Genomic DNA, 71,615 nt, shown 5'->3' on the forward strand with positions numbered 1-71,615 from the left:
AGCTAGAAAAAAAATCGTCCTGAAAGTGATTCCAACTATATAATTTCTCTGTGACATTACGTTATAGTTGCGGCGTACACTTAGAACATATTTTCATTATAGTTATCATCCTTAGTGTGAACACACTTAATGCACAGATCAATGCAAGCACACAGGACCTGACTTCAGTCTCCCACACACATATTAACATGCTAATACAGGCATATTCTTTTAAAGGTCATGAAAAGGTCATTAGGAAGTCAGAATACATTTTTTTTCTCTCTCTCTCTAATTACTTTTCTCCTTCTTTAGATAAAAGGAAATGTGTTAGAGGTTGGGTCCTGCTGGCATTGCCTGTGTTATTGCCGCAAGTTATTATGAACCTCAGAGACACACACTCACACACGCGTATTATCAACAGCTCAGCAGGAGCAAGAGGCCGAGGTGGAGGAGGACGTGAACAGGCCAGAATAAATTTGAGATGTGAATGTTTCACATCTAATGTTACATTTACATAAGATGATGCTGAGGAACATTTGGCACCTCCACAGCTGCTTGAGCCAAAACGAAACAGAACAGTGCATGGAGAAAATGCCGGGGTTTGAAAAGAGATTGAAATTCAGCGAGTGACAGAGAAGGAGATAGCATAGAAGAGAAGGAGAAAATGTGCGAAGGAGGGAAAGAGTGTGGGGGAGAGTTAAATTGCATTGGCATTGTAGCTGTCAGACAGATGGTAACAAACTAGTGTCAACTAAAGAGTTTAAAACCAGATGGAGAACGGAAAAAAAGTACATATATCGTATTACTTCAATGGATAAAAAGCACCCATATACATCCTCATTGCAATTTATTTATCCAATTTCAAAGACATTTCAGTATGCGCTCATTAAAAACCTCGCAAATTTTGTTTTGTTTTACAATTGTAAATCAGAAACGCCTGTCATGTAGACTACCCTTATTTATTGTATTTTAAAGAGGTCATCTCTTTTGGGGTTGTATATTGAGAACATTTGAATGATCTTTTCAAATAATAGTTCAATGTTTTTAAGTCAAGTCAAGTCAAGAATATTTGTATAGCGCTTTTCACAATACAGATTGTATCAAAGCAGCTTCACAGTATTAAAATAAAATAATTATAAAACGTCCATGTTTGGTAATGCTAATCAATAGTAATATTGATTGATTCATGTTAATGGAATTAACATTCTCCATTTTAATGGAAACTAAGTTGCAAATACGTTTCATGTTGTAAGTGTAAGTTCTAGATGTGTGTAGCACCTTCTACTCAGCATATCAGAGGGGATGATAATCAATAATTGGTATTTTGGTCAGTTTCTCACCCAAGCTACTATATGGTTTTGAAAATTTGAGTCATATTATGATACTTTTGATATCATAGCCTACTTTTATGGGGATTTTTTTCATTTTGGAGCTTCACTTTCATTATAATGAAAAGGGGTGTGCAGGATATCTTTAAAAAATTCACCTTTTGTGTTTTACTGAAGAAAAAAAGTTATATAGGTTTAGAACTAGAGTTGTCACAGTACCAAAATTTAGTCTGTACCAATATACCAGTTTCAATACCAGTTCTCAGTACCAGTTTTGGTACCATAGCAAAAACTATTTTAACTATTTGTTTTTTACATTAAATGCCAGAGAGAATAAATAGTTTTTTTAACAAAGACTTAAAAAGTGGAAGGGATGGTGCGGATCTAATCTGGAAAGACAAGCTGTTCCAAAGTTTAGGGTCCACAACAGAAACAGCACAATGTCCACTTTGCTGTAATTGAATCTAGGGACAACTAAAAGTTTTTTTTGTCCCAGATCTGAAAGAGATGTAGGAAGATGCCGGATTATTCAAACATTTACAAACAAATAAAAGGATTCTAAAATCAACTCTAAAACGAACCAGCAACTAATGAAGCGTTGCTAAAATTGCTGTGATCGTCATGTTTTTGCATAGACATGTATACATAAAGAGGATAAGCAAAGAGAATGATCTCGATTTAAAAAAAACAAAAAAAAGATTTTCTTGTTTTTTTCTTTCATTTAGCTTTAAAAAGTTAGCAGACATCCACATTTGAATATCGTTTAAGCAAGCCAGCAAAATCTCAAGTTAATTATTTTCAGAGTGTTTGAGTGGGACATAAATCTAGGTGTCGTCTGCGTTACAATGGAATAATACATCATGTTTCCTAAAAATGGAGCCCAAAGGGAGCATATATAAAGAAAAAAGGGGAAGGGTGGAGCCCTGAGGGACCCAGAGGACTCAGATGAGCCAAAACTGACAGTGAATTTACAATATTTCAAAAAGGAGCTGAACCAGTTTAATACAGTTCCTTTCAACCCAGGTTCAATTTGAGAAGTAAGGATATCATGGTCCATCACGTCAAATGCAGAGCTGAGGTCACCAGCAAATGAGATTCGGTACTGGAGTGCTCTGAAGCCAGACTGAAACCTCGCATAGATAGAATTTAGGTTAAGATAAGAATGAAGTTGACAACACAAGTGTTTCGAGAACTTTGGAGAAATGGGCCTATAGTTTTGAAGTATAGCAGAATCAATATTTGGTTTCATAAGAGATGAAACTACCAGAGCATGTTTAAGGTCACTTGGAAAAGTCCCCAGACTGAGTGATTTATTGACAATAGAGAGGCCAATCAAAACTAGCCCAAAAATATCAAAACTAGCCCAAAAATAGCGCTGAAATTTGTACTTGAAAAATCAACCCGCGGCAACAATTTAAGTAGCGCAATTCTTGCGGAAAAAAAGAGAATTTGGCAACACTGATGTGAGCGTTTCAAAGCAGCGCCTATAAGCGGGGACCAGTTTGACTCAATACTCTACCGGTAATGCAGAAAGACTGTTTTTTTTATTTAAGTATCGACTTGGTAGCAAAGTACCAGTCTTTTCACAACTCTATTTGGAGGGAGTAAATAATGAGAGAATTTTTTTTTTTTGTGTGAAATATCCCTTTATTGTTTAGACACTAAATCACAGAGTCACTCTCCATCTCTTTCTCTGTTTCTCTCTTTGTCACTGTGGTACATCTTGCTCTGCACTATTCTAAAATGTTCTAGTTTAGAGTCCTCAGGCAATTGGACTGTGAACATTGCATCAGCACTTCAGACGTGATAGCCTATAATTCATAAAAAAATCTATTAAAGGCACACGAAATGGGAGAGGTTGGGCTTCAGATGCAGAGGAATTTTGTAATCAGAACCCCAAAGGTTCAACCAAAGTAATTTATTCACCCTCATCCAAACCGGTATGACTTTATGTGGAACAAAAACAAGCTGAGTTATGTTATATATTTAGAAACAAGCTGGTGCAAAACTCTAAGTGAGTCTGCATCAGTATTGATTCCGCCAATCAGAAGGGTTCACGTGAACTGTTGTATGGATGTACCGTACACTCTCACTCTGCGCTACAGTTCCTATATACAGAACAGGGAAGATTTGCAGCATGTCAAGGGAAGTAGGCAGGATTGATCGACCCTGTACTCTTTTAAAATGTCAAATGCTCTTTCTCTTTCCCCCAGAGGCTTATTCTGTTGGAGCTGTAAAACTGCAGTAACACTAACAAAGTCATTTTGTCACCCCTAACAAAAATGTTTTCAATGTCAAAAAACATTGTTTCCACAGACCGTACAAACTGTATTCTATCCCTTTATTCACTAACCCTACCCCTTAACATGCCCATCACAGAAAACTTTCTGCATTTTTACATTTAACAAAATGTCCCCACAACAACAAGGATTTTGGATACTGCCATCTTTGTGGTGACATTTTGTCCCCCCCCCCTCACACCTTGCACTTAAACACAACACTTACACCTTGCCATGTGATTGACTGACCTTGTCACTCGTACTCAAGGTTGCTACTGTAACAACGAAACCGCTTCTGACAATATTTTTTCCTACAGTGTTCTCTATTTTTTTTCTGGCCATAGGTTTAAAAAAATAGGTTATATGAGTTTTTTTTTTTTTTATGATGGAAGATCTGGATACGGAACGTGCCATACAGCTTGCATAGACAATTTTGCAACATGAATTAATGAGTGTGTAAAATATTAGTGTGTAGAAATAGTGCATATTTAGGGCAGAGCCGTAGGAAAGGCTCAGAAATTCACCATTAACGCTCACCATTAACCCATTAATAGGTTGACTGACGTAAAGAGCAGTGAAATAGAATAACCATGATGGACGTATACAGACTCTCTCTCTCTCTCTCTCTCTCTCTCTCTCTCTCTCTCTCTCTCTCTCTCTCTCTCTCTCTCTCTCTCTCTCTCTCTCTCTCTCTCTCTCTCTCAAACTCTATTCTCTGAGCTTTCATTACAAATTCCATACTATTCAGTTTATGTTTTGTTCTGTCTATTGAGTAAACAGAATATTCAGAATATCAATAGAATATTACTTCAGAATAGTATAGGTTCTATAAATATTATTTCGTACTCTTCTCTGATAAGATTCGATTAAAGATTCTATACTTTTGTTAAGTTGCCATGTTTTCTCGTATGTTCTGCTAAAGATTCTATTCCATATTCTATTATTTTTTTTGTTACGTTTTCATTTTTCTAACCTGTTCTGGTGCTAAAGATTTTATTCTATTCAAGATTTCATTTATTTTTTCTCTTTAGAGAAGAACAGAAGTGTATCTATGCAAACTATTCTATTCTGTTCGATAGAAATGCCATTCTGCTCTATTGAGCTAAAAATTCTATTATATTTCGTTCTAGTTTCCATTTGATTCTATCATATTCTGCTAAACATTTTTTTTTCTAATTAAAATTATATATATTCTATTAAAAATTATATTCTACATTGATGTATCCTAATAAATATTCTATCCGCTCTATTAAACATTCTTTTTATTGGGTTTAAACTACTCTTCTCTACAGATAATTTTGCTATAGATTCTAGTTTATTAAAGATTTTATTCAACTCTATTCTATTCTTGTCCTAATTTGTTAAATATTCTATTGTATTCTGCTAAAGCATAAGTATATTGTGATCTATTGTATTGCATTGTCTCTAACTAAACTTTTAGCAATTCTTTTCAGTTTTTTTTGGGGGGGGGGGGGGGGGGGCGACTATCTTGTTGTCTGCTACTATATTTTAGCCTAAGTTAACACTAAGATAATAAAGTCAGTGCACACAAGTACAAAGTGTTTGAGTCACAGCTTCCTTTCACAGCTTTAGCGCTCTCTGGGTTTATTTCCATACTGTGTTGCTATAGTGGTCTAGAGAGAGTGTTTTAGATTCTATACGGTCTCTCCAAATCCTCAATATCCTCTTTAAATTAACTCCCTACTCCCCTGTGTATAGGGAGAGTATCTATCAGTGAGGAAGATCTAATGAAGGAGTGGAGAGATAGCGGGGTCCCAGGTTCAGTGACAGCAGATAAACAGCCTCTGCTTGGTTACAGCATCTCCACGGGCACCGTCGGCATAGAGATCAACCATGCAGTGCTTTTTCTGCTGACACTGTGCTATATACTCGAAAATAAAAAGAGATAAGAGAGATGAAAGTGAGAAAATAGCACTGCCAAACAAAGCGCCCAGACTCTTCTTTAAAGGAAAAAGACCTGACGGAGGTGGAAATGTGTGCTGATGAAAGAAACCAGGTGAAGCATAAAAGAGTGAGGCATTGGAACTCCATCCTAACATTGCCGTATTTTTCTATTTTGCGCTATTATACAAGCTTAAAAAATAAATAAAAATACAACAACATTATAAATGAATACAGGTAAATTGGGACACTTAACACAATTCTGTGGCTGGTGTTGTTTTAAAATATGATTATAAATTGCTCGTATACCATAAATAATACCATTTTCAATAGCAAAATTACTCTCTACACAGAGGGAAAAGGAAGAAATCTAAAAAAAAAAAAAAAGTATTTTAAACAAATATTTAAAATATTAAAACCGTTATATTGAAAATAATATTAACATAAAATCTTAAATATACTAAAAACAAAAACTATGAATATAATATTAAAATATTTTTTTATAATATAAAATATGTAATATAATATAAAAAACTATAAATATAATATTACAATTACAATATATAATTTTTTTTAGTAAATATAATAGCAAAATTAATTACAAATTCTTACTAATACAACATTAAAAAAGTGTATACTGAATATAATGATTAATATTACAAATAAAATATTGAATATACCATAAAAATAAATACTTAAAAATCATATAGAATCTAATATTACAGTAAAGTCTTTATTTTAAATATAATATAAAAGCCCAAAATTTAATTTGCCCCAACTAACCTCTACTCGACCTTTCAAACAAGCTTGTTTCCCTTTTTCTTTTAGCTTCATGTTAATGAAGGTGTCTTACCTTTACTGAGGGTTCCTGAGACAAGCCTCTGAAGGGACTGAATGAGCTTTAGCACCCCCTGTCTGCAGCGGCTGGTACAGCCAGCCATGATGAGAGAGAATCCGAGGGTGCACAGAAAGCCCCTGAAAAACAGCCCAAACACAGCACAGAGCTGCTTTCACCAGCGGTGCTCACAGACGTCCCATACGAGCCTCTCTGTGCACTCCAGAGTGCTTCTCACGTCACAGTCTCCCGCGTTTAGTCCCACAAGAGCTGCTCTTTAACCAGTGGGTACCAAGTCCAAGAATGAGATGACCAGGATGCCCTCTGTCCAGACAACACACACACCTTTCGCCCACTCTCCCCGCACACTCTCACACACAAACACACACAAGACGCTCACAAAGTGCCTGAACCTGTTTTTCCTCTGCCTCCGTGCCAACTGTTTAAAATATAAAAGGAGAGTTGCTGAAACAGCCGACTGCTGATGTGCAAAAGTTCGAGAAGGAAAAGTTGGTGAGCGCTGCAGGCTCAAAGCTCAGAGACCGACCTGATGAATTATTAAGCGGATGGCAAGAGCCCGCTGCTGTGCTACACGAACTAAGAAGTGCTCGAAGGAAGTGGAGTGTCCATGGAGACAAAAGAGTGGCTTTCCTCTTCTTTCACGATGCTTCTGGTTACGCGCCTCTGTCTCTCTCTTGGTTGTATGTGTGTGTGAGAGTGTGGTGTGTGTTGTGGCGAGAAATCTGTGGTCTGCTGCGGTGTTTCCGACTGCTCTGTGCTGCTGGACAGATCCCTGCAGCATAAAATAAGAGACAACTGCTCTCTCTCTCTCTCTCTCTCTCTCTCTCTCTCTCTCTCTCTCTCTCTCTCTCTCTCTCTCTCTCTCTCTCTCTCTCTCTGAAAGCATTTCTTGCACACCTCCCTCACTCTCGCTTTGTCATAGCTTTGTTAAAATATAGTAGAATAGATGGAATATATTATTAAAGATAATATTCTATTAAAAACTATTTATCTTTTGCTGTATTTAACATATTCTATTAGTTTCTGTTCCATTCTATTCTATAATTTTCAATTATATTCTACTCTATTCTGTTAAAGATTATATTTCATTAAAAACTATTTTTCCATTCTATTCTTCTAGTCTCTAATATATTAAAGGGGATATTATGCAAAATTCACTTTTACATGGTTTTTGACACGTGTCAGCAGTGTTTGTACACAACCTTAATGATAAAAATCCACCCTCTCGTCTTTGTCTAATCCCCATAAATCATGTCTCAGAACAAGCCGTTTGCAGATTGTAGCTTTTGTGATGTCACAAATGCTTAGGCCCCGCCCACGACTGCTGACAAACTCCGCCCTATTAGCATAGACCCCGCCCCGAGTGATCTGTACACAGTCCCACATGTTTATCTTCTCGCCAGAGCATTTAACAGCAGCATTCAAGAAATGTATTCTTATTAAAGCTATACTAAATTTATTAAATCAAGACCAGTGAGTGATTTTCTGTTTTTCTTTTGTTGTTTGATTCATATTATCAGCATATATAGCAGGTACTGTATATTACGCTGCTTTCACCTTAATACACAAATCTAATATACACATGCAATTTCTTTACTTGCTGTTTACGTTCATAGACATAATCGACTGTATGTGAACTTTTGTTTTTGACATAACCTTGTGTGTATTTGACAGTTTAAGCGCAATTAGACCTCTTCTGGAAAGCGGGGTGGGGAGCAGCAGCTCATTTGCATTTAAAGATACATGCATGGAAACAGCATGTTTTCCCTTCTGCTCAAAAATGGGAATTTACAACATGGTATAATACATTATTTGTGGGGTATTTTGAGCTGAGATTTCACAGATACATTCTGGGGACAACAGAGACTTATATTACATCTTGTAAGTTGGGGCATAATAGGTCCCCTTTAAAGTTTCTGTTCTGTTCTATTTTCTATTCTATTCTGTTCTATTTTACTCATTTGTTTGAGTCTATTTATTAAATATTTTATTCTGCTTCATTTTCCTAGATTCCATTAAAGTTTCTACTATATTCAATTTAATTATACTTTATAATTTTCCATTATATAAAGATTATATTCAGAATATCAATACCGAATATCAATATCATTGTTTCCAACCCCAAAATTCCCACGCACAACCCACTCCAACCTCTTACCCTCATTTGTCATCCTTGCCCTAACTGAGGAGAACCCAAAATAGTCAGACAGAATATGACGAAAGTGAGAGAGAAAGAGGGAAGAGGTAATGAGAAGTGACAGCTCTGATAGATGGCAGGATGATGCCGGAGGAATGAGACAGATAAAGTTAAGAGGAAATATGAAAGAAAGATGCAATGCAATGAGATATGGGAAGAGATGGATGATCTGTCTCTGTATTCTCCAGAGAAAAAGACCCTGGAAATATCACATGTGTCTCCATAAGGGTTTCAGAAGAGATTTCAACAATGTCTCAAACTGTGCTCAGATGTGCCAAAATACTAAAGTCTGCAAAGTAAGAAATCTGAAATATGAACTTTTCTCATGTCCAAACTATGTGCAATGAAATCCAAATTATTTGTATAACAACTGTTTTTTTTTATTTTTTATTCCTTCTAAGGACACATCTGAAACAAAGCTGAGACCTTAGAGCTCAGTGGAAACAATAATCTTTATACGGTGAAATTTACCTTTAGGCATAAAGCGACATTTTTTTAATGTCACTCTAAATATAACAGTAACGTGATAATTGACTATTTGTTTCTTAGTTTGAAACCTTTTTATTCAGTGGGAGGTTTGTAAAGGTTAGGTTTAGCATGTCCCCAGAGCAGATGCTTCTTATTCTATTAGACATGCTCAGAAAAGCCCTTTTATGTCCCGTGTGGCATATTGAAATATTTTTGGACTATGTGGGTGGAAGTGCAAAGTGGATCGAGAGCAAGCAAGACAGAGTGAGAGTTTTGTATTTATTGATTAGGAGATTTACATTAGAATTTAGACTTCATTCTCCAGTTTTCCTTTTATATTTCAGTTCTGCTTCGGCAAGATCCTGAATCTTTTATGTGCACAGATAAAAAAAAAAAGTTATATTCCTACCTAAAACAATAAAGAAAAATATGTTATCACGTAATTATTAAGTAACGTGCAGTAAAACTGTGCAGTAAAATTCAGTGGTCACAATATGCAATAGTCATCTGTAAAGCATTTCAGAATGCTTGTGTTTGTGTGTTTTATGTTGTAAGAGAGCAGCAGGATTCATTCAAAGCAGGAGTATCAGCTCACAAGAGCTGCAGTGAGGTTCAGTCCTACAGAGATGTGCTTCAACTCTGCAGGTTTAACACCCCTATTTCTGCAAGCTGCTGTATGCATTTGATGCAGTCAAATGGCATTTGAAGAGGAAAACTGATATATTCAGAAAAAAGCACGTTACACATACATGTGTTCTTGGATAAGTGCTTCATAATGCATTCTTATGTTATGAGTATTGTGTTCTTAAAGGGATAGTTCGCCCAAAAATGAAAATTAATGTAATCACCCCGGCCCCAGGCCATCCAAGATGATTATATATGATTATGTAAATTTTCATTTTTGGGCAAACTATCCCTTTTAACTGTTTATATGAATACATCTTGAATTATGAGACCAATATCTAGAACAGGGCAATTCATTATAACATAATTTAATATAATAATGTAAAAATCTGAAGACTATTCAATATTGCTGTTTAATAAAAAGTGTAAATTATATAATAATTTAAACTAAAACATACAAAACAAAGCGGAATCTAAATATAGACCCAATAGGCACAATATACCCTTTGGCGCAAAAAAAAATGTACAAGAAAAAATAATTTAAATCTGGATCAAAGTATTTTTAACATCTTAAAGCTGAAAAATATTTGTTGTACCTGTCTGGTTGTCTGAGAATTAAACGATTTAACACTTATTCCTGAGGTCCTCTTTCCTCCGCCATTTTGAATGTATGATGCAATATCTCAAACCAACAAAGAGATACAAAGAAGGGGATTCCCACTGAGGTTGAGCTAGAGTGACCGAGGGCGGAGGTGGAGCCCGAGGGAGAGCCAGTCCGCAGCGAAGGCGTGGCAATGTCCGACCCTGGTGGAGCAGGCAGTCCGAGGGAGCCCGACGAGGCCGAATGGCCAATGGTCCACACTGGGGTCGAGGGCGGAAGGAGCGCAGGCGTAGGAGTTAGGACGACAGGTCAAGGAGGGACAGAGCACTCTGAAGGTGATGATACACAGGGCAACTTTTTGAGCAATGTTGCTGGGCAATCTTGACGAGCGATTGTTGCTTGTGCACTTTTGACGGCAACATTTGAGGCAGAGCCACAGGCTCATCACGCCCATGAGGAACTGGCTCCCAGCAGGTCCGCGGTGTAACCACCCAGTTAGAGGTGACACCGAAGGTACACTGGGCAACTTTTTGAGCAATGTTGCCGTCAACGGACAACCAGGTGAGACACAGTGCCTATGACGGATAAGTGCCCACGCTACATCGCTCGGCAACATTGCCCAGCAACATTGCTCAAAAAGTTGCCCTGTGTATCATCACCTTGAGGGACTGATGAGGGACGATGACGACTGGGTGGCAGGAATGGCTGAGGACTGAGTAGGGAGAACAGCACAAAAAACAACAAAAAACAGAACATTCCTGATAGCAGTCTGAAGAGGTGGTGGGAGAGGGAGGCTGGACGGGGTTAGCAGGACAGAAGAAGACAAAACACATTCTGGCGAGATCAAGGGACACAAGGAATTCATATCTTCACACTTACATAACTGTCTATTAGGTCCAGCCTGCAGCTTAGTCTCAGTGGCTGGAGGTTTGGGCGAGGCTCACTTCCATACCCTCCAACCCCACAAGGACTCCCACAGCGATGGACAGTGACACCAACATACACCCCTGGTCAGACTCACTGAGGTGCTTCGACTCCGGGGCGAAGGTGGGTGCTGTCCTCCCTTCCTTGGGAGTAGGCTCACACGCCGCGGCAGGTGGAAGCTTCCAGTCTGCGGGGAACTCTGGTGCAGTATCAGTCGATTGGGGGTGCTTATGGGCTGGGCTGTAGCTGAGGTGTGGATTAGGAGTAGACACTCTCCAGACACCTGATGATGGCCTCCCTTCACATAAGTCCTTTGGTGTCTTGGAGGTCTACTGGCTGGTAGTAGTTTGCCCTGATCCAATATAGTGATTTGAGGGTTTCAGATGATAGATAGATAGATAGATAGATAGATAGATAGATAGATAGATAGATAGATAGATAGATAGATAGATAGATAGATAGATAGATAGATGGATGGATAGATAGATAGATAGATAGATAGATAGATAGATAGATAGATAGATAGATAGATAGATAGATAGACTCATTGGTTGACCTCCAATTTTTATATACTTTAGAAAGTGGCTCCTAAAATATCAAGCAGCAAAACATCTTCCATATTTTCTGATCTGTTAAACGATCCTCCAGCTTATGATCCTCCAGTGTGCCCAGTAAAAATGCCATCCCTTCCCAATCTATCCCTCAAAGTCTGTGCACCTCAAAAATGTCTAAATGGTACTTGAGACACACAGACTCACACCAGACACTCAGTTGCCATTGCATCACACTGTCTGAGAGCACCCATCTCAGGCCATTTTTTTTACTGCTAACCATTTAATGAAGCTGCCACGGCTCACATTTACACACAAACACACAGTGATAAACGCACACACGGTTAGGGAAACTGCACTCAGCACTGTTGAATTAACCTTCAGACTTCTCTTTAGCTCCCTTGCATCTGTTCTATCCCACTGCACTGAACAACACAGTATTCTAGACTGCTAAGAGCACACTTTAGTGTGAAATTATAATTGAAGAACTGAATCTATTATAACATAACTTTTTAACCCTTGTGCATTGTTCAAATTTCCATCCTTTCGTTATGTTCGTGGCTGAAAACAGCCACTACTTTAAACTGCTGTAAAAATTGATCAGATAAATATTTTTTTGCCATTTTTTTTGCATAAATCTATTAATCAACCTCAGTCCTGTTCAAAACTACTAAATGTTTTTAAAAAAATCAAGATTTTAACTCTTTAATTGCCAAATTCATAAATTATGTCACTGATTTGGGAGGGAAAAAAAACACAAAATTACTTATTTTCAATATAAAATGTGATTGTGGACTGGATTTTTTTTTACCTTTTATCACAGTCTTGGACATGTCAAAGATTAGAAACAAAATTGGTTTTGATGCATTGATAGTTTTTGTGCAGCATCAGATTTTAACTTTTTCTCCCTCATTTACTGTTCGTGGCTGTTTTTGCCCCATTGACTTCCATTATAACCACATTTTTTGATTGCAAAGCCATGACACCATAAAATCATGTATTTTTGATTGTTGGTGGTTTTCCCTGTTGGGAAGAGGTAAAATTTGTAATTTTTACTGTTGATAACCAGGTGGCACCATTAACCCTTTATATAGGCCTGTGCAAAAAAAAGCTTAGTTTCTGGCTTTTACATGGAGTTATATGGAGTATAATAGCATAATAAAGTGTGTGTGTGTGTGTGTGTGTGTGTGTGTGTGTGTGTGTGTGTGTGTGTGTGTGTGTGTGTGTGTGTGTGTGTGTGTGTGTGTGTGTGTGAGAGAACTTGATGCGTCTGAGAAAATCTAAATATGCACCTCAGCTCTCAGAACTACATGGAGTAAACAAAAACAAAGTACGTGTATTTATGCATCTGCTGCCTTTTGATAATGAGAAATGCAGACTAAACAAAAACTAAGCAAGTGGATTTGAACAATTGCATGCAAGCCTGCTGGTCATTTGATGGTGAGAAGAGCAGCAAGCAACATGAGAAAGGGCTTGACTTGTAGTGAAGTTTTAGAGATGATCATGCAGCCCGACCCCTCCAGCGAGCTGCAGGATGTATTGTCTTCTCCCTCTGACACCACAGACTCAGGAGAGTCAGACCATTATTTGGATGTGGCACCCTCATCATCCTCTCTAGCTTCCACTGAAGGCGAGGAGGATTCGGAAGATCCTGGGTCTGGGTGGATTGTGAGAAACGATGAAGTTTGGTTTTCCACCAACGCGGAGACAACTCCCTTTCTTCAGCCTGCCAGAGGCGTGACTTCATGGCCGACGCGCTATGCCATCGCAAGGGTCCAGAACATTGATTCTGTGTTCAATCTGTTTTTTACGGGCGCCGCACAATGAGAAACTGGACCGGGGTGGACTCCACAGATCTCCGTGCCTACATGGGGCTACTGATTTTGGCCGGCGTCTACAGGTCCAGAGGGGAGTCCACACGTTGCCTGTGGGATGATCACAGTGGTCGTGCGATTTTTAGAGCCACCATGTCCCTCTCAAGATTCAAGAAATCACCAGAGCTCTGCGTTTTGGAGGTTGGTCATGCTGACAATGAGGTCAATCATCTCGTCGGCCATAAAGTCACGCCTCTGGCAGGCTGAAGAAAGGGAGTTGTCTCCGCGTTGGTGGAAAACCACACTTCGCCGTTTCTCCCAATCCACCCAGACCCAGGATCTTCCGAATCCCCCTCGCCTTCAGTGGAAGCTAGAGAGGATGATGAGGGTGCCACATCCAAATCAGGATCTGCCTCTCCTGAGTCTGTGGTGAGAGAGGGAGAAGACAATGCATCCTGCCGCTCGCTGGAGGGGTCAGGCTGCATGATCATCTCTAGAACTTCACTGCAAGTCAAGCCCTTTCTCATGTTGCTTGCTGCTCTTCTCACCATCAAATGACCAGCAGGCTTGCATGCAAGTGTTCAAATCCACTTGCTTAGTTTTTGTTTAGTCTGCATTTCTCACCATCAAAAGGTAGATGCATAAATACACTTACTTGGTTTTTGTTTACTCCATGTAGTTCTGAGAGCTGAGGTGCATATTTTGATTTTCTCAGACGCATCAAGGTGAGTTCTCTCTCACTCACACACACACACACACACACACACACTTTATTATGCTATTATACTCCATATAACTCCATGTAAAAGCCAGAAACTAAGCTTTTTTTTGAACACGCCTATATAAAGGGTTAATGGTGCCACCTGGTTATCAACAGTAAAAATTTAAATTTTTACCTCTTCCCAACAGGGAAAACCACCAACAATCAAAAATGCATGATTTTATGGTGTCATGGCTTTGCAATCAAAAAATTTGGTTATAATGGAAGTCAATGGGGCAAAAACAGCCACGAACAGTAAATGAGGGAGAAAAAGTTAAAATCTGATGCTGCACAAAAACTAACAATGCATCAAAACCAATGTTGTTTCTAATCTTTGACATGTCCAAGACTGTGATAAAAGGTAAAAAAAAATCCAGTCCACAATCACATTTTATATTGAAAATAAGTAATTTTGTGTTTTTTCCCCTCCCAAATCAGTTACATAATTTATGAATTTGGCAATTAAAGAGTTAAAATCTTGATTTTTTTAAAAACATTTAGTAGTTTTGAACAGGCCTGAGGTTGATTAATAGATTTATGCAAAAAAAATGGCAAAAAAATATTTATCTGATCAATTTTTACAGCAGTTTAAAGTAGTGGCTGTTTTCAGCCACGAACATAACGAAAGGGTAGTGAATTTGCCCAGAGTGTACTGTTGAGTTTTTGAAAATTTTCAAAGCATTTTCCTAAAATATGTGTAAAAATAAGCTTTGTCACCAAAAATCATTCCATTTGCTGAAACACGGAAAAAGTTATGGCCAAAATAAGACTCAAAAATACCCCATAGTGGCTGAAAACAGCCCCAACAGCACATAAGGGTTAAAATACTAGATTAAAAATCTAGGGATGATTATGAGTTTTTAAGTGTATATTTGATAGACACAGACTAACAAATAATCATAGATCTTGTATGAGTGCAGTATTTTTGCTGTTCCATTTCAGACATTAGCAGTAGGTATACAACAAAACACATAAGACCAGATAAAAACATTTTTGAGTAAAAAAAATTAAAGAAGAAAACAATATCATTATTTATCCAATAAAAAATAATAAATCCTTGCCCAACTACCTTAACTGCCCACCTGAAGAGTGTGCTTGTTTGCCCTCAATGGACAGACTTTCAGTTTCAGACAGACTGTCTTACTGACTCATTCACATTCAGTTGCAGCTTGAACACACACCTCTTCAAATTCTCTTGCCCTTTGCCAGCACTCTTCTTACTCACCTGTAATATTTGAGCTGTACTTATCTTCAAAACTTCTTAGTTTTATTTATAATCCAAAGCCTATTTAAAGTACTTGACACTCCTGCAATAGTATCTGGTATTTGTATTTTTAGTTTAGTACTTTTCACAGTGTGATCTTTCTGCCTTCCGAAGTATCCTTCCGAATACCTTCAATGGAATATGGCAAAGGATAAGGAATATCCTTTTAAGGGGGTGGATTTTGGAATCCAATGCTGCTTCAATGTATATTTAATGAGTGATTATAATCAAGGTATTAATCAAAATGGTTCCTTCTAAATATAGCATGAGTTGAATGACTTCTATAGGCTTATGAGATTTTACTTTGTTATAGAAGTTACCAGTGTGATTACTAAAATGCTCTTTTCATGTGTTCTCTAATGTCTGTATTTGATGTCAGGAATGCAGTACCAGTGCTTGCTCATTTAGCCCGGCTTTAAGAAATGAAATATGGAAAGATGTTTTGTTTGAGAAAAGTCTTCAACATGTGTTAAAACATACAGGGGTCATTGAAGTCTATAGTACACTACACTACACTACACAACACTTTCCATTTAGTCTAAAGTGTCCTCTACTTGAGAGAAAGAACGAACAATCTTGAAAATATCTCCTGTTTATAGTTAGAGCCTGGCCAAATTCAACCTGGGAAAAGCTGTGTGTCGGTGTGTGTGTGTTCGTCTATTTGGTTACAGGTTAAGGAACCACTGGCATTATTGGAGATTGACTGAGTTGTTGTTTTGGACAGGCTGGCGCCCAGCAACCCAAATCTGCGATCTGAAAGGTCACGATGTGCCTAACTTCAGGGTCAGAGTGTCAGCTGCCTAATTGATGGAGATATTCATCAGTCTGTCTGTATATGTGTGGAAAATTACTATATTTATCTATTTCTTAGCCAATCAGAAGCATTCAAACTGAAGCAAGGACGTTGCTTAGACCTTGGTGAAGGGTGATCTTTGTAACTGTAAGCGGGACGGCCTACGAACTCCATGTGAGTCTTGAAGCTGACTTTTGCTGATGAAACTGCAAACTACCTTCAGTAAAAAAAAATTTAAATGTATAATTCTGACTCCGGGTCTTCATTCATCATATCTGGGTCTTTGACTGTAAATCCTGTTACACCTTCCTGTCAGCTCAAGGGACACTATACCCCTAACGAGTGGAGTTCTCAGGAAAACCACTCTCAAACGAGAGGAGATCTAGCAACACTCTAAAAAATATTATCAAGGAGGCTCACAGCGAGTCAACAACCTGATAGTATCTGAGGGGAGCTCTACGAACAGAGGCCTCAGCAAGACGAATCTCTAAAATGAGAGGAGGCCTAACTACATTCTACGCTAAGGACTGCTTATAAGGAGGCTCACAAAAGAGTCTGACAACTCGATACTGCTATCCCAAGCGGAGCTCTGGGGAGCGGAGGTCTCAGCATGACAACTCTCTAAATCAAGAGGAAACCTAACAACGCTTCCCTAAGGGCGGTTCCACCAAGGAGGCTCACAGAAAGCAAGACCTGCCGTAGCCACCGTGACCGAGCTCTAAGAACGGAAGCCTCAGCAAGACAACTTTTGAAAGCGAGAAGAGGCCTAACTACATAAGGACTGCTTACCAAGGAGGCTAAAAAAAAGAGTACATGTCAACTACTTGTAATTGGAGTATAAATAAACTGCTTAATTTCTGATAACAATTTATTTTGATTGTCTGCCAATAGACATTCTGTAGACTATAAGCAACTTTGCAAGTAGGCCTACATGTCATATTCTAGTAACTCTAACCCTCACCTAACAGTCTACTACAATCTACTAATACTGAGTTAGTTGACATGTAGTAGCAAAGTTACTTACACTTAAAAAGTTACCTACAGAAGAATGTCTAGTGGAGTATATGTAACCAAAAATATTTTCTGAAATATTTTCAAAAAAGTTTATTTTATTTTCAAGAAAATATATCTTGTTTTAAAAATGTTTAGATATTGTAGTCTACTGAAAAACAAGAAAAGTATTAAAAACAAGTGTTTTTTTTTTGCAGCATTGACATCTTCGGAATACCAATGGCTTCTATCTTCGGTTAGTTAATGGGGGAGAGAACGAGAGAGAATGTTAATGATCTAGATTGAGTTAATATGATAAAATAAGGTGGTGGTATGACATAAATGTAGAGTAATTCATGAAGAGATATAATAATACATTGGAATATAATAAGATAAAGCAAGACTAATTTGCACTCACAAGTCAAATTTCTAAAGCTATATGACACCTAATGGATAACACCACACCACCCCTATGCTATCCTGCTGCAACTGAAAATGCAGTCACTGTAAAGTAAGATACCACAGCCTCTATTTAGCACAGCGTTATATGTGAGAATGGACAGAGTATGTGTGATTTAAGTGCGTTTGATAGGTGACAGATAGCAGGTGTCAGCCAGTTGTGGCAGCACATCTCAAAAGTGAATTTGAGGTAGCTTTTAAACTGACAAAGGTACACACCTGCGAAAGCTTACAGAGCTTTCGGTCACAGCTGAGAACACTATAGAAATGGTTCAAATGGGTTAATTTATAGAACCACTTCTATGAATATACTTCTTTTTACTCGTTTACATCTGGTATTAGCAGGCTTTTCAAATGATCTCACTGCTGTTTTTCAGATTTCGTTGAGACAACTCCCCACCCTCCTCCTATTTCGACACTTTCCTTGAAGCGCCAATGAGTGAGTGAATACTTTAAATTAACAGACTCATGTTTATGTGACTTTTTTAAATTAACAGATTGTTTATGTGACTTACCAGTGAGTGGGAAAGAAAGGAAGCAAATAAAAAGGATAAGGAAAGCAGCTGCAATTTCCACCGTAATCAATGTATGTGGTACAATGCAGCAAAGAGAAAATTGCTTGTTTTGGTGTTCTTAAAGAATGTTTGTTGTGTTGAGAAGCATACAATACTTGATGTTAAATTCATAGTAATTGCTAACTATAGCACATTCATGTGGAACTGCACCACTAGGGGTTCTAGTGAGGAATTGTGTTGAGTAATGTGATGAAGAAGAATAAAGTTGGATTTGAGAGTTGTACACCGCATGGAGTGTGTTCTGTTAAAGGGGGGAAATACCACGACGTTCACATGTTAGTGACTGGTCGGCGAGTAGGTGTATTTCTGAGCGTTTACACTACAACTGTGATGTGGTTACCTTCATGCATGGTTTCAATGAATAGATGAAGTCTGAAGTAGCATGCACGCTGCAGCACCAAATGAGCCAATAAGCATGTCCCAACGGGTTATTGAACCAAAGAACGGGTTAGAAATGAACTAATACAAAATAACAAAATGAGCTGGTTCTAAGTGTTGAATTTTTCAGAGCGTAACCTCAACATGACCAAAAAGCTGACTTTCAACTCTGCCTGAAGGTTTGATTTGTTAATTTCTAAAAGATTCTTTGGTAAACAGGGTTGTGTCCATGATGGCCTAGGCATGTTCAGAAACCTGTTTTAATCTCTTTATTTTAACCATCAAACATCTTTAGGGTATAGTTAATTTGAGCTATATGGTTACCCAAAACAGTGTGGGATTGTGATTCATGATGCATATACGTGAAGAAGACAAACAATAGGCCTACGTGAACTTCCAGCTTCTCGTGGACTCAATTGCTTGCAAAATACCAGGATTTGGGAGGGTAATAGCAATGCAGCATGTATCCACTTTCTCCTTGTGTGCTGGAAGGAAACAGAGTTAAACCTAATATCACCTGAAGTAAAAATAGACACTGTCTTCTAGTTCCTGACTCGCATGTATGCCCCTGAATGAAACCATGTGATGCGGCTCTTCCCCCAACCCCCCCCCCCCCCCACTCCCTTTATTCCTCTCTCTCTCTCCCCTCCCTTTTATTTTCTCTCTACACAATATAAACAATTCTAAGAAACGTACAATCCACTGTGCAGGCTTTTTCTAACACCTAGCTCAGAAATATCCCAGGCTCATTTTACATTAAGAGCGAGAGACATAACGTTGTGCTCGTTTCACTCCTATTCACTCGTTTAGGTAATTGTTTTCTTCATGTTCCCCTGGGGAAAGAATGTGTGCTTTAATCATGCTGCTTCTCTTCAGCGCTCTGACCATCCATGTCCAAGAGAAATCCCTCCAGGCTCTTTCTGTCATCATAATCTTGCTTAACGTGAATGTTTTTTCCTGGTTGCTGGTCTCATGCGATTGGCCATGGTCTGTCGTTTTACACTTTTGGGGTTCTTTGGAGACAAGGTCTGTATTGCATAACAATTTAAATAAAGGTTCCAAAAAAGAGGTTTCTGCAATGCCAGAGAATATGCATTTTGGGTTCCCCAAAGAATATTTCAATGAATAATTGTTTAAAAAAAATTCCTTTGTGTAAAGAACATTTTAATAATCTGAAGAACCTTTTTCCCACTATAAAGAACCTTTTGTGTTGTGGAAAATTTCCATGGATGTTAAAGGATCTTTGTGGAACCATTGATGCCCAAAAATTACCTTTATTTTTAAGATTGTGTTGGATAAGTCTTCAGTCTTGCTTCCTTCACCATTTGCAATGAAATCAGGCTGTGCTTCATTTTAATCTATGGTCATTCTTGTCAAATGTATTGAGAGCATTTGTGGAACCAACGGTTTGTGTTACTTGAATATTGCAGTAGGAGTGCTCCCTGATGATTGGACCATAGTGTCATGTGACCCCTTACATCAGCACATTTCAGCTGCCCTGAACAGAAACGGTGAACTAATCAAAGTTTCGCCCTTGTGGGTAAAATAGAGCACATGTTTTATGATCATTAATTATGAAAGACTAAGAGTAAGCAATGGAGATGCTGGCATAATGACATTTACATGGAAATCAATGCTGTGAGGTTTAAGGGCAGGGAGATCCAAGAGAGTGTTTGGGCTGAAGTTCCGTAGTGCACAAACACTAACACTCAAACGCACATTTAGTTATGTAACCAAAGGAGATAGACCGCTTTTAGGAAACAGTGTTTCATACCTCACTGGGCCGAAGACATTTTCAGTGACTCGCTCTCTTTTTCCCTGAGTCACATAGTGGTTCTTGTTGTAATATTTGGTTATGACTGTCATAACTCATCTTCTGAAAGAGAAAAAAGTGCACATGAACAACGCACTCACATACACTCACACCAACAAATCCATGTCCAAAGCTCTCCAGGGGGTAAAAACAGCCACAGGTATATTATTTGTGCATTTATATATTTTGTATCCTGGCTGCTCTTTTCAGTGTAATAAAAGTTAATAAGGATCTTATTTTTTAATGTTCTGCAGAATAGTGAAAGTCATACAGTTTTGGCATGAAATGAGTGCGTATATTGGTAGATTTTTCCTTTTCGGGTGAACTATGCCTTTAAGTTGTGAACAAAATCATTATTTTGTACCAACACTGTTCAATAAATTGGTTGATCCAGTTCACAAAATCAATCTGTATGATTTGTGTAAACTGAATCTTGAGTTCAGCTCACTGCCTCAATAGTCATATGGACAACATTTATGACACTTATACTTTTGAGTATTTTTTTAAGCTTAAAAGCTCCAGTCCACATTAATTGCAACTGCATTAAAAAGAGCAACCAGTATAACCATCTTTTGTGTTCTACAGATGATATAAACTCATACAGAGTTTGGAATAACATTAGGGTGAGTTAATGTCTTTTAATATGTTGAATTCATCCTTGCAGAGGTCATCTTTGATAATGCGCATGTTACCAGAGCTCTATCTTTATTGATCTTAAAATGCTCACAGTCCTACTAACTTCATTACTTCCTAAAACCATAAGCAGAAATAATGTACTGTCCTCAACAAAACTTCACGCTGACTTCTCCTTCGATCTCTGTAACAACACTGCATACAAAATCAATGAAGCGTAGTCGATCTTCTCTCTCTCTTTCTCTGTTTCTGCTTCAATTTTCAGGGATGAGCTGCGTTGTATACAGATGGAAATATTGTAGAGGGGGAGCTTAATTCAATATTTCATGAAGGATGGTTGAAGGGGGACATGGGTTGCATGTGTTGTGGCATACCACTAATTTGTGCATATCTTGTGCATATGTGGTTTATATTTCACTAGTCAGACGTGTGATCTATAATGAGGCTTTGCCAATATTAATTCTATTATATTGTCTTATATATTAGGTACACAACTGCATGTTTTAGTCGCACCTGCAATGTTTGTGAATTCCACGCTCCATGCTTCTTTCTCTGTGAAGAGAAGTAATTGCTGAAGCTTTGTGTTGGGCCAGGACTCAGTGCTGTCAGTAATAATCTTTTATTTAGGGCCCTGCTTGCAAATGAAGATGTGCTATTCCACCCCTCACACAGACGCTGCCCTCCTTCCCTGTCTCTCATATCTATACAGGTAGGTGAATAAAGGCTAATAACATTAAAGAGCTGTTTCTGAACTTAAGCTGAAAAGGTGACAGGAGATCAAACAACTAATAACAGCCCAAACCTCAGGAGGTACACCTTTTAATAAAAGTTTGCATGTACTTTAATGTGATTGGATGAATGGTAATTACAAGATTTATGCATTCAGGTCTAATTACAGAAGAGAGAGAAGAGGCTTAAACTTTTAAACCTGCTCCATTTGACCATGAGAGGAAAGCCCTGAGGTACGAATGAGAGGCCAGCAAGTGTATCTTAAAAGCTTTCTTATACATATACATTTAAATAAAAAAGACTGAAGATAATGTCATAAGTAAATAAATAATGTTTAACCAAATTTAGTGTTAAATCATTCTATTGGTCATTGCGATGGAAATACTTTTTTACAAAATAATTTGGTTGCCTTGTGACTAATGTCTCAGTTTTAACATTGATATCCATGAACAGTTATCAGACAGTCAGGATAAGGCTTTACTGCCATCTATTGGTTGTAGAGTGCTGTTAAAGGGATTAAAGGGATAGTTCACCCAAAAATGAAAATTAGCCCATGATTTACTCACCCTCAAGTAATGTGTATATGAGTCGACATTCTTCTTTCAGATGAATACAATCGGAGTCATATTAAAAAATATCCTGGCTCTTAAGCTTTAAAATGGCAGTGAATGGCAGTTTCTGTTTTGAAGTCCATAGTGCATCTAGCCATCATAAAAGTGCTCCACGCGGCTCCGGGGGGTTAATAAAGGCCTTCTGAAGCGATGAGTTTGTGTAAGAAAAATATTCATATTTAACACATTACAAAGTAAAATTCTAGCTTCCGGCCAAACGCAGTCTATTTGCGCCTAAAGCGCAACTTGTGACGTCGGAAGTAGCGTAGTACGTCATGGTGTAGCGTAACTATCAGTAGTACGTTGCATTACTTGCATACAGTAAGTTGCGCTTTACATTTAAGTGGAATCCGTATGTTCGTTTGGCCGGAAGCTATTTTTATTGCTTCATAAAGTTTTAAATATGGATATTTTTCTCAAACAAACGCATCGCTTCGCTTAGTTTCAGAAGACTTAACCCCCTGGAGCCGCGTGGAGCGCTTTTATGGACTTCAAAACAGCAATTCACTGCCATTATAATAGCTTGGAAGAGCCAGGACATTTTTCAATACAACTCCGATTGTATTCGTCTGAAAAAAGAATGTCATAACTATGACTTTAGGGTGAGTAAATCATGGGCTAATTTTCATTTTTGGGTGAACTATCCCTTTAAGCCTAGTCCCATGACCCTTTCAACCAGATTTACAGAAATCAGCTTTCTCTGTCATGGGTTTAAATAGTTCTAGACTTAGTCTAGTCCAGAGTTTAACAAGCTGATTTCCTGGAGAAAGACTAGAGCTACTCAAGGACTAAATTGAGGCTTAAAGGGTTAGTTCACCCAAAAATGAAATTCAGTAATTCACCTAAAAATTCTGTCAGTAATTACTCACCCTCACGTTGTTCCAACCCCGTAAGACTTTCATTCATCTTCGGAACACAAATTAAGATATTTTTGATGAAATCGGCGAGCTTGTTCACTCCTTCATAGGCTGCAAGGTTCATCTGCCGGCCCAGAAAAGTTAGAACACTAATCTGTAAAAATTATCTCCATCTGTCCAGATCCTTCAACTTTCCCAAGTCCATTGTTGATATGCTTTCCTCTAAAGTTTTCAATATGGTTCAGGTCAGCTGACTTGGATGGGCATGCAGAAAAGTGGTGGTTGTTGATTGATTTTTGACATATGAATCACTGACTTCAGGAAAAGGTTATACTGCCATCTGTTGGTTGTATGGTATTCTTTTTGCCCAAAGGCCTCATGCCACTAAATTAACCAATTAAGGTATTCTGATTCAAATTCACTGCTGGAAACTCATTTGTACCGAACTTTGTGTGACCTCGCAGGGAAAAAATAAATAAAATAACCACGTGCAGTTCATTTACATAGTTTAACACAAACTTATAAATAAGCATTATTTTGAGTCATTGCACAAACACACAAATGCACAGTAGGCTAGATTTAGCTGCCGTAGGCATTGCTACTACTGGGCAGTTAAATGCTTGATTTTGATTGGTTAATGAACATTATGAGGTGTGCAATTACATTTTCCAGTAAATGCACAGAAGTACTATAGTTCCAGGCAGGTCTGACCGCATTAGTTCCACATCACTTCTCCAAGTTATTTCAGTCATTTCAAATGTCCTTACAACAGCAAAATAATAAAAACCCACAAAGACCGTAGCTATAGCCTATGATTTAAAAAAATCACTTTCCCCTCAAGAAATTACGTTTTATTATGGAAAGCATGCCTTTCTCCCGCTCCCTCTCCCAAACGCACACACCTATACCCAGTCAACACGTGAGATCATGCGATGATCACAGTGACATCACACAATCCTCATACTGTGATCCTCACCATGGGTCTCATTCATGAAACACGAGCAGAACGAATTCTTGTGTAAATCGTGTGTAAAGTGGTTCTGGCGTAAATTTTCGGATTCATTAAAATGTTCGTATTTTCCAAATGTTAGTTGGTACGAAAGAAATCTACACCTGCTCCCAACCACGTGTAAATAGTGCGTTTAACTTCCGAACGTTTTGCTCATTAATAAGGCTGCATTTTAATTCACCTTAATCGGGGACATATTTACACAGCATTTAGAAAAAATAGCTATTATATTAATTACATAAGTTTTTTCTTTTTACTTTTATTATAAGAGCCAGTAATAGCATCCGCAAACGGAACACTTTAATCACATAATTAATTGCTCAATACGGCTCGGCTATATTTTTTCGAAGTGAACTCGTTTTTTGCAGTCGAGCTTCATGTCGAACCATTTTCTCTTCACTTCTGGGACTGTTCGATTAACAGATGAAACTCCAGTAACTGCATCTGTAATATCTGCCAAGCTTGCTTTTTTTAGGACCTGATACGCCACTATGTAGGCTACGCTTGAAATAACAGGCGCTGTAGGCTTTTAGTGCATGTGCGCGTCGGCGGGTGTAACGTTATTGCGCTCAGAAAAGCGCCCGTTAGAACAGCGCATCAGCAGCGAATGACATGTTTAACCGGCAAGGCTTTAAAGCACATGCAAATAATTCATTTTTATAAACTACAGTGTCCCGTTCCTCTGCATTTCATGTGAATATACGTCGCGCTGTACAGTAGGCTATGTTGAGACGGAGGCGCCAGAACTGCAAACTGATAGAATGCACGATCCTACGATATTTATTCAAAAGCAGATCGTGGAGACATTTTAATCATAATATTTGACATAATATTTGACGGTGCCCAGGGCCCCTTAGATGTCCTGGGCCCCTGGGCAATTGCCCAATGGTTAATCCGGCCCTGTTATGTGGCGTTTTGAATGAACTTCTGATAATAAAATATTATCTGATAATGAGAATTTTTTATTTTTCATTCGCTTTTAAGAAGACATGTTGAAATCCTTCGTTTGGTGTCATAGTATGATGCCCATATATAGTTGTCAGTCGGATTTAATGGGCGGGATTTATGGTAATTGAGAATGAGCGTGAACGCGCGTCCCATTTACGACAGATTGGAATTCATAACACACACACACGTTTCACTATCACATCTGACCATAGGCGTCGATTTCGGGGGGGACGGTGGGGACGCGTACCCACCAGATTTCGTCATGAGTAATTTTGTACCTACCACTTTTGGGTTGCTAGTAGGGCTGTAACGATACACCAAACCCACGATTCGGTTCGTATCACAATGTTTGACCCACGATTCAGTTCGTATCACGATTTTTTGGGGGATAAAAAAAAAAAAATGCTGATGCAGTGGTGACCCGTTCATGTAACATGTAGGCTAGGCCTAATGGTGGCGCTGCCAATAAAGCACCTAAAAGCTGCCACAAAGAACTGGCAAAAGTAATCTGAATATGTCAAATATAGCAAGGAGACATTTTTATTAATAAACAAGTGTTTTCTGTGTCGCTGCAAAGATGAAGTTGACGATGAACGCGGCAGAGAGAAATGCACATTTCATTCGGATTACATGGTTTTCTTTCGTTTTGAATTGTTCTGTTTAAAAAGTATGATTTAAAGCGTTCTGTAGATAATAGATGTATTTCTCAGGTCTATGAGGCAAGTAGGCTGTGCTGAGTTTCGGTTCATTTATGAGACGAGCTCCAGTTCATGCGCAGGCGCCTCCGTGTCGTCGTGATATCTAGCCTATTATCTGCTTTACTAATTATTTATTAAATCCAGGCAATTGGTTGATGAAACATTGATTAAAATTAAGATACAATTAATACAAAACGAAATTCACTTTAAAGAAAGGCTTTGTGCTTTCTGATTGATGTCTGTGAAAGTTTTAAAGCATGTTTTAGTGCCGATTTCAGAGCGGTCACGTCCGTAACGTTGTTTTTTCCTCATAAATGCGAACTAAATATAATTATTAATAAAATTAATATTTTATGTTCTGTGGAGCTATATTATAGCTTATTCCGCGCTCAAGCGCATGCATAAATCTTGCCGCAAAGCACCGGCAAAAGCAGGCTATATGATATATGTCTGAAAAATAATGAGGCATTTTTATTGTTTATTAATAAAATATATATTTCTAAATCAGTGTCGTCTCCAAACATATCTATATACATCTCCGCTGTAAAGTGGATGCGCCTTTAGAGAGAAATGCACCTTTCATATGGATTACAGCCTAATCAGCCGGTATTTGCTTTCGATTCTAATTTTTTCGTTTAAAAGTGGATATTTCGAGCTTTATATAGAAATATTCATCACGTTTTTGAGGCTTACACTGCATTTCAGTTCATTATTGAGATGCGTTCCAGTTCACGCCATGGAGATCTATAGCGCGCCCTGTTTGTTTTATTTTATTTTACAAAAGCACAACGTTTTCTTGAAATTGTGAGTTTACCCAAATAAAAGTAGGCTACTTGCGACTGATGCGTTATTCCTTTTGGACCTAAAAAAAAGATTGAGTATTTAAAGTTGTTTCCTCTGTTGATAGGAAAAACCAAGTGTTCGCGCCGACGCCTGCCATGAAGTGCGCGCTCTACACTCCGCACACACACTTTGGATATGCACCTAATATCCATAGGCTAATAGCGAACATTTATCTAGGTTAAAGTTAGAGCGAGCTGCCATGCCAAATGGATAAGTCCTTTTCATGTTTAGTTTAACAAATCAAATCATGCATTTTCTACCTACCGCGAGTAAGCGCGGCACCAGTTTGAAAAAGGTAAAAGCATAACGCGTAGCGAGGGGCCCCACTAATGTTGCTGCGTCTTTAATATTTCTGATTGTTTAAATGATCAGCCCTCGGGGGCCCCCTTAAGATGCGGGACCCCAGGCAATTGCCGCCTCTGCCAGACGGAATGCCATAGGTACTAGGTTTTTGTGAAACGCCGCCACTGCTTGCAGAGCTTAGTGAGCTTCAGGACATCGTCTTTCAAAACATGACCTAAGCGAAAGAGAAAAAAAATGAATACGTCATTGTACCCAGCACTTCTGAAAATGCACTTCCGAATGCGTCTCTGTCCCCAGCACATTTCAAACCAAACTGACGCCCATGCATCTGACGTTTACGAAGTATTTGTGAATCAGGAGAAGAATTTTCGGGAAGGTCTCTTTACGCGCAGATCACTCACATATTTACTCGTATATTTACGAATGTTTCATGAATGAGGCCCCATGTGTGTAAAGCGTGAGCTCAAGGTGAGTTCATCTGATCCTCATACTGTGATCCTCACCATGTGTGTTAAGCGTGAGCTCAAGGTAAATGCTTCACACTCCGGTCCAGTTGGTGGTGGTAAATGCACCATCTAAGCTGGTCTTCCAACCACCATAAAACGTAAAGAAGAAGAAAAAGTTGTGCATGGTATTGTTACACCGCAGAAATGGTGAGTGGCCTATTTACATACTTTTAGATGTGCAATGTGGTCTGGTCTTTTTTTTTTGCAGCAGCAGCAGATACCATGTAAAAGAAATGTTGAAGCCTGGTATATTTTAATCATGACAATATTATGTATGTTTTTGTCAGGTACACTATCTCATCCATACGGCAGCTCCAATATAGGTGAGATGGTGAGACAGGCTATAAAAAGCATAGCGTCAGACAATGTTCTCTGTCTGTATAACAGAACGGGGAAAGATGGGAATTAGGTGTTGCCACCTGTGCTCCTGACATGTTTGAAAAGTAAGTGTTTAAGTTATGGTTTGTGCATCTGGATGCTGCTATAGAAATTGTAATGTTAACAGAGGTGGACAGTAACAAAGCCCAGTCAACAATTTGATCTCACAATGATGTGACTATGAGCTCACAATATTCTCATGGTGCGGTCATAATGTGAGTGTCACAGTGAACTAAAAGTGTAACCACACAGAGCTCTCACTGTGTGCTCATTCTTTGTTCACAACATGAGGTCACTGCACAATCACAGTGCACTCATACTGTGGTCGAAATATGAGGTCACATCACACTCACTGTGTGCTCATACTGTGATCATTGTGTACTACTCATACTGTGGTCACTGTGTGTACTCATACTGTGGTCACTGTGTACTCATACTGTGGTCACTGTGTGCTCATACTGTGGTCACTGTGTGCTCATACTGTGGTCACTGTGTGCTCATACTGTGGTCACTGTGTACTCATACTGTGATCACTGTGTGCTCATACTGTGGTCACTGTGTACTCGTACTGTGGTCACTGTGTACTCATACTGTGATCACTGTGTGCTCATACTGTGATCACTGTGTGCTCATACTGTGATCACTGTGTGCTCATACTGTGATCACTGTGTGCTCATACTGTGGTCACTGTGTGCTCATACTGTGGTCACTGTGTGCTCATACTGTGGTCACTGTGTGCTCATACTGTGGTCACTGTGTGCTCATACTGTGGTCACTGTGTGCTCATACTTTGATCACTGTGTGCTCATACTTTGGTCACTGTGTGCTCATACTTTGGTCACTGTGTGCTCATACTTTGGTCACTGTGTGCTCATACTTTGGTCACTGTGTGCTCATACTTTGGTCACTGTGTGCTCATACTTTGGTCACTGTGTGCTCATACTTTGGTCACTGTGTGCTCATACTTTGGTCACTGTGTGCTCATACTTTATTTCCATCAATAAAAACAATCAAACAAAAAGTCAGCTTTTTCCTTTATTTGGCTTTCTTTTCAGCCTGGTGTTGGCGTTGGACAAAAAAAAAATCTACTTGGCGAATACATTCTGCGTCTGGTGTTGTTCTGGTGGTTACTTTTAGCTTCTTCACCTCTATTTCACTTTGTTTGTGAAAATACCTGATACTTTCTAAAAACACAAAGAGCAAGGTGTTAACATTACAATTTCTATAGCAGCATCCAGATGCACAAACCAAAACTTAAACACTTACTTTTCAAACATGTCAGGAGTACAGGTGGCAACACCTTCTTCCCATCTTTCCCCGTTCTGTTATACAGACAGAGAACATTGTCTGACGCTATGCTTTTTATAGCCTGTCTCACCATCTCACCTATATTGGAGCTGCCATGAGTATGGATGAGATAGTGTACCTGACAAAAACATACATAATATTGTCATGATTAAAATATACCAGGCTTCAACATTTCTTTTACATGGTATCTGCTGCAAAAAAAAAAAAGACCAGACCACATTGCACATCTAAAAGTATGTAAATAGGCCACTCACCATTTCTGCGGTGTAACAATACCATGCACAACTTTTTCTTCTTCTTTACATATTTTATGGTGGTTGGAAGACCAGCTTAGATGGTGCATTTACCACCGCCAACTGGACCGGAGTGTGAAGCATTCACCTTGAGCTCATGCTTAACACACATGGTGAGGATCACAGTATGAGGATCAGATGAACTCACGTTGAGCTCACGCTTTACACACATGGTGAGGATCACAGTATGAGGATCAGATGATCTCACGTTGAGCTCACGCTTTACACACATGGTGAGGATCACAGTATGAGGATCAGATGAACTCACGTTGAGCTCACGCTTAACACACATGGTGAGGATCATAGTGTGAGGATCAGATGAACTCACGTTGAGCTAACGCTTTACACACATGGTGAGGATCACAGTATGAGGATTGTGTGATGTCACTGTGATCATCGCATGATCTCACGTGTTGTCTGGGAGTACATTTACTTACTGTACTTAAGTACACTTTTTGAGTATCTGTACTTTACTTGAGTATTATTTTTTCTGGAAACTTTTACTTTAACTTCACTACATTTGAAAGACAAATATCGTACTTTTTACTCCACTACATTTCTGTCAAGATCCTTGAGTAGAAAGTAGTAGCGTCAGGGATGATTTGGTTGCATTTTGGTTGTAAATGAAAGTTGGTTGACGTCAGAACTCGACTGATGTTGGTTTCTGACGTCAACCGATTTTCAACCACAATACAACGTCTGTCCAACGTTGGAGATTAATGTCAATCTGACATTGGATTCTGACATCAACATGATTTTAATTTTCAACGTTGGGTTTGGTCTTCTAAATGCGAATTTTGTCATTGTTTTGGAGCACAGCTTATAGATAACACGGCTAACATATTCATACTAAAAGCCAAAAAACTGGGAACAGCCATTTGGGCGTCCAAAACCATTGTGGACGTTATTGAGTACACTAGTTCAATCCCACGACTGGAACTGTGAAATAAATGTAATATTGATATGAATAGGTTGGCAGAGATTCAGAGGCATAAGGTACTGTAAATTGGCTATTACATGCAACAATAATAAAACAATGCATTGACATTTACTTTTATACTTAAGTACTTTTAAAAATGAGTACTTCTGTACTTTTACTTAAGTAAAAATCGGTCTTTACAACTTTTACTTGTAACGGAGTAATATTTGACCAGTAGTATCTGTGCTTTTACTCAAATAAGGGAGTGTACTTTGTCCACCTCTGAATGTTAACACCTTGCTCTTTGTGTTTTTAGAATGTGTCAGGTATTTTCACAAACAAAGTGAAATAGAGGTGAAGAAGCTAAAAGTAACCACCAGAACAACATCAGACGCGGAATGTATTCGCGAAAGTAGAATTTTTTTTGTCCAACGCCAACACCAGGCTGAAAAGGAAGCCAAATAAAGGAAAAAGCTGACTTTTTGTTTGATTGTTTTTATTGATGGAAATAAAGTATGAGCACACAGTGATCACACAGTGACCACAGTATGAGCACACAGTGATCAAAGTATGAGCACACAGTGACCACAGTATGAACACACAGTGACCACAGTATGAGCACACAGTGATCAAAGTATGAGCACACAGTGATCAAAGTATGAGCACACAGTGACCACAGTATGAGCACACAGTGATCAAAGTATGAGCACACAGTGACCACAGTATGAACACACAGTGACCACAGTATGAGCACACAGTGACCACAGTATGAGCACACAGTGATCAAAGTATGAGCACACAGTGATCACAGTATGAGCACACAGTGATGACAGTATGAGCACACAGTGACCACAGTATGAGCACACAGTGATCAAAGTATGAGCACACAGTGATCAAAGTATGAGCACACAGTGACCACAGTATGAACACACAGTGACCACAGGATGAGCACACAGTGAGTGCGCAGTGACCTCACAGTGATAAAAGTATGACCACACAGTGACCACAGTATGAGCACACAGTGACCACAGGATGAGCACAGTGAGTGCGCAGTGACCTCACAGTGATCAAAGTATGAGCACACAGTGACCACAGTATGAACACACAGTGACCACAGTATGAGTACACAGAGACCACAGGATGAGCACACAATGAGTGCGCAGTGACCTCACAGTGATCAAAGTATGAGCACACAGTGATCAAAGTATGAGCACACAGTGATCAAAGTATGAGCACACAGTGACCACAGTATGAACACACAGTGACCACAGTATGAGTACACAGAGACCACAGGATGAGCACACAATGAGTGCGCAGTGACCTCACAGTGATCAAAGTATGAGCACACAGTGACCACAGTATGAACACACAGTGACCACAGTATGAACACACAGAGACCACAGGATGAGCACACAATGAGTGCGCAGTGATCAAAGTATGAGCACACAGTGACCACATTATGAACACACAGTGACCACAGGATGAGCACACAGTGAGTGCGCAGTGACCTCACAGTGATCAAAGTATGAGCACACAGTGACCACAGTATGAACACACAGTGACCACAGGATGAGCACACAATGAGTGCGCAGTGACCTCACAGTGATCAAAGTATGAGCACACAGTGACCACAGTATGAGTACACAGTGACCACAGTATGAGTACACAGTGACCACAGTAGGAGTACACAGTGATCACAGTATGAGCACACAGTGAGTGTGATGTGACCTCATATTTCGACCACAGTATGAGTGCACTGTGATTGTGCAGTGACCTCACAGTGATCAAAGTATGAGCACACAGTGACCACAGTATGAACACACAGTGACCACAGGATGAGCACACAGTAAGTGCGCAGTGACCTCACAGTGATCAAAGTATGAGCACACAGTGACCACAGTATGAGTACAAAGTGAGTGTGATGTGGCCTCATATTTCGACCACAGTATGAGTGCACTGTGATTGTGCAGTGACCTCACAGTGATCAAAGTATGAGCACACAGTGACCACAGTATGAGTACACAGTGATCACAGTATGAGCACACAGTGAGTGTGATGTGGCCTCATATTTCGACCACAGTATGAGTGCACTGTGATTGTGCAGTGACCTCATGTTGTGAACAAAGAATGAGCACACAGTGAGAGCTCTGTGTGGTTACACTTTTAGTTCACTGTGACACTCACATTATGACCGCACCATGAGAATATTGTGAGCTCATAGTCACATCATTGTGAAATCAAATTGTTGACTGGGTAGCCTCCTCCAGTAGCCTATAGAAAACAGCTGTTTTTTGTTATGCAAAATTAAAGATAAATTATATCAGAACTTCTGTTTAATGTAAATTCACATTTAATGTAAAAATTCCAACCTATGCAATGCCACTGAAAACTAAAGTGACACATTTGAGAAAAGAAATAGACTGGATCAATATCCCATAGGCTAATAGGCCTCCGGAACGACATTTGTGTGCAGTGCACTCCCTCTTGTGGTAATGCATATGTGGCTCTGTTAAACTTCAGAATGAACTAATCATCGATCTCATGTATCTTAAGTGATTGATCCACAACTTGCTTAGCATAAATAGCCTAGTTGCCTCAGGGTAGGCTACGTTTACACGTCAACGATGTAGGCTGCTAAAAACAGATTTTTTTTTCCTTTGCGTTTTTCACTGCGTAGCCTATACGACAACGTTGTCAAAACGATCCACTTTCACACGAATCCACACGGTGTAGTATAAACGCCCCCTCAGTTTCACGATATCTCAGAAACAAAAGTGAAAATAAGCAGGAGGGCGTGAGTCTATTAACATTGACTCTCGAGTCATTTCCTCATAAACCAGAAGGATCACGATGCCGATGGACGAATATCCCCTCACTGTCGAGGGAGACTGGGGAACTGAACACGATAAAAGTGTGAAAAATAAACTTCATATTCACTTTCAGAGTAAGAAGAAATCCCAGGGAGGAGACTGCTTCGTGCAATATAATGGCGAGAGCAAATCTGCTACGATTCTGTTCAAATCATCTGACAGTAAGTGCTACACAAAACATGCGTAGGCCTAATTAAGATGTTAACAAAATAATACGTTTTTACATATATTTATAATAAATAAATGTAATCAAACTGTTATGATCATGATATTCAATATAATAAAACTACTCTGATTAACCGTCAATTAAAAAGAAGGAAATATGAGAACCATTAGGCACAACAACAACAAAAATAGCTTCCATTTGTGAGAGAAAAATGTTGTATTGTGATGCATTTGACTAAGTCTGATTGTTTGTGTTTAAGTCCGAGATGCCGTACTCCTTCAGGAAGAACACATTATTATTATTGGCAGTCAGAAAATCAAGTTGAAAGTGTACAAACCCAGTGATGCAGAGAAACAAGCAGACAGCACCGGACAAAAGGTGAGTGTGATTGGACGTTACAAAATTACCAGTTATAGTTCTACAAATCCCTTAGACTGCAGCAAGTAAACTGTTTATGAACAATATAGTCTATTATACAATTCTGAAACTTATTTTATGGTACAGCTGTTTTACAGTTTCTTAAGGAAGATGGTTGTCATTTCTCTATATTGTTGAAAGAGGGCGGAGAGAACAAAAAATAACATACAACTTATTTTGTAGTGTTCTCCATTTATGTAGTCATAAATGCTTTATATGTTTACAGACGGAGCAGGCATGTGGAAATCAGAAACCAATTAAGTCAATCATCTGAACTTTGTCTCCAGCTGCTTGCATGCAATCTTTTATTGGTTTAGGTTATCTTACTGTTATTGCCCATGTATATACATCTTTTCAGTTGTAAATACATCAGTCATGTAGTTACCTAATTTGTACAAAATCTAATTTTGCTGTATAATTGCTTATATAGGGAGCCTTAAACTCCTTCCATTTACAAGAGGAAAATGTGTTGTGGTGTATCTGACTAAGCATGATTGTTTGCGTTTAAGGCCAAGGTGACGTGTTCTCCCAGGCAAAACACATTGATACAACTGACAGTCATCAAATCAAGTTGAAAAAGTTCAAATCCAGTGAAGCAGAGAAACAGGCAGACAGCAATGGACAAAGAGTGAGTAGACATATTTTAAAATGCTAAATTAGGAACAACAGTTCTTTTCCAAACAAATCATGGACAAGTGGCAAGTACAAACCAAACCCTTTAGATTGTATCAAGTCACTGCTATGGCCTATTAGAATATTAGTCATTAAAATATTACTGTTTTATGGTTGAGATGTAGACACATTTGAGAGTTTCTCTATAAGAACATGGTTGTCATTTTTCTGTAATGTCTCAAAAGGGCGGAGATGAAAAAAGAACAAATAACTTGCCCTACTTGTTTAGTATGTTCTCTATTCTAAATGTTTTACATGTGTGTGGTTTCAGATGGGGCAGGCAAGTGGATATCAGGAACCAAGTAAGTAATCATCTGGAAATATGTAAATGTGATGTTTTTTTATTGGTTAGGTTATCTTATTGTTTTAGTTAATGTACATAAAACATGTTCATATTCAATTGTAAAGACATGAATCCGGTAGTTACCTAATTGGTATAAAATGATCTAGGTTAGGTTAATTGTAGTGGGACCTAAACAAGTCACTTTTAATTTTCCTGAAGATCAAAGTGTCCTGCAATCCAAGTTGGATGTGAAGAAGCCTCAAGAGTCCAGTGCTGTGGTCCTGGAGGACCTTCCAGATGAGTTTAAACAAGATGTTTTGACTCTTTTGGTGGAGAACATTACAAGTCTTTCTGAAAATGACTTTGGCCTGGAATTAATACCGGAATTAGGAAAAGCAGTTGTGACCTTTAAAAATCCCGGTGGTAAGTTGTTCTACTCATAAAAATATATTTACATTTATTATTTATATAATAACATTTACATTTTCAGATAATAATAATAATTTTGTTGTTATTATTACCTTTTTTTTAATGTATGTACACTACATGCATAAATTATGTAAATACATAAATGTATATACATGCATAAATACAGTACAAAAAAATTTACTAACAAAATACTTGGTCGTTAAAAACTCTATACATATATACATCAGACTATTTTTGGACTACTAGGGAACGAGTTCTTAGATCAACAAATCATTCTTTTGAACTGGTTCTTTTTAGTGCACACAATGGACCAGTTCACAAAATCAGACTGAATCATTTGAAACAGTTGCGGCCGTTTGTCAACATTGATTTACTGAGTTACTTGATCAAAACTCACTTTCTTATGTGCCTGACAGTCACGGCAAATTTAAATGAGCAAATACATCCTATGATGCCTAATAATGTAGATTTTTGCCAACCTTTCTTAAAGGTAGGGTTGGTAATCCTGTTCAGAAACATTTTTTTTTATACTGGGTGAAATGGTCCTTCCATTCTGATAGTAGTCAATACATTATGTGTTCAGAAAAAGGAATGAAAAATATCTGACCTCTGTAGCAGCTGTAGGACATTAAAAACTCTGACCAATCACTGCCATTCGGTGCGAATGTAAAGAACCAATCAGATGCCTTCATGTCTCGTGCCCGAGCACCACTGCGTGCACAGCAGTGATGCGCGGGTCAATGTATAAACAACCCGCACCCGACCGACGTTTTGTTTTCAACTAACCGCCCGCTTAGACGGAGGAACTAGGGGTGCGCATTTTTCAGAATGCTGTATGATATAGCCTAGTGTTTTGTAATAAAGGCTTGATTTATTCATTTATTTCGTTTCATTTTCTTAACAGTTAAGATGCTGCATGTTTATCCAGTCTAATCGACTTGTGCGTCTCTCCCCGGACTTTCCCAACAAAAATCCCGCCCCCTCTCAGCAAATAGGCTACATAAAACTGACATTACTGAGCTATATGCGTTTAAAAGTAGCCTATTAAAATGGCACAATGGCATTGCTCAGTTCAACGCGTTGGGAAATCGGGCATTTTGTCCCGCGTCAGCTTTTATTCAAAAGTTAATAACGCGCTCAACATTCAAAAGGTAAATAAGGATTTCCCACTTTCATCTGCAGACTGAGCTCGTGCGTCATCCTCGCGCATTCAGCCAATAAAGTGTAGACCTATGTATTTCATAGAACATTGTGTCTAGTACTATATCAATTACAAAGGTAAACGACCCGACCGACCGCGACCCGAATATCATTAAAAATATTTTTGGATGACTCGTAACCGCGGGCGCAGGCATCCGCTCATTTTGGATCAACCCGCGCATCACTGGTAGGTACATACAGCTGACTCCAAATGTGGATGCGCGTTCATGTTTGTGGGGGGGCGTAGCTTTGGACGGAGCACTGACAGGAGGGGGCGGAGCTTAGAAGAGGTGCCACTTTCAAATCTGGCTAGCTCTCCAACATTACCTACTCTAGCTTTAAGGGCAATTCACACTGCACTAACAGATGCTGACAAACATGGATAATCACCAGATTACAGTATGTCACTTCTCAGACATTCCATGACCCGACAAACAGTGATATAACATGTTTAATTCTTTATTTATTTAGTTTATTGATCTAGCAAATGCTAAATACAACCGAGGTTGCCCAAAGTGCTTTACAAAAAAGATATAATATAGAACATACATATTAACAAATCTCACACCACATATACCTCATTGAGATTACCTGTTATAAGCGGTCAATGATAAATGTGCCTTGAGCAAGTTCCTGAATACTGATATAGATTTAGCAGATCTATTAGATAGAGGCAGCTCATTCCATAATCTTGGTCCCATAATAGCGAAAGCGTAATCACCTTTATGAAGGCGTTTAGTCCTTGGTACGACAAGACGTTTTAGATTTTCTGAACACAATGCTCTAGGGGGATTATAACGAATCAAAAGATTTGCAAGGTACAGGTGGGCCTGATTAATTAGATTTGTATACAAACATTCAAATCTTGTATTTGACTCTAAGATGAACGGGGAGCCAGCGCAAATTAGCTAAAATCGGAGTAATGGATTCATATTTAATGATCCTCTTTAAGAGCATCGCCGCAGCATTTTGCACTGATTCTAAACCGGCCAGGGATGCCACAATAGAGGGAGTTACAAAAACGAGTCGCGATAGAACGAAAGTATGAATAACTCTTTCGAAATCTTCATTTGAATAAAGCTTTAGTTCCCTTTCGTCCTGGGAACTCCGATGTGTCGTCGGGGAGTTCCCTGACGAATTGGGATCACGCTAGGGAGACCAAATGCCTACGAGAGAATTAAAACGAGCCAATGAAAATTGGCATGCAGGAATGCATTCCGCAGCCCGCCTACCAGCGCGGGTATAAAAGGCTGAAGCAACGCATGCATAGTGCTTTTAGCTTCGGAGCCGACCGGTTGTGTCCTCTCTGAGTGAATGAGCTTTAAGATTGTATCTTACGCTAAACGAGTCTGCTGTTTGCCTAATCAGTGTGTTGACACTGCGTTCGTGGGTGGTTCATGTTCTCTCATGAGTGCATGACCACGTCGGCACGTTGTTCATCTCCCCTTTCACGTAAAGGCTTGAGCCGCTCAGCGTGCCGTGTGCCGTCGAGGCTTTCGGATGGGATTCTGGTCCTTCTCATGGGGGACCAAGCATTTCATTCGGGGCTCCAGGGGAGGACAGATGTCGATCGCTACATCGGAGAGAGGGCTGTTATACTCTGAAAATGATGCTGTGTTCCTACTATAATAGTATGTTCTCATGCTGAAGATTCAGACTTGACAGCTACACTTTGCTGGGCTATTCTAAAGTGTCTGGGTGAGTGTGAAAAATTTTGGCAGTATGAAAGCATTTTGGCAAGCCAAACATGCCTAAATCTGCAGAAGTTTTTCCTCTCTCACTACCCCTGCACATTCAGTGCACGTGGGTAGTTCTGACTCGGGGTGGAGCTGCGCTTGTGACTGACCGTGATTAGTCACAGTGCTGGCCCTCGGGCAGACGATGTCCACACTGGTGGTCCAGAAGCGCCTTAAAACCAGCCCGCTCAGGGTTTGTTTCCCCTCAGCAAGAGGATGGGAAACGACCCTGAGAGGAGCGACCCAGAGTATGTGATATCTGCTCTTCGGGAGTGTGTGTATCACCACTCCTTCCCCCGGGGGAGGGCCGGGTGGAGAATTTCGTTTCTGTTCCGCCGCTGGTCATCCAGTCAGCGGTACCCAAATTTTGAGCAGTTCACTTCCTCTGAGTCACTCACGGGCCCCAGCGCTTAGATGACAGTGAGGGCTACGGCCTTGTCACTCTCGTCTCTCGCTGGGCGACGAGGCGGAAACCAGGACTCGAGGGCCCCGGGCCTCGCTCCTCGTTTCCCCTCACGGTCGGGACTGGCAGTAAAATAAGACCTGTCTCCTCCGTCCGAGAGGGTCAGAATGGCAGTGTGCGCCCGCTCCCCTCTCCCCAGCTCGCGGATAGCAGTGACGCAGCCTCGGCTGAGTCGATCCGGTCTGCAGCTGGGCCCGGAGGCGCAAAGACCAGGACACGAGGAGTCAGAGCCTCAATCCTCGTCTCTCCCCCTCCCTTCGCCACCGGGCAGCCCGCAGCAGAACGCCCACAGGCCTTCTCTGCCGTCTGCCCCCCGGTGGAAGCGGGTTGGTGTCGAGTTCGACGCCCAGACCCCGCTCTTGGTCGCTACAACGCCACCAGAGCTGGGTCCCTGTCTTCCACCTCGCTGCCCCTCCGCGCGTACGCCGGTGGTTCGGTTGGGCACGTTGGGGCGGTCTCTAGAAGCCTGGCTAGCGCTTCTGAGTCCGTCCCAATGGCTCATCCGCACCATCCGGTTCGGCTATGCAATTCAGTTTGCACGCCGGCCTCCCAAGTTCAGCGGCATCCACTCACCCGTGTGCAGTCAGTGGATACCCCTGTCTTGCGGAAAGAGATCGACGTCCTGCTGGCGAAGGACGAGGTCGAGACGGTCCCTCCTGCCGAGATGAGTTCTGGGTTTGCAGCCCCTACTTTATTGTACCCAAGAAAAGTGGTGGGTTACGGCCAATCCTGGACCTGCGAGTTTTGAATCAGGCCCTGCACAAACTCCCGTTCAAAATACTCACGCAGAAGCGCATTTTCGAATGCATCCGTCCCCAGGATTGGTTTGCAGCGATCGACCTGAAGGATGCGTACTTTCATGTCTCGATTCTTCCTCGACACAGACCGGTTCTATGGTTTGCTTTCGAGGGCCGAGCGAGCTGGAATCGGTCACTCGGACTGTGCGCCTCACGGAGGAACGCGTCCAGTCAGTGCTCACCTGCCTCAGGTCCTTTCGAGGCAGGACAGCGGTTCCACTGAAACAATTTCAGAGGCTCCTGGGGCATATGGCAGCCGCAGCCGCAGTAACGCCGCTCGGCCTGTTACATATGAGACCGCTTCAGCGCTGACGTCACGATCGAGTCCCGAGGTGGGCGTGGCAGAGCGGCACGTTCCGGGTCAAAGTGACCCCGCACTGCCGCCAAACCTTCTCCCCATGGTTAGATCTTGCGTTTCTTCGGGCCGGAGTGCCCTTAGTCCAGGTGTCCAGGCATGCTGTGGTTTTCACAGATGCTTCTGCCATGGGGTGGGGCGCCACGTACAAGGGCATGCAGTGGACGGGACGGGAGCCCAGCAGCATTGGCACATCAACTGCCTAGAGTTGCAAGCAGTACACCTAGCCTTGTGTCGCCTCAAGGGGTTTCTCAGACACAAGCACGTACTGGTCCGTACGGACAGCACTAAGACCGTTGCGTACATCAACCATCCCGGTGGTCTACGCTCCCGTCGTATGTTGCGACTCGCCTCCCGCCTCCTCCTATGGAGTCAGAAGCATCTGAGGTCGCTTCGTGCCGTTCATGTTCCAGGGGCGCTCAACCGTGTGGCAGACGAGCTTTCACGGCAGCCTCCCCTGCCAGGAGAATGGCGACTCCATCCCCAGGCGGTCCAGCTGATTTGGAGTGTCTTTGGAGCCGCACAGGTAGACCTGTTTGCCTCTCCAGACACGACCCATTGCCAGTGGTTTTACTCCCTGACCGAGGGGACCCTCGGCACGGACGCCCTGGCTCTCAGCTGGCCCCGGGACCGGCACAAGTATGCGTTTTCCCCCAGTGAGCCGCCTTGCACAGACTCTGTGCAAGGTCAGGGAGGATGAGGAGTAGGTCCTTCTAGTGGTGCCGTATTGGCCCACCAGGACTTGGTTCACGGAACTCATGCAATGACCTCAGTTTTGTCCTCGTTTTACATTAAGAAATGTTTTGCTTTTTTTGCATCAAGCTAAAAGACAATCCAAAGATTTCGTCGGGTGCCTTAGTGGTAAATACAGTTGAGTGTCATCGGCGACGCAGTGGAATGATACTCCATGCTTTCGAAAAATGATACCCAACGGGAGCAAGTACAAAGAAAAAAGTGAGAATAGACCCTTGCGGTACACCCCATGGAAGGCATCTTTTAGTGGAGGTTGAGTTTCCATAATTGACTGAAAAATATCTATCACTTACAAAGGATTGAAACCATTTCCCTTTTAAACCTACTATGTGTTCAAGGCGAGAGATAAGGATATCATGATCAATCATGTCAAAGGCTGCACTCCTGCTCAGCGCATGTTTAATTGGCAAAAACAAGAGCCAGCTGACAAATTTTGTTGCCATCTGTTGATGCAGTGTGAAATGGTCTTACTTTGCAGTTACTCCAACCATAGGCAGAGATTTATGTTTCTGCCGCTGGGTGCCCACCCTCCATTACCAAACCCATCCCCCCAAATGCGCTGAGAAATGCACATACACCTGTACTTTTTCTTATTGGAAACTTGCAAGTGCAAATACATTACCCTACCAAATATAAACACATTTTTATCTGCTTTCCATGAACAAATGATAACTGGGCTAAGCAAGGTGATTACACTGACACATACGCATACTTAAAACATTTTTAACATGCTCATTAATATGTAATTATACTTATTTTTAAAGTACAACCTTTTCTCTGTGCGATTGTGCGCTTGATGAATTCATCACACAAAAGTTATTAGTCTCTCAGAGAAACAAGTTACGAGAAACACACAGACTGCAAATACATTGCCAACCAAGAAAAAAGACATATTCATTCCATGAGTGTTATCACAAGTCACCACTGATATACCCGATGATTTTGGAGTGAATTACTTAATGCAATCATCTTGCAAAAAACAGAAAGCACAAGATTTTGTGTCTGGTTATGTTGTAACACTAAATTTGATATCCAACAATCCCGAATCTCAATCGATTTTTTTCCTTTGGTTAAAGTGCCCCTATTATGTTTCAGATTTCACCTTTAATGTTGTGCGTAATATTGCTTTTTGTGAATATAAAAGGTCTGCAAAATTTTACAGATCAAAGTGCATGATAAATAAAGTTATTGTCCCCCAAAAGAAATCGATCCTGAACTGCCGAAACGAGTCGTCATTCAATTCTTACTTCTGTAATATTCATACGTAACAATGGAACAAATTTGCATAATGTGATACAACAGCAGTATAACCTTTTGACGATTGTTTCTCAAATCTCTGTGAGGTCAAGCTAAAGGCTTATCCTTTAATGCCGATTTACATACTTAGTTAATATCGCCACCTATTTGGGGGTTGTGCAATCATTTTTCAATCTGAATAAATCACTCTAAATAAGAACTATATTGTCTGTTTGATGTGAATTATATAATGAGAAAAACTGATTAAACTAAATGGCCTGTGCTTATATATATATATATATATATATATATATATATATATATATATATATATATATATATATATATATATATATATATATATACATATATACCCAATATAAAAAAATATATACCCAATATAATATATATATATATATATATATATATATTATTTTATTTTTTTTATAAATATATATTTTTATATATATATATTTTTTTATATTGGATATATTTTTTTAACCGTTCAATGAAACAATTTGCACAAAAGAACTGGTTCACAGACAAAAAAAATCTTTCCCATCATTATATAACACCTTTAATACTTTGTTTGGACATACAGTTGCATACTTGATTAAATGTGTCTGGCACATTTCTGACAGATGCAGTAAAGTTCCTTGAGGACAGTAGGACACATGAAAAGTTCCAGAAGAGTAATCTGAGGGCCCGTGCACTGGAGAGAAGCACATGTGTGCGGGTGGAGAATCTTCCAGCTGAGGCCAACAAGATCTTGCTGGAGCTGTATTTTGAGAAATGGGGTGGTCCAATAGAGGAAGTTATCACAATTCCAGCAGAACAAGCAGCCATTATTACCTTTCAGGAGGAAGAAGGTATAGTTCAAGTTCAATTTTATTTATATAGCACAATTACAACAGCTACTAGGCTGACCAAAGTGCTTTACAGAACAACAAGATTAAAAGAAGATATAACATGCATAACAACAAATAAAACAACAAATAAAAGCAACACAGCTAAGAATAACTATAAAACAGAAGTAGCAAACCAGTATCAGACTCAAATATACATTAGTAAAATCAATTGAAGAAAAGAATCAATATTCTAAAGAAAACGGGTAAGACAGCAGACAGAGAAGGGGCCGTTCTAATCTCTAGAGGCAGGGTGTTCCAGAGTCGTGGCCCTGCCACCCCAAATGCACGCTCCCCTCTACGCTTGAGTCTAGAGCGAGGGACTACCAGCAGAGCCTGGTCACAGGATCTTAGGCTTCTGGACGGAGTAGGGATGAAGAAGTTCAGAGAGATAGGCAGGAGCTAAGTTATGTAGAGATTTAAAAACAAAGAGTAGAATTTTTAAACCTATTCTCTGGTGAACTGGCAGCCAGTGTAGAGATCTGAGAATAGGAGAGATGTGATCATATTTACGACACTTGAAAAAGCCTGGCCGTAGCGTTTTGTACAAGCTGAACACCAGCAATTTGAGACTTGGATATACCGCAATATAAAGAATTGCTGTAATCTAGCCGAGATGTAACAAACGCATGAACAGCCATTTCTAGAGTTTTCAGAGTGATAAAGCCTTGGATTCAAGCTGGAACCGATTACGGCAGGAATATGTTTGTCAAATTTTAAAGGCGGGTCAACAAGAACACCTAAGTTCCGCATCCTTGAGGATTTAAAAACAAACAGAGTCTCTAAATCAGGACTTATACACTGATAATTTTCATTTCGGCCGAAAACAATAACCTCAGTCTTGTCTTCATTTAGGAAAAGGAAATTTTGGGCTAGCCATGATTTAACCTACTCAAAGACAAGTCAGATGTGCCATGGAGGAGGAGAAATTACCCATCTTTACTAAAAACTTTCTGTCAGACAGGTAAAACTGAAACCATTTCAGAACAGTAGCCTTTAGATCTATAGAGTCTTGGGTCAGGGTGGGCCTAAAAGCTACTGTTCTGAAATGGTTTCAGTCATACCTGTCTGACAGAAAGTTTTTAGTAAAGATGGGTAATTTCTCCTCCCCCACAATTTTCTCCAATAGATTAGAAATGAAAGGTAAAACAGAAATAGGCCGAATTGTTTTTAAAACAGAATGATCTAGTAAAGGCTTCTTGAGCAGAGGAGTGACCGTAGCTTAAGTTAGTAATTTTGTTATTAAAAAATCTCACAAAGCTTTCACATAGAGCATCAGAGGCAACAGACAATGTGTTAACAGAAGGATTAAAGGGTTAGATCAGGATTTTAGACATGAATCTCTATAGCTTCCCCATAAGCAGTGTGGTGCATTGACCATGACTTACCCCCGACAGCGTCCTGTGAGCCGAGCTCCGGTCCAGTTTTGGTCAAGATGAAATTAGTCCGGCAAGTTTGCTGGGGTCACGGCAATAAAGCTTTTTTTCTTCTCAAATCAATATGTGTTCAAAAGAGTGATATATTTAAAGCACAAATCCGCTGTCTATGGAGAGGTCAGACCTCGTAATGGCTTAGCACTATTTTCTTCCCCGTCATATCACTGCGCGCTGCCGCTACCTACAGCCAGCTGCGAGCCGCGCACGTGTAACTTTGTTTACAACTCGTAAAGAGAAAGATAAAATGTCAGACTACAAACGCGAAGCTTCTTTATCTTCGCCAGTTTGGTGTTCACATTGAAGCCCAGAGCAATGAGCCAAAGTCGCCTCAGAGCAACATCTGCCACAGGAAATCTTTGAAATGTGTGAGGAGAAAGCGCCACATCTTTGTTTGTACAGTCCGGATAGTCACAAGTCTGCACCATTTTGTACAAAGCTTGTACAAACTGATCGCTCTTGGTGAGTAGCTATGTTAGCTCGTTCGTGTAGCTGTTCTGAGCACGTAAACACTGCTGTAAACACTGCCGAACAACTGAAAAAGTGGTGTGCGCCTGCGCAGCTCGCAGCTGGCTGTAGGTAGCGGCAGCGCGCAGTGATATGACGGGGAAGAAAATAGTGCTAAGCCATTACGAGGTCTGACCTCTCCATAGACAGCGGTTTTGTGCTTTAAATATATCACTCTTTTGAACACATATTGATTTGAGAAGAAAAAAGCTTTATTGCCGTGACCCCAGCAAACTTGCCGGACTAATTTCATCTTGACCAAAACTGGACCGGAGCTCGGCTCACAGGAGTGCTGTCGGGGGTAAGTCATGGTCAATGCACCACACTGCTTATGGGGAAGCTATAGAGATTCATGTCTAAAATCCTGATCTAACCCTTTAACAACAGACTGAATAACTGAAAACAGAACTTTTGGTTTAGAGTGACTGGATTCAATTAAGTTAGAAATATAAATTTATATTTATAAATACATGTGCAATTGCTTGTAGACTTTGCTGTTATGGTTCTTGATTTGGTAACATTTTTTTTTTTTTTTTTTCATTTTGAGAATATCATTGCATTTATTCATTGTACCTGCAACTTTTATTCTTTACAGCCAAAGACAAAGTCTTGAAGCAAGAGAGTAACATTGGTGAAGTTCTAGTCAAGATTTATCCCTACTTTAAATCACTGGATACAGTCTTGTATGGTGGCAACAGACCACATTTGAAGCTGCCTGAACCCATTACGGTCAGTGTACATCCTGCCATTAGGAAGTTCCTCATCAAGAAAGGGGAGATGTCCTCTATTAAAGACCAGATGAGCTCACACTTCTGCAAAATAAACATGGACAAACCTGAAGCTTCACTCAGACCCGATCAAGCATTACTGAAACAGAAAGGAGTTACCAGAAGGCACATTGATGGCTGGAGTAAGAATGCCTGTGATGCCTTCAAGAAAATAATCTCAAACTACACAACGTCTGAGTGGCCGGTGTCACACCCCTTGTGGTCTAAAGTGGAGAGTGATGTAAAGGAATTAGTGAAAGATAAGGTTTTCACATATATGGATGCCTCTAAAGGTGTCCTGACACTGGCGGGAATGACCCATGAGATAAATGGACTGAAGCCTATCATGGAGAAAATTATAGAGAGAGCAACTAATCAAATGGAGAGAGAGAAGATCAGTGTGACAGACCATATGGAGATTTATCCTGCCATGTACTCTCTGTTTTTACAAGATGGCCTGAAAAGTGCTGTTTCTCCAAACCTGCACATTGACTACGACAAAAAAATCAACAGACTAAATTTATCAGGTATTCATTCAGAAGTTCTTGCCTTCAAGAATTGCGTCTTTGAGAAGAAAATAAACATGAAACAGAAGCCCTTAAAGATTGACCGTTCAGTCCTGGAGTTCCTGAGATCAGTGAACTGTGATGAAATGTCCACAGATCTCTTTATATCTCATGGAATAACTGCTGTCTATACAATCGAAAATGAAGATGTTGTTGTGATTGGGAGCACAGAAAAAGCACTTGTTGATGCAGAGAAGAGGGTGAATATGGTTCTTACATCCAAAGACCTCATTATAGAAGACCAGGGTGTCCTTCAAATGCCAGAGTGGCAGGATCTCAAAAAACAATTGCAAGAAATGTTCAATACTTCCAAAAAGACATCTGTGTTTATTAATCTTTCACTGAGAGGCAAAATAATGGTGACTGGATTCAGAGAACCAGTGATGGAGGTCAGTGAGAGCTTGGGACATTTCATTGATAAACACAGTAGAATTGAAGAAACTGTTCGTGTCAAATCTCATGCAGCAGTCGAATTCATAAAAGACAGAAAATCACAAGACTGGCAGCATTTAAAGAAGTCTGATAAGATGAAAGTGAATTTTGATTCAAAGAGACCCTGGATCAAACTGTCTGGGGAGCGTATATTCGTCCAGCCAGCTATGATTCTCTTTAAGAGGTTGGCAGATTCTCTCTACACAGACACACACATCATTAAAAAGGCAGGAGCAAAGAAGTACTTCAAGGAACAGGGTAAAATGATGTTCTCAATAGTGTTGAAGGATAAAAGATTTGTTGTGGTGCTCCAGGAAGATAACATGCTGCAACAAGAAGAGGATGAATTTACTGAGCGCAGTTTTGAAGATTTTGGCCAGGTCTTTTGTGAAGTTCGAACGCCAGGTGGAATAACTGTTACTGTCAGGATGGCAGACATTTGCAAGCTCAGTGTGGATGCTGTGGTCAATGCTGCTAATGAAAATCTGATGCACAGTGGTGGTGTAGCTTTCGCACTTCTACAAGCTGCCGGACCATGCCTACAGCAAGACTCTGACCATTACATAAAAGTAAATGGGCCTCTGAAACCTGGAGATGCCATCATCACTGAAGCTGGTCGTCTTCCCTGTAAATATGTGGTACACGCTGTTGGACCTCGCTTCAGCGATTCAGACCGCCGAACCACCGTGCAACGCCTGAGAGGAGCTGTGAGGGAAAGCTTGAACCAGGCGTCGAGCAAAAACTGCTCCTCCATTGCAATTCCAGTTATTAGTTCAGGGATATTTGGTTGTCCTCTTGAACTTTGCACTGAATCAATCACCAAGGAAGTGTGCGAGTACATTGAAGATCATAAACGGAGCGGCTCCAGTAGCACATTAACTGAAATTCACTTAGTTGACAATAATGGCAGCAATGTAAAAGCCATGGCTCAAGCTGTCAGAAAGGAGTTTTCTGCTTATAACCCTAAAATGACTGTCCCTCAGCAAAACAAACCACATGGGTACAGTAACTATGAACAAGGCTATCGTGGTCGTGGTCGTGGTCGTGGCAGTGGCCATGGCCGTGGCCGTGGAAACTATGACCAAAGAAACCGTGAGTTTGAAGGTCCCAAAGGCCAGGGTAATAGATACTTTGAAGGACAGGCACACTCAAACTCTGGTGGCAGATCAGATCATTTTGAAAGGTTGAGGGTTCTTGAGACCAAAACTACAAAAGAGGGACTAAAAATCTTTCTGAGCAAAGGAAACATCCAGGATGCACGTGTAAGTGTGATTATTGAGGGTTTTTTTCACTTGTTTTCCAGCAAAAATATCTAAAAATCCTTAAAACAAGAAAGAAAGAAAGAAAGAAAGAAAGAAAGAAAGAAAGAAAGAAAGAAAGAAAGAAAAAAAACAACATTGCATAAGGATATACTTTTAAAATTATACTTGTGAAGTGGAGTAAAATAAAATATAATTAAAAGGATAGTTCACCCAAAAATCAAAAGTCTGTCATCATTTTACTCACCCATATGTCATTCCAAACCTTCTGCTCAACAGAATTTACATTTTAGACTGAACTATCCTTTCAATGATACATTCTCTGAAAAAAAAAAAAAAAGGCTCAACATGTTATGCAGTGTTTTTTGTTTTTTACCAGCATACAGGTCAGATCAAAGTGAGGTATTTTAGATTGTTTTTATGGTAATGGTGTAGACCGGCCCGATCTGCCGACGATTTCATTTCGCACTGCAGCTCAGGCTGGAAACCTGTACATTTTTCTATCATGCTTCCGTTACAAATTTGCGGGGACCAATCACAAACTGGCTTATCCACCTGGCGCGCTATTGGCGGGTTTAACACGATGGCGACAAATTCCTTTTAACCTCTCGACAATGCTCAATGTGTTCTTTAGTTTAGCAAACAAATCGCTCGAGTGGGTGTAAATACCACTCACTTTCATGTTTTTTTTTGCACAACCTGCAAAAATTGCTCGATGCCATTGCTGCTTCTGCAAACCGCTGATCAATGCTACAAACCAACACTTGTTGACACGTTTCCTGCCTGAAGTTTTCACGTCTGATTGGTTGAAGAACTATCCAATTAACCCGTTCAACCCTAACCCGTTGATCATGCCTCTTGTGCAGTAGAAAATACAGAGCAGAATCCCCAGACTAATGTTCAATCTTAAAATATTGAGCTTGGTCTGGTGATAGCCAGACTAGTAATGATGACCATTTTCTCCAAAAGTAGCATCTCCTTTTTTTTCTCCTGCAGGCTGATATCATTGTAAACACTATGTCGGAGGACTTGGACCTCAGTAAAGGTGCCGTTTCCAAAGCACTCCTTCAGACTGCTGGCCATCAGCTCCAGTCAGAAATCAAGAGATCTGCTCGCTCAAGCAAAATCAGTTATGGTGAAATGGTCGTCACAGATGGTTATAACCTAAAATGTAAAAAAGTCTACCATGTAGTTTGTCCATTTTGGAAACCAGGCTCAGCAGATATGGTGAGGATAACAATTTTCTAATCGAAATTGATCAAAATTGTGTTACTGCTGGCTGATTAAATGATGTGCCTCATTTCTTTATTTAGATGAATGAATGAGGTATTCATATAGCGCATTTCCTAATGTACTACTGTACACCCAAAGTGCTTTACAGTCATGTCAGGGGGTCTCTCCTCAATGATGTTGGTACTTATTTAAATATAATTATAGATATATTTATTTACATTTTAAAAGGTACTCGTTCAGATCATTAGAGGATGCCTGAAAAAAGCAGATACCTGGAGAATGGCTTCAGTCGTCTTCCCGGCTATCGGCACTGGGAACCTTGGCTTTCCTAAAGATCTGGTGGCCAGAATCATGCTGACAGAATTCCATGAATTTAACTGTACAAATCTTCGAGAGGTAGCTGTCATCGTGCACCCTTCTGACAAAGAGAGCATTCAGGTGAGTGAAGGAAAAATAGATTCAAGAACCATAAAAACACAAAGTCAAGGTTTTTCCCATCACATAAAGTATGATCAATATGTGCTTTTTTATTTATAATTTTTTTTACTATAAATGATTTCAATAATTGACAATAGTTGCTCATGTTAACGTTGTCTTGTATATTTCTGTGCTTTATCTATTAGTGCTTTACCAGCATCTTTAGAAATGGGATCCAGGGTCCCATCACAAAAGGAGCACATTCAATGCCTAAAATAAATACTCCTGGCAAGTCAGCTCAGACCTCTGGTAACTTTCTGATCTGATGTCAATCCCACTTATTCTTTGAGTACATTTTATTAAACAATTTATTCTGATAAAAAATATATCCAAATGCCACCGGATATATTTAGGATAGTGACAAAATAAAACTGTAGATTTTCCATATACACTGTACATCTTTATGTTTTTCTTTAGAGTATGTTGGCAAAGTGTCCTCTCCCTCTCTTGGGGTGCACACTATGCAGCTGGGTCGAGTGACTCTGGAGGTTTCATCAGGAGATATAACTAAAGAAAAAACTGATGCAATTGTCAACTCCTCAAATCCGACATTTTCTCTGAAAGCAGGTTAATCCAACTTCACTCACTGTCTTGCTTATTTGAATGAATATCTGTTTCATTTATAATTTATTTCACATTTGAAGAGAATTATAATGTAACTGTATTTTTTTTTATTGCAATCCAGGAGTATCCAAGGCCATTTTAGATGCTGCTGGATTACAAGTGGAACAAGAATGTTCACAGATTGGTTTGCATTCTTTTTTAATCTATTATCATTTCTTGTTGATGGACATTACCTTTTTGACTACTTCAAAAGTGATCTAATGAACTTAAGATACAATTGATAAACCTGTTTTTTTTTTCCAATAGTGGGATCATCAAACCTGCAGCAAACAGAGATTGTGACCTCAGCCGGGCGCCTGCCATGTGGAAACATCATCCATATTATTGGATGCAATGGTCCATCTGAAATTAAGGATGTCGTTTTGTCTGTTCTGAAGTTGTGCGAGTCACGCCAAATTACTTCTGTTGCCTTCCCAGCTCTTGGCACTGGTAAGATGCTTTGTGTTATATATATATATATATATAACTTTTTGTACTGAAATTTTGTGTGCATTATTTACTATTCTTTTTGATTTTTGTGTCTAACCCTTTAGGTCAGGGTGGTGCAAAACCAGCCGATGTTGCAGATGCAATGGTTGATGCTGTTGTTGACTTTGTGAAGAAAAATAAACCGGTGCATGTGAAGTTTGTGAAGTTTCTCATATTCCAGACGAACATGTTGTCAGACTTCCACCAAAGCATGGTCAGAAGATGTGGTGAAAAAGTAGAGGAAGATAAAAGTCTGCTTACCAAAATTAAAGGTCATTAAACAATAATACAAATAATGCTAATCCTATCCATTCTTGTTTTTCTTAAACTCAGTAATTAATTCCTCTGTTTCTTTCCAACAAACATGTACCTTGAAAAAAAGGCTTTTTTTGGGGGGGAAATTCAGAATCTCCCACAAATGAAGAGTTTGTGATGGTGGATGAGGAAATCGAGCCAGCTGTGTTCCAGCTGTGTGGAGAGACACCAGAGGACCTGAAGGAAGCCAGAGACATGATCAACAGCTTCATAGTACGGGAGCATTTGACCATCCCAATCCGTGATCCAGCCATTGCTCATTTCACAAAGGAGGATGTAGAAATACTGAACGGCATGCAGAGGGAGTTCACAGTCAGTGTCCAACTTGAGAAGAAAGGCCAAGACTCTGTCATCACATTGGAGGGACTGACAAGAGATGTTCACTGTTCAGAGAGTCGTATTCGGGATATGATCCGCAAGGTGGAAAGGAATGAAAGCCGAAGACGTGAGGCATTTATGATCAGCAGTATGGTCACGTGGCAATATCAGGAGAATGCACACAGCGTCATGGACTTTGATATGTTGACTAATTATGACCTGGAAAAGGCCTTTCGGAACCAGCAACCTTCAGTGAAAATCAAGATTAATAATATTGAATATGATGCCGATTTAGGTCGCAAAGAAGCCACAAGAGGGAGCATGAGGATTGAACTGAACAGAGTAGATCTGCAAGGTACAGTAATATTAGTTTTATAATTTAGACAATGATCATAAGGCCATCATGTACAACGATTAGTTATTCATGTTTTTGTTCTTGCCCATAGATGCAGCTGCAGCTCGAAGTTCTTTGCCTTCAGACTGGGAGGACATAAAAGGAAAGTCAGTTGTTCTTGTAAAACTCAAAGCAGACTCAAATGAATATGCTGAAGTGGAGAAAGAGTTCAGAAGAACCGGTATAACCTATAACATCATTGAAGTAAGACTTGATGAAGGGGAAAGAGAAAGGCAAAGGGTTCTGGTTTTGCACTTTAGTACTATAGTGTAATTCTAATATTTATTTTTGTCTTTAGATTGAAAGAGTCCAGAACAGCGCACTTTGGAAAAACTATATGATCAAAAAGGAAGAACTGGAAGAAAAAAACAACCACAAAAACAATGAACAACGTCTCTTCCACGGCACTGGCCTTGATAACACAGATCAGATCAACCACCACGGCTTCAATCGCAGCTATGCTGGGACAAATGGTATCAGTCAAATTCAGCATAAACTTTATTTGCACTTGTATCCATATGTGTCAACAGTCTATTGCTCTTGTTCTGTTTTTAGGAGCCATGTATGGGAATGGATCATATTTTGCTGTGGACCCGAGTTACTCAGCCCAAAACTACTCAAATCCTGATGTCAACGGACATAAACGCATGTATCTCGCCAGGGTGCTTGTCGGTGATTTCACTCAAGGAAAACAGGGCCTTCCTGTTCCCCCTGCGAAGAGCACCAATAGTGCTGATCTTTATAACAGTGTGACTGACAGCATAAGCAACCCAACCATGTTTGTGATCTTCAATGATGTACAGGCTTACCCAGAATACCTCATCACCTTCCAGTAATGATTATGATATCTCAGTTTTTGTTGTTGTTTTCTGTTGATTTGGTGTAGCTGAAAACACTGGTACCGGTATGTGTAATTTTTCAACATGCTTATATAAATGACGAAAACTGAGAGAACAGTAATTTATCCTGAGAAAGTTTTTGTCCAAACCCCAAAACATTTAGGGCCCTATTTTAACGATCTGAAACGCAAGTGTCAAAGCGCAAAGCGCAAGTAACTTTGTGGGCGGATCCCGGCGCTGTTGCTATTTTCCCGGCAGGATAAACGACTCTTGCGCCCGACACAAATCTAAAAGGGGTTGGTCTGAAGTAGCTTCATTATTCCCTCTCACATTCCCTTTAAGAGCAGGCGCGCTTGTTCCACGGCGGATTGTATTATAACGGCGGATTTGCCAGGCGCACGCCAGGAGCAGTTCACAGCCGAGGAGACCGACGTTCTCGTCAGGACCGTAAAACACAGAGAAGTGACATTGGGGATGATGGGAGAAACCCACCCAAATTAGCTTAATTTAAACAGGCGTATAATTTGGGTAAATGTGTAGCCTAATCTAGATTTATTTATTTTTTAATCTAGATAGATCTTTTTCACATCTTCACGGGCACAACAATGATTTCCCTCGTGTGTTAATATTTTTCCTTGTAATAATGTATGATTTGCAAAAATGAAAACTGCTGCGTCTGTTTATAATTATTAGAGAATCAAAGTGGATGCGCGTTAACACGCTACATTATGGCCAAGCACGCGCCCTTAAAATACCATATCACTAACGCGCAACGCGCCACTGTCTTTAGACTGTTTTTTTCCTGGTCAGTGGCGCAATTGCTTTCTAAAACTGGAAAATAGCACCAGGGAAGTTTTGCGCCGGAACACGCCTCCTCTTTGCGCTGGACCTCCCCCGCGAGCGCAAGTTCATTTCCTAATTTACCGCCGTTCGTCTGTGGAGGGAAAAGTCCGCTGTGCGCGGGTGCAAAATAGGAATGATACATGCGTCGGTGTTCAAAGTCAATTGCGCTGGGTGCAAGATAGGGCCCTTAGACTGTCCATTTTAGCTTGAACTGGTTTTATGAAACTAAGCTGTTTAATGTTATGGTTTCCTTCTAATCTTTACTTAATCAGTAGTATATATTTGTTGTTATATATTGAAGTATTGCCTAACAAAGAAAACAGTTTGTGGAGAACATATATATGGGAATTATATTTTTGTAGATTAAAGGGACACATTGATTAAAATTAGACATATCATTATGTTACAAATTTAACAAAGGACTTAAATTATGATTTGTGAATAAAAAAAATGTAATTGATATTATTTGTTATGCTGTGTAAACACACTGATCTGTTACACATCCTTACAGCATTTAAGCAGAATATTAATTATAAATGTTAACTAGATGTGTAATTAGCGATGTGTTTGTGCTGACAATAAAAAACAGTTCGTCTTTTCAAATCTTCTGTCGTGTGTCATATTTGAGTTGGCTTGTGCGTTTTGTTGGCTTGTGCGCATATACTGCGTTCACGCCATGTCGTAATTACCGTAAATAAAGCTCTGTATGCTTTTGAATCGCTCTCGTGATACTTCGATGTCATACACTGATCAGTCTGCACAGTCCCACTTCAAAGTCGGAAGACCCAAGAACACACCTTGGGTCCTTCTCAATACTCAAATTGATGCTTGTTATGGAAATTTTACATTTAGATATGTTTCTTTTACTTTTGTATGGGTACAACTTGTATTAACGTTGAACTTTCATTTACTCATGGGCATTTGAAGGAATATAATCATATAAGCTAAAGCACAATAATAGGGTATGTAACCAGACATGTATGAGTTAGAACAAGCTTGCAGGAACAATATGTTCTAAGAAGAACTAAGTAGCAAGTGACTTTTTGTACTATGTGTGAAAAGTGTGTGCGCAGCTTTGATCGAACTAAAGATAGACAAGATGTGTGAAAAAGAGCAGCAGAGAAACAGGAAACTTTTGCAGACATGACGTTGCTCAGACCAGTTAGAATTTGGGTTGGACATGAGCTAATGAGCTAAGACATCTTCCATTTAAGGTAACAAAGGATTTTTACACAGGGTGTGTTAGGGTATATAACCTTGGCGAAAGGGACTAGCCTTCGCCTTCTCATGTCAGATGCTCTCTGCGTGAGAATGCCATGGGCCTTCTCATACTTAGACACTGTCTGTATGTTGAACGCTTATTTCATGCATGAAATAAAATACTTTGTTTAATCTCTTGAGAATCGACTTTGTCTCCTTCATCCAGGTTTTAATATTGAGTAATTTTCCACAACAAATGGCGACGAGGATGCGATTGCAAAACCGATGATCGTCGTGAGGGGAACAGTTGACTGGCCATCCCGAGAGAACACTCTACGGCTCAATATCCTCAAGCTTGAGGAAAGAGAATTGTTCAACTCCTCACGACGACCTAGGTGGACGCAATTAAAGAACTCACAGACAGTGAGACTCACAAGACGGTGAGAGAAAATTTAAATTATTCACATGGTGGATAAGAAAATTATTTGCGTATTGAATATTTTTTCTAAAAGGGTCAGAGTTTTGGAATAAGCGTTTCCAAACAGGGTTTGAGAATAAGCCTAAAAGTAAGTTCTCAAATGCCATGTGTTAATTCTTCTCTAAAAGGGCCAGAGTTTTGAGAATAGGTCTGATAGAAAATTTCTCAAACACCAGACAAGGTGCTCGTTCGAAGTTTCGGACATTAGAGGAGGCACTTGTTGGGGAAAGACCTGCATCGACGGAGACAGGCAATTTTGAAAGTCCTAGATTGACGAATTTAGGCATGTCGTGGTGGCCACGCTGAGAGAAGAATTAACACAGTAAATATAGTGCGTGGTGACCACGCGGGGGAAAATATTTAAATACGCAAATATAAATACTGTTGATTAAGAAGAAGGAAAGAGGAAAATTTATAGGTAAATATAAAGTAATAAAATAATAAATAAAAATACGCAAATATGGATTAATAAAATTAATTAATATAGGGAAATTGAACAAACAAAATTGTCTAAGTAAAAATGTGTAACGAAAATTCAAAAAAGAAGGATGGAGAACAGGTTGATTTCTCGAAGGGTTCATAAAAAAATAATGGACAAAATAATGGACAAAGCAATAGGAATTTGGTATCATGAATATGTGCCGTATTTAAAAGAGCAATATGGGTTCAATGGGGGTTTAAGCGTGTCACATTTGACAAAAACAAAAGCAAAATTGGTCTACTCACGTTGTCAAGAGGAAAGACAAGACACATAGAGAAACGCATTATGCAATCTTAAAAATGACATATCTTTGAAAAATGACGTCTGACATTGTTTCTTCTTCTCCCTATTATGGCATTGTTTTTTTGTTTGTTTTTGTTTTGTGAGAATAAGATAGGAGGACAGGATGTATCCGGCTCATCTTCCACCTCCTCGCAATCCTAACCAGATTCCAGCAGCCGCAGAAGGACGGGGTCACGCAGTTCCTAACGCACCACACGAACAACCACCACCACTCTGCAGCCCTCCAGAAAGTGAAAGTAAAGACTTTGTTCTGGGATGGATTGGACAGTGACATTTCAAAAGCAATTCAAAAGAGCTGTGTCGGATGGCAACTGGCCTCGACAGCAGAAATGAGACGACACGCAAGACATCATGAAAGTGCAGCGAAAAATCAACGCAGCCAAGCAAGACAAAGACCTCATGTTGGCCCTGGTGACAATGCAAGGTGTGTATATGGGCAACAACGACTCCACCCATCACCAACAGAACCAGAGAGGCAATGGCAGAGGAAGAGGCAGAGGACGTGGTCGTGGAAAAGGACCAAACTGTCAACAACAACGCCAAGAGCCCTATGATCCAGACAAATGTTTCAAATGTGGACTTAAAGGACATTGGTATAATGATTGCCCACACGGCAAAGGCAGGAATCAGGCGGATTGAAAGGAGGAGGAGGGGGTGAGCGACGGGGTTCCTGTCTCTCCAGCAGATGAGTATAATTTACCTTTATTTTCTGATTATGCTCTATGCAATGAAGACTTGCTTGCTAGGGTTTTTCTATAAGGCTAATTTTTCTTTACCCTTGATAGAAATGACTGTTAATGACGTATCTTTACTATTTCTGCTTGACACGGGAGCTTCCAATTTGGTAATTAAAGCGACATAGTTTGAAAAACCAGTTCCACTATCTGGGAAGACGACTTCTTCCAGAAGTGCAACTGGTCATGTGGTCATAGAACAATATTCGAAAACACTTGAGTGTCTAATTGAAGGGGAAAAATAAAATAATAATGTGCATTGTTTTTTAAATTACTAAGTTATGCCCAGTGAATTTAATGCGAAGGGATTTACTTTGTAAGTAGGGTGTTTTTGTTTACTGTGGTGATCAGGGCTTATCAGCTGACATGAGAATGACGCATGAAACTGAAAGCACAGAGGATTTTTCTCTGTTTGTATATGAATGGCAAATTTCTGACACATGTCTGACCACAAAGCGGCTCATGACAGAGTGTTGCCATCTTCTGAATCTATGAGAGACTCAGATTTACATTGCACTTCTCATGTAAGCACTGATCATGATGATGAATATGCGCAGCAATGATTTAATGTTGACATAGAAATTGTGACGACTGACTATGTGTATTGGACTGACCAATGGTGTGTTTTGAATGTGAAATTGACTGACAAACAGACAGTGTTTTATGACATGGAAAATGCACAAGCCATATATCGCTGGCCAAACCAGTGAAGGCTGAATGGCGTGACGCGGGTCCCTTCATGGCCAGGTGCCATGAACTGACCGACTGGGTCATAATAGATCAAAAAAAAAGAATGATCTGCCAAAATGAAGGTACCAAAAACAGCCATGTCATGGGACACTGAGAGGTTTGAGAGCAGTCACAGTGTTGGATGAGGAAGTGAAACTGAACAGACTAAGTTTAACACAACTCCCTGTCATAACAGACGGGTTGGAGAGAGTTTCCAAAATGTTTATGGGCTACTGATAAAAAAATGATGTAGGTCTGATTGCAGATTGTGAGCCGATTCAAATAAAGCCTAAATCTGAAAATAGGCAAAATAAAATGCAGTATCCACTAAAAAGGAAGTGGCAGTTTGTAAGTGCCAGGCTCATACTTCAGGTAGTGATGACGTTTCTAAGGAAAACAGGGTGTCAGAGTTTAGCAGCGAAGGCTGTAGCTCGACTTCCTGTTCGGATAACCATAGCAATACGGCTGAATGAGGAACTAGGTGACAGAAGCGATGTAACAAAACGCTTCTGCCTATGATTGATTAAAAATGGAAGAAGGCAGGCCGTGAATATAAAAATGGACAATGGGGCCCCAGAAACAAATGGAGATGTTTACTATTATGCAAAATAACTGATTTACCAAAGTTTTTTCCACAGTGGCAGCAGATTTTTGCAGCAGATGTTTGATTTGTGGTATTAACAATGTGGGGAGGGGTCAGGCAATGAGACAGGGGGGGCATCCCAGGCCGCAGAGACCATTTCTCAAATGTAATGCTCGATTATATTGAATTATCAAAATCTGACAAAAAGAAATACTGCGTAGTGGCAGTCGACATGTTTTCAGAATGGGTAGAAGCCATGCCAACAACAAAGGCAGATTAAAAAAGGAATGGCAAAACTATTCCTACAAGAAATTGTCCCACCATGGGAATTTCAAATCCTGAAAAATTATTAAGTGACAATGGTTCACATTTTGTAAACAGTGCAATTTCAGCAGTTGAAGCATTCCTGGGTACATCCGGAAGCGGGAGGAGCTAACTTACATGAGAATGAGAAAGAGGGGACGCGCACAGCTCTCACCATTTGAGATTCTGTTTGCTCGCCCACCTCAGATGGACTGGGAGGCACGAAATCCTCGAACATTGCCTGACACCACTATTTGTGAGCATGACATGTTGCAATATTGTGTTGAGCTGGATAAGGTGTTCTGTGATATCTCAAAACAGGTCCAGGCAGCAGTTCCAGAGCCAGCTGAGACGGCCCTGCACAGCTTCCGAGGAGAGTTCGTGTTGATAAAGGATCTGAGACGAAAGCATTGGAAGGCGAAAAGGTGACAGGGACCATTCCAGGTTTTGCTGACAACTCAAAATGCGGTGAAAGTCGAGAAGCATCAGCTCATGCGGCTAGCTGCAACGGAAGAAGAATCCCACTCAAAGCTAACGAGTGCCAAACAGAGATCAGACTAACCAGAGACGTGTCATCCCATAGGTTACCAATTTGAAAACCACCGTCACTGGAGAGCAGACGAATCAATAGTAAGAGACGATTGTGCAATTTCAGGAGTGGTCAGAACTGTATCAAGGACTTTGTGGAACTTTAACGGCGTGGGCATTGAAATAACCTGTCTGATCATATCAACTAGACCTGCCCTGAGACCAAAAATACATCGAGAAACGGGACTGATATCGTTCAAACAAGAACATTTTCTCGCCTGACAAGGTTGTAATGTGTGGCAATAGGTCACTAAATCTTATCCTCTTAATTAGTGTGGCTGTAAGCCTAGCACGAGATGATAGCATATAGAGGTGAAAATGACAAAGGGAAAATGGGGTAAGACCATGTATTTTTGTAAGGATCCATGTCAAGGGCAATATGTGTACGGAGGTAATCAGGATTTTTGGGAATTAGAAGAAATCACTGAAAATTTAGGAGAATTAATAGGGTTAATTCCATGTACTATGTAGAAATTACTGAATGTGAAAATTCTATAGAAATCAAATCAATATCTCCAAAGAAAGTCAAATGCCAGAACCCATCAGAACACAGCACTAGAGACTTTGACAATGTATGGGCAGTGAAACCACAATTAGGCGACGTATGTTTATGTAAATTAGGGACCCAACAAGGGGCAATAATGGCTGGTACAGCACACTGTAAAACCACGATAATCATGAATAATAACAAATGTATAACATCTAATGGTACAAATATCACATGTCCAGGTGACGACGATGACCTCGGAGAGACAACAGCTTGAACAGTATGTGCACACCCTTCCTAAGAAATGGATGGGGTGCTGTTATCCAGGACTTTTAGATGTAGGAGGTTTATTTGAAAATATGCAAAATGTTAGTAACCTCTTGTTGTTTTAATTTGACTGACGTCTATCAAAATGTATCAGACATAATAGAACACATGAAAATGGTCGTAGCCACTCCAGATGAAATGTCATCTTCACTAGATAATTGGTTCTTGGGCCTGCAGGGGTGGACGAAATTGTTAATAAGTACCATTATGCCAATCGGATGTTTGATTTTCATTTTGATTTTTCTTTTGATGATTCCATGTTTAATGAATTGTATTTCTAGAATCACTGCTAAGGCAGTGACTGCCACAATGGTGAGAATGAGTCCAGGGGAATACACAACAGTGATAAGTAGAGCACCAGAGGTGAAGTTAAGGTGTTAGTGGCTGATGATGATGAGGATTATGAGAACAAGAGCGAACATGAGTTTGACTAGGAAATTAAGTAACCATGGAAAAATTTACCTGTTGTGAATTACTATGATTATGGAAGAGTAAATGTAAAATTGTGTGTATGTTCTTTGAATGAACATATGGGGGATTGTTATGGAAATTTTACATTTAGATATGTTTCTTTTACTTTTGTATGGGTACAACTTGTATTAACGTTGAACTTTCATTTACTCATGGGCATTTGAAGGAATATAATCATATAAGCTAAAGCACAATAATAGGGTATGTAACCAGACATGTATGAGTTAGAACAAGCTTGCAGGAACAATATGTTCTAAGAAGAACTAAGTAGCAAGTGACTTTTTGTACTATGTGTGAAAAGTGTGTGCGCAGCTTTGATCGAACTAAAGATAGACAAGATGTGTGAAAAAGAGCAGCAGAGAAACAGGAAACTTTTGCAGACATGACGTTGCTCAGACCAGTTAGAATTTGGGTTGGACATGAGCTAATGAGCTAAGACATCTTCCATTTAAGGTAACAAAGGATTTTTACACAGGGTGTGTTAGGGTATATAACCTTGGCGAAAGGGACTAGCCTTCGCCTTCTCATGTCAGATGCTCTCTGCGTGAGAATGCCATGGGCCTTCTCATACTTAGACACTGTCTGTATGTTGAACGCTTATTTCATGCATGAAATAAAATACTTTGTTTAATCTCTTGAGAATCGACTTTGTCTCCTTCATCCAGGTTTTAATATTGAGTAATTTTCCACAACATGCTTCCTCTTTTCCTCGCTCCTCCAGCCCGCAGAGTCCTGCACTCGGGTGAGTACCCGATGGGTGAACCGCTAATATTTGATTTAACGGGTGGAGTAATATACGTTGTCGTTTGCGCTGCGGGTGAGGGCCGGGAATCAATAGGCACGGGTGGATTGAGGGTCGAAAAGCCAAGACTATTTCGACTCATTTCGGTACCCACTACCCACTGATAGGCAGCTGCTTTCAAATGGTCCGGCGCTTATTTGTGTTCATGCTCTGTAGTCTGAAGACCATTAAAGGTTTAAAATGACAGTCCATCAAGCGCATCCATTCATGATAAAAGTGCTCAAAATTTCTCTGGGGTGTTAATGAATGTCTTCTGAAGTGAAGCGATGCGTTCATGTAAGAAAAATATCCATATTTAAAACTTTATCGACTAAAATAACAAGCTTCCGGCAGACGGCCTACGCAAGTTGACTTGCGCCACAAGAGTAACATGACGATGTAGGAGTAGCGTAAACTTTGATGCCTCTCGTGGTTCAAACAAATCGGGCTGAGCAACCGAGTTCGTCATTACGTTGTACGTCATTACGTTCTCATAATTTTTTGGGCTGTGTGTCTATTTTTCTTAAATGCATCAACTCCGATTGCCAAATGTTGGTTTGATTGCTTGTGTTACATGAGAAAATAAGTCATTTTTGTCTTCCTGATGAAGTAGATTTACTGCGGGTGCGGGATTACCAAACAGCACCTGTGCAGGACTCTGCCAGCATGAGACCCGGAAACCGATCAAACTCAGCCTCCTTAAAGGACATATAATTCTCTAATTGCACCGCGAAGAAGCTTTTCTGAGGAGTCATGAGCGAGGATATATAGGAATATCCTTCCCTCACATCCTAAGGTGGTGGAGCAAAGACGCTAGGAAAGGAAACAAGGATGCATAAATAAGAATTGACAAACACCCCATACATCTGCAGTGGTAAGGTGGTACAGCGGCCACATTGTACAAGCATGGGCGTAAATTTCAGTAGAGGGGTGTAAGGGCCACCCAATCGGTCCAGCGACAGTTTCCGATAAGCAGGTGAAGGTTTCTGCATGTTACTGTCTTTTTAGCGTGGCAAAGTAATTTAATTACCTCTTTATTTCATCTGATTCCGAAAATTAAAAAGGTTTATAATTGATGTTTGAAGATCATTAAATTTAGCCGAACGTTTAGTTATTCTATTTAACTCTTTATTTAAATTACATTCATTCATCCTGATTCCTATAACACTTTGACTCTCGCACCGGCCGGGTATACAATCTCATAATCATAGCTCGTCAGTCTTGGTCATTAACTTTGACTTTAGGCATTTCAAATGATAACAAACATGTATAGCGTTGTATGATAATTGTTCACATTAAACCATATAGCTTTTTGGGTGAATTTCAGGTGATCTCAGCATGAGAGAGAGAGAAGGGATGGGGGAAGAGGGAGTCAAGAGAAAGAGATGTAGATTAAGACGATATTGAGGTGAGACTTGTATGTACAAGTCTGGGATGGGATGGGATGTTAATTTCGCAAGAGAGAGTTCAAATATTAATTTACAGAAACATCCTTTGTCTTCTCGGGGGAGTAGTCGTTCCTCAAACAGACAGCCTGGCAGGGGGACAATAAACAACGGGACACTAACAATACAGCAAAAAAATTTACTTGTTGCTTACACAAAGGGATAGTTGTTTGAATACGAGTTCGGTTCATAGGTTCACCAAGCGGTCATATTATAATAACTAAATTATCTTTTGTCCTCCACATTGTTTTGAAGCAGGAGTCTGAGACGGATCCATGTGCAACGTTTTATTAATGGTAAGGTGAAGGTAAAGGGTTAAGGGGATATGAGGGCTGGGTAGCTGGTTCAGTCCGTTCTCGGTGGTCAGGCAGGCTTAGTTCAGGGCTGGCAGCACGAATCGAAGTCGGGTCACAGGCAGGGGTTCACTTGGCAGGCTGCACAGAATCAGAGTCGTTAGGGCAAGCAGGGGTTTCAGAAATCAAAGATAGGTTATATAAATAATCCAGAGAATGCTCAGACATGCAACACAGTAGTGGAACAATACTTCGCAAGGAACACTGAGCCAACGAGCCAGATATACGCTAGAGCTCAGCGTTCATTGCGAACAGGTGCATCGATCATCAGCGCACAAATGATGCATACTAGGCCAAGTATGCATACTCAGTATTCAGGGGACGGCGCTCGAGACTGAATAACGGGCATGTCACTGGGCGCCGTAACAGAGCCCTCTCCCTGGGAGCGACTCCTGGCGCGAAAACCCTGACGGCGGCGAGGTCTGCCGCGGGGACGAGGAGCGGGTTTGTCTGGGTGATCATGATGAAATACTTGAACGAGCAAAGGATCCAGAATATCTTTTGAGTCCACCCAGGAGCGTTCTTCAGGACCAAAGTCCTCCCATTCTACAAGATACTGTAAACGCCCGCCACGACGTCTAGAATCCAGCAGATGGCGCACACGGTACACCTCTTCGCCCTCTATCAGGATGGGCTGAGAACGGGAATCCTCAGACTCTACATTACTGACCGTGGAAGATGCAGTGGCTGGTTTCAATAGAGAAACATGAAATGTGGGAGCAATGCGGAGCTGACGGGGCAGGGCAAGGCGGAAAGACACTGGGGTAATTTGCCGTATAATCCTGTAGGGACCCATGAATTTAGGGCTGAGTTTCTTGCTGGGCAGATTGAGTCGGAGATCCCGGGGTGGATAACCACACCCACTGACCGGGCTGATAGACTGGACCAGCACGGCGGTGACGATCAGCTTGTCTCTTAGTGCGATTGACGGCACGTAAAAGATGGGTGTGAGCTAGATTCCACGTCTCCTCACTGCGCCTCATCCAGTCATCCACAGCTGGTACATTAGAGGGCTCGCCGGACCAGGGGAACAGAGGTGGCTGATAACCAAGTACGCACTTGAAAGGCGTTAGACCCGTGGAGTGCTTACAAATGGAATTTTGAGCGTATTCAGCCCACATGAGATACCGACTCCAATCCTCCTGGTGGAAATGACAGTAGGATCTCAAGAAACGAATAATCTCCTGATTGAGACGTTCAGCCTGCCCGTTAGACTGAGGGTGGTACCCAGATGTGAGGCTGACATTCACTTGAAGCATCCGAAAAAAGGCTGCCCAGACCCGGGAGGTAAACTGTGGTCCGCGATCGGAGACAATGTCATCAGGTAAACCATAGAAACGGAAGACCAGATTACAGAGGTGCTCAGCAGTTTGCAGGGCTGTGGGCAGTTTAGGCAGAGGGATAAGACGACAGGCTTTTGAGAAGCGATCGACAACAGTAAGGATCGTTGTATGTCCGTCAGAAGGAGGGAGATCAGTAATGAAATCAACGGCTATGTGTGACCATGGGCGTTGGGGTACCGGTAGAGGCTGTAGAAGACCTGCAGGAAGGAGCCGTGAAGATTTTTGGGTATTGCAGTTCTGGCATTGCTGAACGAAGTTAGTCGTGTCTTGAGGCAGTGTGGGCCACCAGTAACGGTTCCGGAGAATGTGAATCGTAGCAGTGATGCCAGGATGACCAGAGCTAGGCAGCGCATGGACGTGTTTAAGCACCTTCTCCCGGAGCGCTTCGGGCACGAACATTTTTCCTGGAGGACAGTCAGGCGGAGGTTCGGAGTTAGTGTTGGCTTGTTCTAATTCAGTCTCAATATCCCACTGGATGGGACCGAGGACCAGGTCAGGACGGAGAATGTTTTCGGGAGTCTGACTGGTGAGTTCAGAGTCGTACTGACGAGACAGGGAGTCAGCTTTCGTGTTTTTTGATCCAGGGCGATACGTCACAGTAAACTGGAAACGAGAAAAGAACAAAGACCACCGGGCTTGGCGCGGGTTCAATCTCTTGGCAGTTCGCAGATATTCAAGATTTTTGTGGTCGGTAAACACAGTAAATGGATGAGAGGACCCCTCGAGCCAGTGCCGCCACTCTTCAAATGCGGATTTCATGGCCAGTAACTCACGGTCTCCGACGTCGTAATTCCGTTCTGCAGAGTTCAGTTTTCTTGAGTAGAATGCGCACGGATGCAATTTAGCGGGATTTCCTTGGCGCTGAGAGAGAACGGCGCCCAAGCCTGTACTGGAAGCATCAACTTCTACGATGAAGGGCAAGTCTGGATTGGGGTGACGTAAGATCGGGGCAGTAGTGAAGCGGAATTTGAGCTGATTGAAAGCTTGAGATGCGCTCTCAGTCCAGGGGAGGCGAGTGGTACCTTTGCGCACCAGCGCAGTCAGGGGAGCCGCGACAGAACTGAAGCCTCGGATGAACCGCCGATAAAAGTTTGCGAAGCCCAGGAAGCGTTGTAGCTCTTTGAGAGTGGTAGGCTGGGGCCAATCTATCACCGCTCTGACCTTTCCATCATCCATTGCCACGCCCTCAGGACTGATGACGTAACCCAGGAATGAAGTGGATGTCTGGTGGAACTCGCACTTTTCAAACTTGGCATAAAGTTGATTTTCTATGAGTTTTTGAAGCACGGCCCGTACGTGCTGAACATGGTCCGACAAAGTACACAAGTATGTCGTCGATGTAAACAATTACATAGCGCTGAAGCATGTCTCGGAATACGTCATTCATGAATGACTGGAAAACAGCTGGACAGTTGGACAGGCCGAACGGCATAACCAAATATTCGTAGTGGCCGGAGCTTGTGGAAAACGCTGTCTTCCATTCATCTCCCTCACGGATACGAACCAAGTTATAAGCTGAGCGCAGATCCAGTTTCGTGAAATACTTTGCTGTGCGGAGGAGCTCGAGTGCCGCGGGAACTAACGGCAGAGGATAGCGGAATTTCACAGTGCAGTCGTTAAGGGCTCTGTAATCTATACATGGGCGTAGACCTCCATCCTTTTTCTTAACGAAGAAAAATCCAGCTGATACAGGAGAGGTGGAAGAACGAATGAAACCCTTGGCCAACTCTTCTCGGATATAATTCTCCATGGCTTCCGTCTCGGGCTGCGAAAGGGGGAAAATGCGTCCCCTGGGAGGCGTGGAGCCGGGCATGAGTTCAATGGCACAGTCGTACTCTCGATGTGGAGGTAACTGGGTGGCTTTAACTTTGCTGAACGCTTCCTGCAGATCGCTGTACTCCGTAGGGAGACTTGAAAGAGCGGCGCGTTCACTGAGAGCTGAGATGCTTCGGACGGACAATGGTTTCACTTGGCTTAAACACTTGAAAAAGCAATTTTCACCCCAGCGAACGATCTGTCCCGTGGACCATTGCAGGTGAGGATTATGTTTCCTTAGCCAGGGAAGACCCAGTATGACAGGAGTATGTGGGGCTTGAAGAACGTAAAACTGAATATTTTCACAGTGCAGAAGTCCGGTGCGCATTCGCAGTTCCTGCGTCATATGAGTGATGCGCCCCGTGCCAAGGGGCCGTCCGTCAACAGCTTCGACTGTGAGAGGAGAAGTGGAGGGAATTAGAGATATCTTGTGCTTATGAGCAAACTCTTGAGACATAAAATTCCCTGCCGCCCCAGAATCGATCAGTGCTGAAGTAAAAAATATTTGATCAACCTTTGTAAATTCAAGAGGCACAGAAACACAGGAGAGAGGATTTAGACTGTCAAGAGTTAGACTCACCGTTGTCTTTTCTTTGCGTGTGGATAGCTGGGGACAGTGCAAACGGAAGTGTCCATCTCCTCCACAGTACATGCACAGCTTTGACATCCTCCGGCGTTCACGCTCCTCCTCCGTCAACCGTGTGGCGTTAACTTGCATAGGCTCTCCAGCCTCCGATGCCAAGGGACCCGGAGAGTGCAGATTGGAGATATGGTGTGCATAAGTCGAGGAGCGGATGCCGGAACGGCGTGATCGTATGAGGTTGTCAATCTGAATGGACAAGTGAATGAACTGATCCAGGTTCCTCCCCTCATCGCGACAGGCCAGCTCAGCTTGAAGGTCGTGGTTGAGTCCCCGTCGATACACCACCTTTAAGGCGCTATCAGTCCAGTCAGTTTGCGCAGCGTAAGTGCGGAACTTGAGCGCGTAATCAGCAGCGGTACACTTCCCCTGGGTGAGCTCCAGTAGGCGGTCTTCCGATCCCTTCCCCTCTACAGAATGCTCGAAAACGGCCGTGAAGCGCTCGAGAAAGTCGGCATAAGAGGTGAAAGCGGTTCCATCCGGCCTCCAGACCGCGGTAATCCACTCCAAAGCCCGCCCCGTGAGAAGAGAACAGATAAACGTAATCTTGTCCATGTCCGTAGCGTACTGACCGGGCTGCCGGGCGAGATACATGGAACACTGAAGCATGAAACCCTTGCATTTACCTGGATCCCCTTCATATTTTTCAGGAAGAGAAATACGAGTGCTGGAGAATGCAGAGTCGGCGGCTGGCGATAGAACTGGCGCGACTTGCACAGGGATTTCCTCCGTGGGCTTCTGTAAACTCTGCACTGCCTTCACAAGTTCCTCTGTCAACGAGGTTAGATGGGTCAACTGACGATGGTGAGTAGCGAGTTGAGATGCTTGGGCTTTAAATGCAGTAGATAGAACGGACATTGCTGCTGGATCCTGTGGTGGCGAAGTATTCTGTTTTGAAGCAGGAGTCTGAGACGGATCCATGTGCAACGTTTTATTAATGGTAAGGTGAAGGTAAAGGGTTAAGGGGATATGAGGGCTGGGTAGCTGGTTCAGTCCGTTCTCGGTGGTCAGGCAGGCTTAGTTCAGGGCTGGCAGCACGAATCGAAGTCGGGTCACAGGCAGGGGTTCACTTGGCAGGCTGCACAGAATCAGAGTCGTTAGGGCAAGCAGGGGTTTCAGAAATCAAAGATAGGTTATATAAATAATCCAGAGAATGCTCAGACATGCAACACAGTAGTGGAACAATACTTCGCAAGGAACACTGAGCCAACGAGCCAGATATACGCTAGAGCTCAGCGTTCATTGCGAACAGGTGCATCGATCATCAGCGCACAAATGATGCATACTAGGCCAAGTATGCATACTCAGTATTCAGGGGACGGCGCTCGAGACTGAATAACGGGCATGTCACTGGGCGCCGTAACACACATAGTATTTTAGGTTTCATCTGGGACAGACAAGACCAGCAACGTAGAGTGCAAGTAGAGCACCGTCTCGGGAGTACCCCCGGCCTGCGAGGGGCGATGGGGGTATATGGCGAGCAAGACGAGGCGGAGGGCCGTGAGAATGGTGCGAGGCTGGTGGCGTGATTACTGATGAGCGACACCTGCGTGACGCACCGGTCTCGTATCTCTCATGGAGGAGCGAAGAGGAGCGATGATCATGAAGAGAGAAAGAGGAACAGGCCTGATTTTATGTTGTGTTTTGTTTCTGTTTTGTGTGACCAGCAGTCGTCCGCGAGGGGCTGCTGGCTTATACTTTGATTTTGTCTTTTTTCTTTTTCTTCCCATAACAACGAACCTCGTTACAGATGCATTTAAAAGTTAATGGCCAAACGGATCTTTATAAAAGTCCACATTTTTATTGCAATTGAAATTTAACACGGATAACATTAAATATATATAGGCTACTGTGATTTGTTCTTCCAAATAAATAAAAAAAGTTTGGAGTCTATCATTTTAATTTGTGATGGAGTTACGTACATCTAACACTTGAGCAGCATAAACCAACTTATATAAACCCTCAGCTTTAACTAATAACACGCGGCCAGTTAAGGAGATGTCTCTCATCAGCCAAGAATTCAATTTCTTTTCAAATGATTGAATGATAGGAGTGAACTCAGTCCTAACTTCCTTCTTTCACAGGAATATTGCGTACTGCTGTAAATTTATAATGGGCCGGATTTTAGTTGCATTTACAGCGTTTTGACCAATCAGTGTCGCCACTGTGCAATGTTTCAAACCCTGCATCCCAATGTCCATACTATCCATCCTAAATAGTATGTGAGATTAGATTAAGGCTGCATCCGAAAACGTATGCAGCTGACTTGTTGCCTCGCTGCCCTATCAGGCAATGACTTTGCGGGCAGCGTTTGCGCACGAAGGCACCTCACGAATTTTGGACAGACTTCTGAGGCAGTGTATCGGTTTAATGATCTACAGCAAAATAGAGCAAGCTTTGGTGAAAACTAAGTAAATATTTAATGACTACAATAGTAATTTCACGCTAGAAATTACATCATAAGTGGAAAACATTGATAAAAAATGTACATTTACAGACAAACTGACGACCAGCCACAACTTTCAGACGCCATCTTCTTCCTTTTTCTAACTCAACTGTCAGACTGGAAGGCACAGGATTCTGGGATATCAAAGGCGATAAAGGATACATCTGCCTTCAAAAATCCATCAGATGAAGGTATCTCAGGAGACAGGAAGTGAAACTAACATTGATTTCGGATGTGCCTTGATGCCTTCCGACCTTGGAATGTGTCCGCTGAAAGGCAGCATTTATCAGTTTTCAGACGCAGCCTAAGTGTGTCCCAAAGCATAGTATGTTGAAAAGAGTAGGCCTATGTCAAAATTCCCCAGATGGTACATCATTTCCGGTAGATTTTCGAAGTGTACAAGGCTAATATTGCTCACAATCCACTGCGCTTTGGAGGAGGAACTACAAACATGAGTAAAGAGTCTTAAAAAAACCTACAATACATGGCGGATGTGCGCGACCGACTGTGAGGTTTAGACAAACCCACTAAACATCAGACGTCTATTGGACAGGCAGATCATGTCTATATTGCGTCAGTCGGTCCAAGACCAATTTTTGACCTTTATGCAACGTGCAATCTAGGTCTGCTATTTGGACATCTAACCATGACCCCACCTGGACGTCAATATAATGTTCAATATTTGAACGCCAGAATAGGTAATTTTCTGGATGTTATGTGGACGTCTAAGACAGGTGCAGGAAATTGACATGATCTAGGTTTGCAAAGTTACCTCCAAATGAGGTCTTTTCTACGTCATGTTTGGAAGTCAGATTTTGGTTCCCTGAAGGTGCAGACTGTGATGCCATGTGGACGTCTAAGACAGGTGCAGGAATTGACATGATCTAGCCCACTAAACATAGACGTGCAGATCATGTCTATATTGGGTCCGTCTGTCCATGACCAATTCTGGACATCTATTCAACGTCCAAACTAGGTCCACAATTTGGACGTCATATTGACATTCAACATTTGACCTTTGAAATGGGTAATTTTGTGGACGTCTATGACAGGTGCAGGAAATGTACATGATTAATATATAATATTTTTTTATTTACAAATATCAACATTGTTGTTATCAACATGATTAATACATATGAATACAGATTATTAATAATTATTTAAGATTGTTTTCCAAAAACTCAACCAGTAGAGCATTGGTGCTTGCAACGCAAGATCATGGGTTCGATTCCCAGGGAAAGCAAGAACTGATAGGAATATAAATGTGTAATGCAATGCAGGGCTCCAGACTAACTTTTTTCCCTAGGAGCACAGTGGCCCCTAACTGAAAATTTTAGGAGCACAACCAGGAAATTTAGGAGCACACACTGTAAATCAACATACTAACCAAATATTCACATTTCTAGTCATTTCCAGTGTATTACTAATAAATACTTTGATAATAGATGCAGAAATTACAATGCCTTTGCGCTCTGATTTAACGTTACAGCCTCTTGTCTTCTAAAAGCAACCGGCAGTTGATTTATTAACACCGCATACTCTATGCTTGAGGATAAGATTGTTATTAAATAGAGTATTGTGTTTAAACTGTGAAGTGCCTGCAATGTCGGCAAACTTCGTGTTCCCCGCAGTTATGGGGTAGCGACTGCAACATTCGCAGTTCATGGAATTCGTCTCCTTACAGTACTACCTCAACCAGCTGAATTCTCACAGCCCGAAAATGGTGGGTTCGGCCTTTTTCACCACTAAAACCTCTCACTCTGAATCATCATCCGACTGTGACACTGTCTACTAGGGCTGCAACATTTCAAATAGCTCACAGTTCAGTTTGTATCACGGTTTTAGGTTCACGGTTTCGGTATGATTCGGTATGTGTTATGTTCAGGGGGAAAAAAGACTACTGTCAAAAAAATTCAGAAGTAATCTAACCACAAGCAGAGCAAAGATAGCCTACTAATAAAATAAACTATGCTTTTCAGGTAGGTCTAACATTAGTTTTCAGGTACAGAAATTTAATAAAATAATCAAATGTAAAATAACATTGCATATTTGACTGTATAAATTAAAGATGAATCCTTATTAAAGTTACAAAAGCTATTTAATTCAGAGCTGATTCAGTAGGCCTACTACAACCGATACTGTGAGTGTCTTTCTTCATACATGTTCACTTAAGGCATAACAGAAAGGCTACTATGTCTGCTAGGATACGAGCTCATCAAGACGGACATGTTGACATACTTTTTGTGTGAATTTGTCCATTCAAGAGCAAGACTTGAAAGATAACTTGAAAGATAATATTTGCGCGCTGTCCGAGATGTGTGTACACACACACACACGCGCGCACAAATCTAGACGCGACACGCGAGTTCTCTTTCGCGTCTTGCTCTTGAATGTTTGCATTGGCAACATAAATGAGTTTAGTTTAAACACCGATGGTAACGTCTGCAGTTCAGGTCTCGCCTGCGCTCGTGCGCTATCAACTCCCGGGTGATGACGGCGTAAATGACAGGTCATGTTCGAGCATTTGGCACTCACATTGTACAATGCACAAAGAGTAATCGTTTTCTTCACGTTTTTTTTATTATTATCGCTGTTGTAATGTTTTATTTGAGAAGCCAGCAAGTGAATTTAACTGGCATACTAGCCGCAGATCGGAAGAACGAGTCAATAGTTCGCTTGCTCGTTGCTCAGACGCACATAGCAGGTTGTGATATTTGTCTCCGTCTCCTTCCCACAGACGTTTAAACGCGCGCTCGATTAT

General features: G+C 40.8%; 2 protein-coding genes and 1 long non-coding RNA gene across 5 annotated transcripts in view; 2 read left to right on the top strand and 1 right to left on the bottom strand.

Moving 5' to 3' along the window:
- kcnip1b (Kv channel interacting protein 1 b) overlaps window positions 1-7,215 on the bottom strand; it is a 40,233-nt gene extending 33,018 nt beyond the window's left edge. The window contains exons 1-2 of one of the 2 annotated variants that reach the window (XM_079600536.1): window positions 6,871-7,100; window positions 6,342-6,762 (exon numbers count right to left, since the gene is read on the bottom strand). In XM_079600536.1, coding sequence (XP_079456662.1) covers window positions 6,342-6,429 — 88 coding nt within the window. In that variant the 5' untranslated portion in view covers window positions 6,430-6,762; window positions 6,871-7,100. Of the gene's footprint in view, window positions 1-6,341 lie in introns of both variants that reach the window. The other variant, XM_079600535.1, reaches the window with a different exon arrangement.
- LOC306992076 overlaps window positions 1-18,270 on the top strand; it is a 49,650-nt gene extending 31,380 nt beyond the window's left edge. The window contains exon 3 of the long non-coding RNA XR_013796215.1: window positions 18,167-18,270. This is a non-coding gene — a long non-coding RNA (uncharacterized lncRNA). The remainder of the gene's footprint in view (window positions 1-18,166) is intronic.
- A 15,111-nt stretch (window positions 18,271-33,381) lies between these two features.
- LOC306991526 (protein mono-ADP-ribosyltransferase PARP14-like) lies at window positions 33,382-60,696 on the top strand. Of its 2 annotated transcripts, XM_079599461.1 has the most exons (19): window positions 33,382-33,621; window positions 33,886-34,004; window positions 34,270-34,304; window positions 34,553-34,671; window positions 34,987-35,017; window positions 35,218-35,421; window positions 42,609-42,836; window positions 45,408-47,839; window positions 48,833-49,063; window positions 49,298-49,507; window positions 49,693-49,795; window positions 49,964-50,113; window positions 50,232-50,294; window positions 50,417-50,599; window positions 50,704-50,910; window positions 51,021-51,626; window positions 51,718-51,869; window positions 51,964-52,138; window positions 52,221-60,696. In XM_079599461.1, the coding sequence occupies exons 2-19, from the start codon at window positions 33,970-33,972 to the stop codon at window positions 52,499-52,501; spliced, it is 5,445 nt and encodes a 1,814-aa protein (XP_079455587.1). In that variant the 5' UTR covers window positions 33,382-33,621; window positions 33,886-33,969; the 3' UTR covers window positions 52,502-60,696. The 2 variants fall into 2 exon arrangements, with proteins under 2 accessions (XP_079455587.1, XP_079455588.1); XM_079599462.1 differs by lacking the exons at window positions 33,382-33,621; window positions 34,270-34,304 and having other exon boundaries at window positions 33,889-34,004.
- The last annotated feature ends 10,919 nt before the right edge of the window (window positions 60,697-71,615 follow it).

Source organism: Phoxinus phoxinus (genome assembly GCF_949152265.1).
Source record: "Phoxinus phoxinus genome assembly, chromosome: 23".
Taxonomy (NCBI): domain Eukaryota; kingdom Metazoa; phylum Chordata; class Actinopteri; order Cypriniformes; family Leuciscidae; genus Phoxinus; species Phoxinus phoxinus.

Coding starts and splice junctions, on each gene's coding strand:
- LOC306991526 (XM_079599461.1), top strand. CDS start 33,970: ATGCAGAGAAACAAGCAGACAGCACCGGACAAAAG. Junction 49,508..49,692: donor CTGACAAAGAGAGCATTCAG/GTGAGTGAAGGA, acceptor TTTATCTATTAG/TGCTTTACCAGCATCTTTAG. Junction 49,796..49,963: donor CAAGTCAGCTCAGACCTCTG/GTAACTTTCTGA, acceptor GTTTTTCTTTAG/AGTATGTTGGCAAAGTGTCC.